General features: G+C 45.9%; 1 protein-coding gene and 1 pseudogene across 1 annotated transcript; one reads left to right on the top strand and one right to left on the bottom strand.

Annotated features, from left to right (window-relative positions):
- Window positions 1-15,565: 15,565 nt before the first annotated feature.
- Window positions 15,566-41,233, top strand: LOC147985603 (putative F-box protein At2g36090; annotated as a pseudogene).
- Window positions 41,234-41,883: 650 nt separating this feature from the next.
- Window positions 41,884-43,976, bottom strand: LOC125538474 (small RNA-binding protein 11, chloroplastic). Its single transcript, XM_048701762.2, has 4 exons — window positions 43,709-43,976; window positions 42,608-42,676; window positions 42,406-42,512; window positions 41,884-42,129 (listed from the first exon to the last, which is right to left on the bottom strand). The coding sequence occupies exons 1-4, from the start codon at window positions 43,839-43,841 to the stop codon at window positions 42,019-42,021; spliced, it is 420 nt and encodes a 139-aa protein (XP_048557719.2). The 5' UTR covers window positions 43,842-43,976; the 3' UTR covers window positions 41,884-42,018.
- Between the last annotated feature and the right edge of the window lie 28,113 nt (window positions 43,977-72,089).

The following is a 72,089-nucleotide window of genomic DNA, read 5'->3' as shown; positions in this document are numbered from 1 at the left end:
GGGAAGACAAGAAGACTAGCTAGGTGGTGGACGCGGCCATTTGCTTTCCTCCCCTTTTCTGTAACTTGATTTTCCACCCTTTTTGGATTGAACTTGAAGTCCTTTTCGTTGTTGAGCGTGGGGGAGTCTTCTCTTGTTCGTGTAGATTTCTTGCATTTTGGTTGTGTGCCCTGTTTTTAAGGCTCGCGCCCCTGACTCTCCGGCTCGGGGGCTGGTTGGCCGACCACACCAGGCATGTCTGGGCAACCTTGGCAGGACCCCCTCGGGGAAAGAACATATCCGCCGCAAGATAGTCGCGTACGCATCCAACCACGGTCTGCAGGACGCTCCTGGCACGGCTCTCTCGGGCGGGTCCGCAGGCTCCTCAGAAGGTCGAGGGCCCGCAAGCTCCTAAAGGTTGGTCTAAGGAGAAAGGCGCGCCAACAACCTCACGACCCGCTCAAGGCCAGCTATAATCAAGATAAGTCACAACGACAACCCTACTCAGGGGCTCACAAGCTCGCGAGCGCGCGTTTCAGGTTCGACTTTAAAACAGGAAGAAGAAGAAGAACAGAACATCAATTTAAATACACGAGGGGCTCCCCCTCCAAAATGCTCTCATGCCCTACGGGGCCGTGTCTAAGTCTCTGCATGCGGCTTCAAGCAAAGGAGTGTGGGATCAATTGGACATGTCGCTCGCAGCTGAAAGTGCGTTATATCGACTAGAGGGGGGGTGAATAGGCGATTTTTATGGAAGTCTTCAAAACGTGGAAGTTATGAAGACAAACAGTAGAGATATGCCTATTACTATGCAGCGGAAGTTAGACTACACTAGGCAAGCCATGGTTAAGTATCAACAGAGTGAAAGCACAGTGACAAATAGCTGTAGTGTAATAAGGATTAGGTAGGAAGATACTATGAAGCCAAACAGATCATACACTCACGTTGTGAAGAAAAAAGATAGAACAGACACGCAATGAATTCACAATGAGTGATCAGTAAGTAAAAGGAAGTGAAGATGAAACCAGTGACTCGTTGAAGACAATGATGTGTTGGACCAGTTCCAGTTGTTGTGACAACTGTACGTCTGGTTGGAGCGGCTAGGTATTTAAACCTTAGGACACACAGTCCCGGACACCCAGTCCTGAACACGCAGCTCAGGACACCAAGTCCTCACCGTATTCTCCTTGAGCTAAGGTCACATAGTCCTCGCCCAATCACTCTGGTAAGTCTTCAAGGTAGACTCCCAAACATTCACAGACTTCGTTCACTAGCAATCCACAATGTCTCTTGGATGCTCTGAATGCGACGCCTAACCGTCTGGAGGATGCACAGTCCTCAAGTGTAATAAGTCTTCAGATCACACAGACAAGAAGACTTGAGTGATGCCCAATTCTCTCTGGCTCTGGTGGTTAGGGCTTTATCCTCGCAGGGAATTCTCTCTCTCAAAGGCTTCGAGGTGGGTTGCTCTCAAACGACAAAAGCCGTACTCTCAATCTGAGCAGCCAACCGTTTATGGTTGTAGGGGTGGGCTATTTATAGCCACTTGGCAACCCGACCTGATTTGTCCGAAATGACCCTGGGTCACTAAGGAACTGACACGTGTCCCAATGGTCAGATTTCAAACTCACACGACAACTTTACTTGGGCTACAAGCAAAGTTGACTTGTCCGACTCTGGACAAGATTCGCTCTCATAGTCTTCACTCGAAGACATAGGTTTTTGGTTTAGGCATCACTTCAGTCATTCTGACTGGTTCTCCTGGACCCCACTTAACAGTACGGTGGTTCCTATGACTCAACACAAAAGAAAAAAAAACTACGAAAGATCTAAGTCTTCGAGCTCCATAGGCTTCATATCGAGTCTTCTCTTGTCATAGTCTTCAATGTGAATATCTTCATATATCACCTTTGACTTCAATGTCTTCATACATTTTTAGGGGTCATCTCTGGTAGTAAAACCGAATCAATGAGGGACTTCTACCTGTGTTATCCTGCAATTCTCACAAACACATTAGTCCCTCAACTAGGTTTGTCGTCAATACTCCAAAACCAACTAGGGGTGGCACTAGATGCACTTACAGCAGCATCGTCCTGGTCGCTCTCGTACGCGGTGTTGGCACTGTCACTAGTGTCGTCTTCGCCATCGTCGACCGCGCCATCTTCATCCACCACGACCACCACCGCGTCGTCCTCGGTGGCGAATGCCCTGATCAGGGCGTCCACATGATTGTCCACCCAGTGCGACAGGTTATCCCGGATGGCCCCGTGCATAGGGGCAATGGCGGCATCAAAATCAAAGTGGGGGTCGAGGTTCTGGAGATGGCCGAAGACGCGTGAGAACGCGCGCCCAAGGAGGCCTCGGCTCCTCTCCTCAACAAGCTCATGAGCCCTTGCAGCCCGTTCCTCCAGGCGCGTCACGACTTCGGTAAAGAAGAGGAGATGGCTAGCGTAGTCTTCCACGTGGGGATGAGGGACACTCTCCTCGCAAATGACACCCAGTGCTCGATTGGCCCTCACTCTGAGGGTCTGGAGCATGGGGGCGTTCTCGCGCTGCAGCTTCTGCCGATGACACGCCTCCTCCCTATTCTGCTGCGCGAGGGACGCGGCTTCATCAATCTGATGCTGAAGCGAGAGCATATCTGCACACGTGGAGGACAGGGCGACCTGGGTGGAGGTCTGGGCCGCCGTGGCGGTCCTCTCGCGCTGTATCCTTTGATGTGAAGGGTGGCATAGAATTGTAGCAGCAGCTCTTCATTCCAATGCTCTTCATCAGTGACAAACTGCAGCAGACCCACTTGCTTGAAGCAATCCAACGCTTCTTCTAGACAAGGCAGACCGGCTATAGCTTCAACGTCAAGGCGCTTGTGTGGAAAGATGCGACCTTGGTTGTAAAGAATGCAAGAGTAGTAGCTTCGCTGAGGATAGCTCCAGAATCGATCAGATGATATCCTTTCCCTTGAGTAGGGGTTCTTGGAGCTATCGAAGAACGTGTTGTCTGCCCTGAAGCCATTGATGTTGAAGGAGCTAGGTGCTGATGCAGGACCTGGAAACCTTGGTAGTCTGGGGATTGGCTTCTGGACCTGAGGCCTGTGCTCAACATGATAGTTGAATTGGGGACCGGCAGCAGACTCAGGAACAGAAGTGGTGGGTTCAGTGGCTTCGCTGTCATCTAAAGCTTTTGCTGGGGAGGGCTCCACATTAGCTTCGTTGTTGGTTGTGGCAGCCTCAAGATGTTCATCCCCCACTTGACTAGCTGGAGGGTCAGTCACAAGCACGTTCTCGTGGAGAACTGCTTCTTGGTGGAGCAGAGGAGTGGGCTCTTGTGGTACTTCTTCTTCTGCGGCTGATGCAGCCGGAATGTCTTCAACATAGACTTGAGGCCTTGGACCTTTGTGAAGCCTGCGGAACGCAGACGACGCCTGTGGAGTTGGAGTGGGCTGGGCCTCATAGTCTTCTTCCTCTTGAGGGCGATCCGCCCATGAAGCATCCTGTGCAATTGGCGTCAGTGGACGACCAATGCTGATGAGTTCGCTGTGTTCTAACTGAGGAAGGGCTGCATCATCTTCTACATTGTCACGATGACCAATGTCTTCAGCAGCGATGGGATCAGCTGCTGGAATGTCTTCAGCTTCAGGAGCCTCTGTGGAAGCGGGCTCATGAACCGTCAGTTGACGTTCTGCGTCAGGGTGAACCATAGAAATGGGTTCAACTATCAAGGGCTCTGTGGGAGCAGCCCGAGCTTTCTTGGTCTTTCTCTTTTTCTTGCTGGGGGAGGTAGGAGAGGCTTCAGAGCTTTTCCTCTTCCTGGCTTCAGCCTCAGCAGTTCTTGTCTTCTTGAGCTCTGAAGCTGTTGATCGACTCTTAGGCTTCGAGCCAGTCATTCTTGTTGGGAAGACAATCGGAACTGCTTCTTGCCTTGGTGCATCAGATTCAGCCGTAGCAGGCTTCTTCTTCTTCTTTGCGGCCATCCTGGGGTCGATGCCAGGACGCCCAAGTGCCTTGCGCTTCTCAGCCTCATTATTGGCTTGCACACATCTGTCAGCCAGAGTCTTCATGCGCTCACGCGAGCCCTGAGCTTCTGCACGCTTCTTCACAAAGGCTTCCTTGAGCTCGTGCATCATTGTCTTGAAGTTCTTCACTTCTTGCACGCTGAGCTTGGCCATATGCTTCTTGAACTGAGCCTTTTCATAGTCAATTTTCTGCTTCAGTTCAACTATGCGCTGGGCAATAGCAAGTTCTGAAGTAATGGCGCCTTGGAAGGCGACACTGAGGCCAATAGGTAGCTGCAGATCTTCAAAGCTGATGTTTGGCATGTCAAACCACTCGTCAATGAAGCTATGGATGATGGCGACATCAAAGAGAGGCAGATTATTGAAGATTTCTGCTTCTTCTTTGCTCTTGATGAGCTGCTCAAGAGCGTCATCTGCAAGATCTTCATCACTTGACAGATCAATGGCTTCACTGCGCAGGATGGCAGCAGCTGTGAGCTCTTTGCCAGTGTGAGACAGAGGCATCTTGGCCTTCTGGTGCCTTGAGACGCGTGATAAGTCTTCAGACTGCACATCGTCTTCAGGAGGTGCAGTCGCCAATGGCTTCGCCTTTGAGATTTTTGGTGAAGGGGCTGACTTTGAAGCTTTTGGTTTCTTCAACTGCTTTGGCTTCGGCACTGCAGGCGCGTCATCAGATTCAGTGTCAGCCGCAGGCTCATTCACTGCAGTCCCTTGAACTAAGATGTAGGTGATGAGGCCTTCAAGGTTGGCATATGGACCGATGACATTGGGTTCTGCTTCTCGTGTGCCATCTCCCTTGGTGCTGAGGGACCAGGGTTGAAGTCTAACCCAAATTTCTTCTTGTTCTGCTTTGTTGAGTTTTGGGCAAACTGGAACTTGCGCTTGAACATATTGTCGTCACGACACCAGAGTAGTGACGACGGATGTGCATCATCAGGCTGTGGCCCACGAACCATGCATGGATAGAAGCTTTGGGCAATAGCTTCATTTCTGGACTTGGGTTGAAGATTCTTGTATAAGATGTCTCCCCATGGTCTTTTGATGGCGCTTTTCTCAGCATACTCTTGGGTTGTGAAGCGGTATTTGAACCATTGTTCTGCCCAATAGCGTCGAATCCATTGGATTCGGGTCCTGCCTGACCATAATCCTCTTCAGGATTTGTCTTATACATTTCTGCGAGTTCATCAGGCAGATCTTTGGATGTTCCACCACGACGTTGTCTGCCCCCCTTCCTTGCTGCTTTCTCTAAAGCCATAAGCTTTAACTTGAAAGGCTTCAAAATGTTCAAAGGCTTCAACGGCTTTCTCTTGCTGGACCAACAGGAACTGGCTTCAGGAGAATTTATGTGATGCTGTAAGAATTCTGCAAATGAATGCAGACTATGAGAACCAAAGGATTCTCCCACGGACATGTACCTGTGACAGCATTAAGGTGCGAGGGAAGGGGAAGAGGTCATATGCATTCTCAGAAGATTTTGAAGATAAATCAGTTTAGAAGACATTGACCTCATCGTGCGAAGACATTCACTCATAGATAAGAAGTTGGTTCCAGATTTGTACGAATCCACAGATCAGTACAAGTGAGGAATCTAACTACTTTGTGAAGCACAAGTGAATATACTAGGCATGTTATGAGATGCAGTTTGAGAGAGATCTAGTTTGTGTGAGCAGAAACTGCTTGTGGTAGAAAGTGACAGATCAATAGGATCAACGGTGCTGTAAAAAGGGAGTTTTATTTACCACACTGAGAACTGCTAGACGGAGTGGGAGATGAGGCCGAGCAGTTCACTCGTCCGTGCCCTAACTTGGCGACGGAGGAGACCTACGGCGACGGCGGAGAGGACGATGTCCGCGGTCGGCGTGAAGATGGCGTCGGAGAGGTTGCGGCAGCGAAGCGCTTCGTCGCCGGCGTCGTCGAGAGCTAGCGGTGGCGCTAGGGTTCGTGCGAGGGTGGAAGAAGAGATAGTTACCGCTGTGAGTGTGTATTTATAGGCACAGGGGCGGCACTGTGCTATTACACAGGTGCCCCTGGCGATTCGCATCTGAGGAACACGTGGCCAGTTTGCGGATGTTTGGGGTTTGTTCCACGTCCCACGCATGCCTGGATTGTCGGGTGGTCGTTCCTACTTCTCCGGATTTCATGTGGAGGAATGAGCATTGAAAACAGACTTAATGGTTGTCTCTATATCATCTCTGGCAAGGACGCAGAGAAGACATTCGACAGTTTCAATAGAATGCATATGACTTGGAGAGATAGAGTTTGAGATAGAAAGCATAGAGAAGTTGGGGTCCGATCACATTCACTTAGTTCAAAAGATTCAACACGAAGATATAGCTATAAGTGAATGTTGTAGAGGACAGAACACTAGCATATATATATATATATATAATCAACATAGTGAAGATAATCATGAAAATATGTTGAGTTTGAAGCCAAACCAAATGTGAAGACATTGCAAGGTAACGCCATGAGTGAAACACTTCAAAATAAAACGTTTGGTGGTGGCGTTACCCACCATATAGGAAGTATTAGACCCAGACACGGCGCACAATTATCGTGGCGCTCCGAAGTCAAATTCCACATTAATGTATTCACACTTAGAATGTATGTCTTCATTGATTGAAGATATACTTTACTTTGTGTGTTGCACATCTAAGTCATAAATATGCATAAGGGTTAGGATGTGTGCCTGATCACAGGACATTTGAGGATTCCAGGATATTTAGCTCACACCGTAACTTGCAAAACCTCTTCTCATCCAAGGGCTTGGTGAAGATATCTGCCAATTGCTCTTCAGTGTTGACGTGTATGATATCAATGTCTTCCTTCACAACATGATCTCTGAGAAAGTGATGACGAATTTCAATGTGCTTTGTCTTCGAGTGCTGAACTGGGTTGTTGGCAATCTTGATGGCGCTTTCGTTGTCGCAGTAAAGTGGCACTCGCTTCAGATGAATGCCATAGTCCTTGAGTGTTTGCTTTATCCACAGAAGCTGAGCGCAGCAGGATCCAGCAGCAATGTATTCAGATTCAGCAGTGGAGAGAGATACACAGTTTTTCTTCTTTGAAGACCAACATACAAGTGATCGTCCCAGAAAGTGACATGTGCCTGATGTAGACTTGCGATCAACTTTGTCACCAGCATAATCAGCATCCGAGAATCCAACCAAATCAAACTTTCAGCCCTTTGGATACCATAATCCTAGAGTTGGGGTGTCAGCCAAATATCGAAGAATTCGCTTCACAGCTAATTGATGCGACTCCTTTGGTGCCGCTTGAAATCGAGCACACATGCAAACACTAAGCATAATATCTGGCCTAGATGCACATAGATAAAGTAAAGAACCAATCATGGAGCGGTATACCTTTTGATCGAACTCTTTACCATTGTCGTCAGGACCCAGATGATGTTTGGCTGGCATTGGTGTTGTGAAGCCTTTGCAGTCTTGCATACCGAACTTCTTCAGGCAATCTTTGAGATACTTCTCTTGAGATATGAAGATGCCATTGCGTTGTTGTCGTATTTGAAGACCAAGGAAGAACTTCAGCTCCCCCATCATGGACATCTGATATTGCTCTTGCATCATATATCCAAACTCTTCACTGTACTTCTGATTGGTGCAGCCGAAGATAATGTCATCCACATATATTTGCCACACAAACAGTTCACCATCATATGTCTTCGTGAAAAGAGTGGGATCTAGGGAACCAGGTATGAAGCCTTTGCTCTTCAGGAAGTATTTGAGTGTGTCATACCAGGCCCTAGGGGCTTGTTTGAGGCCATACAGTGCCTTGTTGAGCTTGTATACCATGTCAGGATGTTTTGGATTTTCAAAGCCAGGTGGTTGTGCAACATACACTTCTTCTTCAATCTTGCCATTGAGAAAGGCACTCTTCACATCCATTTGATATAGAAGTATGTTATGATGATTTGCATAGGCCAGCAGTATGCGTATGGCTTCAAGCCTAGCCACGGGAGCAAATGTTTCATCGAAGTCAATGCCTTCCACATGAGTATATCCTTGAGCAACGAGACGAGCTTTGTTTCTGACAACTTGACCATGCTCATCTTGCTTGTTGCAGTATATCCATTTGGTGCCTATTATATTGTGCTTCCATGGATCAGGACGCTTAACCAGTTCCCATACATTATTCAGCTCAAACTGTTGAAGCTCTTCTTGCATAGCTTGAATCCATTCAGGTTCCATGAAGGCTTCTTCAACTTTCTTGGGTTCTGATATTGATACGAATGCGAAGTGCCCATAGAAATTTGCTAGCTGAGTTGCCCTTGAACGAGTGAGTGGACCAGGTGCATTGATGCTATCAATTATTCTTTCAATCTGCACTTCATTGGCAACGCGAGGATGTACAGGGCGAAGACTTTGCTCTTGCTGTTCATTGTCGTTGTTGGAAGGAATGTCTTCAGGCTAAGCATTGTCTTCATGTTGATCAGGTGCTGAAATGATAAGTTCTTCTTCAGGATGAGCTTCAGAAGGTATAATTTCTCCAGTTCCCATCAGCTTGATTGATTCACTAGATGGAACTTCATCTAGCACACTTGGCAGGTGCTCTCTTTGTGATCCGTTGGTCTCATCGAACCGCACATCCACTGTTTCAACCACTTTGTAATGAAAGAGATTGAAGACTCTGTAGGAGTGTGAATCCTTTCCATATCCAAGCATAAAACCCTCATGTGCTTTTGGTGCAAATTTTGAGGTGTGATGTGGGTCCTTGATCCAGCACCTTGCGCCAAATACTCTGAAGTAACTGACATTTGGCTTTTTGCCAGTAAGGAGCTCATAAGATGTCTTGTTCAGTAGCTTGTGAAGATAAACACGATTGATTGTATGGCATGCAGTATCAATAGCTTTGGGCCAGAATTTTCTTGGGGTCTTGTATTCATCTAGCATCGTTCTGGCCATCTCAATTAGTGTTCTGTTCTTGCGTTCGACGACGCCATTCTGCTGAGGCGTGTACGGGGCTGAGAATTCATGTGTGATGCCCAAGGTATCAAGATATGTATCAAGGCCATTGTTCTTGAATTCAGTGCCATTGTCACTTCTGATGTGCTTTATCTTGGCGCCAAAATTGTTCATAGCACGATTGGCGAAGCGTCTGAAGACATCCTGCACTTCAGTCTTGTAAAGGATTATGTGCACCCAAGTATATCTAGAATAATCATCAACAATAACGAAGCCATAGAGGCAAGCAGTAGTAGTTAGAGTTGAGTAATGAGTGGGACCGAAAAGATCCATGTGAAGCAGTTCGAAGGGTTGAGTAGTAGTCATGATTGTCTTCGAGGGATGTTTGGCCCTCGTCATTTTCCCTGCTTCACAGGCACCGCATAAGTGGTCTTTCTTGAACTTGACGCCCTTGATGCCTATGACATGCTTCTTCTTCGCAAGGGTGTGGAGGTTCCTCATGCCAGCATGTCCAAGCCTCCGATGCCATAGCCAGCATTCTGAAGCCTTTGCTAGAAGACATACTGCAAGCTGTGGCCCTGCTGAGAAATCTACCACGTGCAAATCATCTTTTCGATACCCTTCAAACACTAGAGACTTGTCAGATTCCATTAGTACAAGGCAACGATATTTTCCAAACATTATGATCATGTTCAAATCGCACAGCATTGAGACAGACATTAAGTTGAAGCCAAGGGATTCAACAAGCATGACGTTATCCATGTGTTGATCCCTTGAGATTGCAACTCTACCTAGACCCAATACCTTACTTTTACCAGTGTCAGCAAATGTGATGTGGCTCTTGTCGGATGGACGTAAAGTTGAGTCCATAAGAAGACTTCTTTTGCCAGTCATGTGATTTGTACACCCACTGTCAATAATCCATTCTGAAGACGCTGGTGTCGTACCCTACAGTGCAGTTAGGGGGATAGGCTTCACCAAGAGCATTGTGAAGCAAAAACATTTGACGAACCAATGGGTTATGAAAGCTTAGATCCAGGTTAGGACTAATAGGGAGTGTAGCAAGCGATTCAGGTACGAAGTACATAGTAAGACCATTTGGGCATTTGATCTTGCACCCTACAAGATGTTTAAGGTCCCCAGCAATAGCGTCAGACGATTTTGGTTTTCTGCTGGAGACCTTTCCCTCCAAAAAAGAGTTAAGCCTTCTTAACCACCCACATCTTCAAGGGTGGCTTAGAAGCAATAAGTCTAAGTGCAGCATCTGAGAATTTTGGCTTTAAAGCCTTAGCAAACAGTCTTGCAGGTGGACAATAGTACTCATAAGAATAAGCAGAATAGTTCCTGGTCTTATGAACATAGCGGTTTGATGAGCCGCTCTCATATTCATATGACTGAGTATGGTTTCCCTGCAAAACATTTGCGTTAGTGCGACTCAGGTGAGTCCTCTGTTTGTATGAAGCCTTTGGACCGTATGAAGCCTTTGGTCTGAGGTTTGTCTTCTTCAAGTGAGGTGTCATGAAGACATTCACAGGAAGATTTTCCAGACACCTTTTCGGAACCCAGATCTTCTTCATAGGCAGTCCATTCCTGCAGTTAGTACCAATGTACCTGGCAAACACTTCACCATTCTGATTCTTAAACAGTATATAGTTTGCATCAAAGGATTCATCAATGATAATGGGGTTAGCACAAGTGAAGCCAGTTAGATTGGATGAATCTGCTGAAGGTTCCTTTGCAGCAACCCACATGGTTTTGGGGTACTGCTCAGGTTTCCAGTAAGAGCCATCTGCATTAATTTTCCTTACAAACCCTACACCCTCTTTCCTAGGGTTTCGGTTCAGAATCTGCTTTTTCAGGACATCACATAGCGTCTGATGCCCTTTAAGGCTTTTGTACATCCCTGTTTCAAGCAATGTCTTCAACCTAGCATTCTCATCAGCAATAGCGATGGTATCCTCAACAGAGGGGTTAGTTACCGCATCAACAGTTGAAGATATTGCAACAGCAGTAGCAGTAGAACATTCAGCAACAGAAGTAGCATTATCACGCTCAATGCATTTAAGACATGGTGGTTCAAATCCTTCCTGAGCGGGACTGATCTGTTTGGCACGAAGTGACTCGTTTTCCGTTTGTATATCTTCATGAACCGCTCTCAATTTCTCAAGATCTTGCTTCCTTTGAAGATAATCATAGGAAAGCTTTTCATGAGTTGTTGAGAGAGTTTCATGACGATTTTCAAGTTCCTGATACTTAACGTGAAGATTTTTTATGTCTTCAATTAAGGATTCAGATCGAGTCATTTCAGCACCCAACAGATCATCGCTTCTGTCTAACAGTTTTTGAATATGTTCCATAGCTTTCTATTGTTCAGTTGCAATTTTAGCAGGTGTTTTGTAGCTAGGTTTTGAAACACAATCAGAGTCAACGTCACTAGATGTTTGATAGTGAGTAGTGCGTGTGTTTACCTTGGCACCGCGTGCCATGAAGCAGTTGGTAGAAGCGGAGTAGTCCTTGTCATTTGCATCGGTGTTGGTGATGAAGTCATTGTCTTCAGTGTTGAAGATGGACTTGGCAACGTATGCTGTAGCCAGACTTGCGACGCCTGAGTCGGATTCCTCTTCAGACTCCACCTCCGCCTCCTCAGAAGCAGACTCCTCCTCTGAATCCATTTCCTTGCCAACAAACGCACGTGCCTTGCCAGATGAGCTCTTCTTGTGTGATGAAGACTTTGAGGAAGACTTGGAAGAAGACTTTGAGTATTTCTTCTTCTTCTTCTTATCGTCAGAGTCATATTCCTTGCTCTTCTTCTTCTTTTTGTTCTCATTGTCCCACTGTGGACACTCAGAGATGAAGTGGCCAAGTTTCTTGCACTCGTGACACGTTTTCTTCTTGTAGTCATGAGCAGGAGCTTCATCATTCCTTGAACTTGATCGGGAAGACTTTCTGAAACCTTTCTTCTTCGTGAATTTTTGGAACTTCTTGACAAGCATAGCAAGTTCCCTTCCAATGTCTTCAGGATCATCAGAACTGCTATCAGATTCTTCTTCAGATGAGGAGACAGCTTTTGCCTTCAAGGCACGAGTTCGCCCATAGTTTGGACCGTAGATATCTCTTTTCTCCGAAAGCTGAAACTCATGTGTGTTGAGCCTCTCAAGTATGTCAGACGGATCGAGTGTCTTGAAATCAGGACGTTCTTGGATCATCAGGGCCAGGATGTCAAACGAACTATCAAGTGATCTCAGCAGCGTCTTGACGACTTCGTGTTTGGTAATCTCAGTGGCGCCGAGGGCTTGAAGCTCATTTGTGATGTCAGTGAGTCGGTCAAATGTGTGCTGGACATTCTCATTGTCATTTTGCTTGAAGCGGTTGAAGAGGTTGCGAAGGACACTGATTCTTTGATCTCTCTGCGTTGAGATGCCTTCATTGACCTTGGAGAGCCAATCCCAGACCAGCTTGTATGTCTTCAAGGCACTCACACGGCCATACTGTCCTTTGGTCAGATGACCACAGATGATGTTCTTGGCAGTAGAGTCCAGTTGAACGAATTTCTTGACATCAGCAGCAGTGACACCTTCTCCAGCCTTGGGAACGCCGTTCTCGACGACATACCATAGGTCGACGTCAATGGCTTCAAGATGCATACGCATCTTATTCTTCCAGTAGGGATATTCAGTTCCATCGAAGACGGGGCACGCAGCGGAGACTTTAATTATCCCTGCAGTCGACATAGCTAAAACTCCAGGTGGTTAAACCGAATCACACAGAACAAGGGAGCACCTTGCTCTGATACCAATTGAAAGTGCGTTATATCGACTAGAGGGGGGGTGAATAGGCAATTTTTATGAAAGTCTTCAAAACGTGGAAGTTATGAAGACAAACAGTAGAGATATGCCTATTACTATGCAGCGGAAGTTAGACTACACTAGGCAAGCCATGGTCAAGTATCAACAGAGTGAAAGCACAGTGACAAATAGCTGTAGTGTAATAAGGATTAGGTAGGAAGATACTATGAAGCCAAACAGATCATACACTCACGTTGTGAAGACAAAAGATAGAACAGACACGCAATGACTTCACAATGAGTGATCAGTAAGTAAAAGGAAGTGAAGATGAAACCAGTGACTCGTTGAAGACAATGATGTGTTGGACCAGTTCCAGTTGCTGTGACAACTGTACGTCTGGTTGGAGCGGCTAGGTATTTAAACCTTAGGACACACAGTCCCGGACACCCAGTCCTGAACACGCAGCTCAGGACACCAAGTCCTCACCGTATTCTCCTTGAGCTAAGGTCACATAGTCCTCGCCCAATCACTCTGGTAAGTCTTCAAGGTAGACTCCCAAACATTCACAGACTTCGTTCACTGGCAATCCACAATGTCTCTTGGATGCTCTGAATGCGACGCCTAACCGTCTGGAGGATGCACAGTCCTCAAGTGTAATAAGTCTTCAGATCACACAGACAAGAAGACTTGAGTGATGCCCAATTCTCTCTGGCTCTGGTGGTTAGGGCTTTATCCTCGCAGGGAATTCTCTCTCTCAAAGGCTTCGAGGTGGGTTGCTCTCAAACGACAAAAGCCGTACTCTCAATCTGAGCAGCCAACCGTTTATGGTTGTAGGGGTGGGCTATTTATAGCCACTTGGCAACCCGACCTGATTTGTCCGAAATGACCCTGGGTCACTAAGGAACTGACACGTGTCCCAATGGTCAGATTTCAAACTCACACGACAACTTTACTTGGGCTACAAGAAAAGTTGACTTGTCCGACTCTGGACAAGATTCGCTCTCATAGTCTTCACTCGAAGACATAGGTTTTTGGTTTAGGCATCACTTCAGTCATTCTGACTGGTTCTCCTGGACCCCACTTAACAGTACGGTGGTTCCTATGACTCAACACAAAAGAAAAAAAAACTACGAAAGATCTAAGTCTTCGAGCTCCATAGGCTTCATATCGAGTCTTCTCTTGTCATAGTCTTCAATGTGAATATCTTCATATATCACCTTTGACTTCAATGTCTTCATACATTTTTAGGGGTCATCTCTGGTAGTAAAACCGAATCAATGAGGGACTTCTACCTGTGTTATCCTGCAATTCTCACAAACACATTAGTCCCTCAACTAGGTTTGTCGTCAATACTCCAAAACCAACTAGGGGTGGCACTAGATGCACTTACAGCAGCATCGTCCTGGTCGCTCTCGTACGCGGTGTTGGCACTGTCACTAGTGTCGTCTTCGCCATCGTCGACCGCGCCATCTTCATCCACCACGACCACCACCGCGTCGTCCTCGGTGGCGAATGCCCTGATCAGGGCGTCCACATGATTGTCCACCCAGTGCGACAGGTTATCCCGGATGGCCCCGTGCATAGGGGCAATGGCGGCATCAAAATCAAAGTGGGGGTCGAGGTTCTGGAGATGGCCGAAGACGCGTGAGAACGCGCGCCCAAGGAGGCCTCGGCTCCTCTCCTCAACAAGCTCATGAGCCCTTGCAGCCCGTTCCTCCAGGCGCGTCACGACTTCGGTAAAGAAGAGGAGATGGCTAGCGTAGTCTTCCACGTGGGGATGAGGGACACTCTCCTCGCAAATGACACCCAGTGCTCGATTGGCCCTCACTCTGAGGGTCTGGAGCATGGGGGCGTTCTCGCGCTGCAGCTTCTGCCGATGACACGCCTCCTCCCTATTCTGCTGCGCGAGGGACGCGGCTTCATCAATCTGATGCTGAAGCGAGAGCATATCTGCACACGTGGAGGACAGGGCGACCTGGGTGGAGGTCTGGGCTGCCGCAGCGGTCCTCTCGCGCTGCTCCGCTTCATCCAGCCTCGACCTGAGGATGGTGGTCCTGCCCTCAGATTCGGCCACCCAGAACTTCAGCTTCAGGTCATACTCGTTGGCAAGATCTGCACCAGCCTTCGCTACCCTCCGGTCGACCTCCTCCTAGATCTTGGCTTCGCGGGCGGTGATGATATCTTCGGCCATGGCCACATGGCGCTCCCTCGTCTCCAGCCGCTCATGCTCCAGGCTGCGCTCCAAGGCCTCCAGCGCCAGTGCCTCCTCGCGCTTCAGGATATCCTTCTCTTCGGAAGGCGCTCCCCTCATCGACGCCAAGACGGTCATGCACGCCTCGATCTGCTGCTCCAGGGCAGCATTCAAGGGCAGAAGCTCATGTTCCCGCTTCTCAGCGCTCTCGCGACGGTGGTCGACCTCCTTTGCCTCCTCCAAGGCCCGAGAGCTGGCCTCGCGGGAGGCCACGAGGGACATTGAGGCCTTTTCCTTGTCACGCTCGTGCTGAAGCTGCCCGAGGTTGATGGCGACCTTCAATTGGTGCCACTCATGAGCCAGGCGGAGGTCCTCCATCTCAAGGCGAGCGTCCACCGCCACGAGCTCTCCCTCAAGGCGGCTCAGCGCACCCATCGCCTCCTGCAAGAGCTCGTGGCGTACGACACCGCGTCCACGCACAAGCTCCAGTGCGCGGCCCAGTCCGTCCTCCGCGCCAAGGGTTGCTGGGAAAGCTCGAGCTGGCCTGCTTGCCCCCGGCAGGGAGCTTGAGGCTGGCGCCTTCTCTGCCACCTTGCGGGCTTTGGCAAAGGTGCTAGGTGATGCGGCCTCACCACCTGAAGACGAGGCCGGTGCTGGGGTTGCCTAGCCGCCGGCGATGACCAACGGAGGAGTCCTTGGCACACCAGCTACGCCCCAGGACAAGGCGCGAAGAAGTGATGCCAGGAAAGCCGGATCAAAGCCCCAGGCCGGTGCGTCCGCCTCCGGAGCAGGCCCCGGGCCCCGCGCGACGGTCCGACAGGCAGAGCTCGGGATCAATGGCAAGCCGGTGGCCGGCGGGGACCGCACCTTAGGAGATCTCGCCACTCCAGCCGAGGGGATCCTGAAGAGCCATGGTCAGAAAAGGATGCAGCACTCAGGAAATTACGCAGATGAGGTACTTACTCATCTTTGGCAATGTATTTCCTCTATTTCAACGGCCGGTAGGCACCACCATTGCAGCTTGGAGGCACCTTCCTCTTGCGGAGTGCTCTGAAACTCAGGCGAAGATGGCTGAAGCCCTAGGTGCGATCGCTGCCGCCTGGGGCAGTTGGCGGGTGATAACCCACAAGTATAGGGGATCGCAACAGTTTTCGAGGGTAGAGTATTCAACCCAAATTTATTGATTCGACACAAGGGGAGCCAAAGAATATTCTCAAGTATTAGCAGCTAAGTTGTCAATTCAACCACACCTGGAAACTTAATATCAGCAGCAAAGTATTTAGTAGTAAAGTAATATGATAGTAGTGGTAACGGTAGTAAAAGGTAACGGTGGCAAAAGTAATATTTTTGGTATTTTGTAGTGATGATAGCAATAGCAACGGAAAAGTAAATAAGCGAAGAACAATACATGGAAAGCTCGTAGGCAATGGATCGGTGATGGAGAATTATGCCGGATGCGGTTCATCATGTAACAATCATAACATAGGGTGACATAGAACTAGCTCCAATTCATGAATGTAATGTAGGCATGTATTCCGAATATAGTCATACGTGCTTATGGAAAATAACTTGCATGACATCTTTTGTCCTACCCTCCCGTGGCAGCGGGGTCCTAATGGAAACTAAGGGATATTAAGGCCTCCTTTTAATAGTACCGGAACAAAGCATTAGCATATAGTGAATACATGAACTCCTCAAACTATGGTCATCACCGGTAAGTATCCCGATTATTGTCACTTCGGGGTTAACGGATCATAACACATAATAGGTGACTATAGACTTGCTAGATAGGATCAAGAACTCTCATATATTGATGAAAAGATAATAGGTTCAGATCTGAAATCATGGCACTCGGGCCCTAGTGACAAGCATTAAGCATGGCAAAGTCATAGCAACATCAATCTCAGAACATAGTGGATACTAGGGATCAAACCCTAACAAAACTAACTCGATTACATGATAGATCTCATCCAACCCATCACCGTCCAGCAAGCCTACGATGGAATTACTCACGCATGGCGGTGAGCATCATGAAATTGGTGATGGAGGATGGTTGATGATGACGATGGCGACGGATTCCCCTCTCCGGAGCCCCGAACGGACTCCAGATCAGCCCTCCCGGGAGGTTTTAGGGCTTGACGGCGGCTCCATATTGTAAAACACGATGAATTCTTCTCTCTGATTTTTTTCTCCCCTAAAGCAAATATATAGAGTTGGAGTTGAGGTCGGAGGAGCTCCAGGGGGCCCACGAGGTAGGGGCGCGCCCTAGGGGGTAGGCGTGCCCCCCACCCTTGTTGACAGGTGGTGGGCCCCCTGGTCTTCATCTTTTGCAAGGATTTTTTATTATTTCCGAATAGATGTTCCATGAAGTTTCAGGTCATTCCAAGAACTTTTGTTTCTGCACATAAATAACACCATAGCAATTCTACTGAAAACAGCGTCAGTCTGGGTTAGTTCCATTCAAATCATGCAAGTTAGAGTCCAAAACAACGGCAAAAGTGTTTGGAAAAGTAGATACGACGGAGACGTATCAACTCCCCCAAGCTTAAACCTTTGCTTGTCCTCAAGCAATTCAGTCGACAAACTGAAAGTGATAAAGAAAAACTTTTACAAACTCTGTTTGCTCTTGTTGTTATAAATATGTAAAGCCAACATTCAAGTTTTCAGCAAAGATTATGAGCTAACCACATTCACAATAACGCATAGGTCTCATGTTTACTCATATCAATGGCATAATCAACTAGCGAGCAATAATAATAAATCTCGGATGACAACACTTTCTCAAAACAATCATAATATGATATAACAAGATGGTATCTCGCTGGCCTTTTCTAAGACCGCAAAACATAAATGCAAAGCACCTTTAAAGATCCAGGACTGACTAGACATTGTAATTCATGGTAAAAGAGATCCAGTCAAGTCATACTCAATGTAAACTAACAGTAATGAATGCAAATGACAGCGGTGCTCTCCAACTGGTGCTTTTTAATAAGAAGATGATGACTCAACATGAAAGTAAATAGATAGGCCCTTCATAGAGGGAAGCAGGGATTTGTAGAGTTGCCAGAGCTCGGTTTTGAAATAGAGGTGAATAATATTTTGAGCGGTATACTTTCATTGTCAACATAACAACCAAGAGATGGCGATATCTTCCATGCTACACAAATTATAGGCGGTTCCCAAACAGAATGGTAAAGTTTATACTCCCCCTCCACCAACAAGCATCAATCCATGGCTTGCTCGAATCAACAAGTGCCTCCAACTAACAAGAGTCCCAGGGGGAGTTTTGTTTGCAATTATTTTGATTTGATTTGCATAAAGCATGGGACTGGGCATCCCGGTGACCAGCCATTTTCTTGTGAGTGAGGAGCAGAGTCCACTCCTCTTAAGAATAACCCGCCTAACATGGAAGATATGGACAGCCCTAGTTGATACATGAGCTATTCGAGCATACAAAATAGGATATTTATTTGAAGGTTTAGAGTTTGGCACATACAAATTTACTTGGAACGGCAGGTAGATACCGTATATAGGTAGGTATGGTGGACTCATATGGAATAACTTTGGGGTTTATGGAGTTGGATGCACAAGCAGTATTCCCGCTTAGTACAGGTGAAGGCTAGCAAAAGAGTGGGAAGCGACCAGCTAGAGAGCGACAACAGTCATGAAAATGCATTAAAATTTATCAACACCGAATGCAAGCATGAGTAGGATATAATCCACCATGAACATAAATATCGTGAAGGCTATGTTGATTTTTTTCAACTACATGCGTGAACATGTGCCAAGTCAAGTCACTTAAATCATTCAGAGGAGGATACCACCCTATCATACCACATCACAACCATTTTAATAGCATGTTGGCACGTAAGGTAAACCATTATAAGCTCCTAGCTAATCAAGCATGGCACAAGAAACTATGATCTCTAGTTGTCATTGCAAACATGTTTATTCATAATAGGTTGAATCAGGAACAATGAACTAATCATATTTACAAAAACAAGAGAGGTCGAGTTCATACCAGCCTTTCTCATCTCAGTCAGTCCATCATATATCGTCATAATTGCCTTTCACTTGCACGACCGAATAATGTGAATAATAATAATAGTGCACGTGCATTGGACTAAGCTGGAATCTGCAAGCATTCAATAAATAGGAGAAGACAAGGCAATATGGGATCTTTTGTCAGATCAACAATAATGCATATAAGAGCTACTTCAACAATTTAATTATGGTCTTCTCCTATCGACCCCCAAAGAAAAGAAAAGAAATAAAACTATTTACACGGGAAAGCTCCCAACAAGCAAAAGAAGAACAGGAAATCTTTTTGGGTTTTATTTTTTAATTACTACTACAAGCATGGAAAGTAAACTAATTAAAAGCTACAGCTAATTTTTTCTGTTTTTCTTAAGGTTTATTAAACACGCAAGAAGAAATCATAAAAAGGAAATAAACTAGCATGGATGATACAATCAAAAAGTATGAGCACCGACATCTAGCAATGGGTGTGTGAACATGAATATAATGTCGGTGAGAAATACGTACTCCCCCAAGCTTAGGCTTTTGGCCTGAGTTGGTCTATGGCCACGGTTGGCCTGGCGGATATCCATAATAATAGTTGGGGTCGTACTGAGATGCAGCGGCTATCGCCTCCTGAGCTGCAGTGTGGCGACGAGCGGCCTCAGCCCTCCTCTCGTACTCATTTGCCTCCTCTCTGGTAATAACATATCTTCCTTTTGCCTGATAATAAAAGAAGGCAGGAGCAGGGAGAGTAATACGGACAGCACGGCGTCTGTCAAAGATTAAACGATACTGGAGAGGTGATTCATTCCTCTCGACAAACTGGTGGTGAACCATAGCATTAAAGTCTAGGTAAGCAAGAGGTAATTCAATATCATCATTACGTATAGTTACACCAAGAAAATCAGCTAAGCGGGTTGCATAAATTCCACCAAAGAAATCTCCATTAAATCTATTCAGATGCAACCTACGTGAAACAATGGCTCCCAAATTATAAGATTTATCTCCCAACACAGCACTCCTAAGAATACTGAGGTCAGGGACACACATGTGACATGCTTCATCTTTACCATTAATTCATCTACCTATGAAGAGAGCAAAATAATGTATAGCAGGAAAATGAATGCTCCCTATGGTAGCTTGTGTTATATCTCTAGATTCCCCCACAGTTATACTAGCAAGAAAATCTCTAAATTCAGATTTGCGAGGTTCCCTGATACTACCCCATTGTGGAAGTTTGCAAGCAGTGGTAAAATCCTCTAAGTCCATAGTGTAAGAATTTTTATAAAGATCAAACAGGGCAGTTGGAGAGTTACGTGAAGATGAAAATTCAAACCTCCTCACAAAGGAACTAGTGAGATAGTGGTACTGACGGCATTTTTCTTCCTCGAAGCTCACAAGATCAGCGTTACGCAAATATGCGTTAAATTCTTCCTTAATTCTCGCTCGATCCATAAAGTTTTCCGAAGGCCATTCACAAGGACGCACTGGAGCGTTTCTTGGTGACTCATCATCAGCATCACGCATTGCAAGCCTGGGCTCTTGTTTCCTTGAAGAGCCCCCTTGGTACATTTTCCTAAACATATTTCTTCCTCTGAGAAATTTCTGAAATTTTTAGTAACTTCAAAATAATAGTAAACCAAACTCAACAAAATTGATAGCCACTACTCCTACAAGTGCCTAGAGCCTATAGCATGCATCAAAACTACTTTTGACCATATAATTTGACATGCAAGCTCAAGAACAGGGTCACCTAAGCAGCACAAATTTGCAATGAATAAAGCACTAGAACAAAAACTAATTGGACCAATGGAGGAGTCACATACCAAGGAACAATCTCCCCAAGCAGTTTTGTGAGAGGTGCTTTGAGAAAGGAGATCGAAAATGGCAGCAAAATGAGCTTGGACTCGGGTTTGAGCTGGATATTCGTATTTGTGGGAGGAAGAAGGAGTGTGTGGGTGCAGGAATAAGTGGAGGAGGGCCACCGTGGGCCCACGAGGCAGGGGGCGCGCCCCTGACCCTCGTGGCCAAGTGCCAGCTCCTCCTACTGTGTTCTCAGTGCCAAATATTCTCAAATATTCCAGAAAAAAACATATTTAAATTTCAGGGCATTTGGAGAACTTTTATTTTCGGGGTATTTTTATATTGCACGGATAAATCAGATAACAGACAGAAAAATACTATTTTTATTTTATTTAATATAAATAACAGAAAGTAAGAGGAGGGTACAGCAGGTTGTGCCTTCTAGTTTCATCCATCTCATGCTCATCAAAAGGAATCCACTAACAAGGTTGATCAAGTCTTGTTAACAAACTCATTCCGAATAACATGGAACCGAAGAAATTTTGAATAACACTATGTTATCTCAACGGGGATATGCACATCCCCAATAATAAGAATATCATATTTCTTCTTGACAGTAGGAAGAGGAAATTCAAAACCTCCAAATATAATCGATGGAATTTTTCCAATAGAGTTGATACTATGAACTTGAGGTTGTTTCCTTGGAAAGTGTACCGTATGCTCATTACCATTAACATGAAAAGTGACATTGCCTTTAGTACAATCAATAACAGCCCCTGCAGTATTCAAAAAGGGTCTTCCAAGAATAATAGACATCGTCCTCGGGAATATAAAGAATAACAAAGTCCGTTAAAATAGTAACGTTTGCAACCACAACAGGCACATCCTCACAAATACCGACAGGTATAGCAGCTGATTTATCAGCCATTTGCAAAGATATTTCAGTAGGTGTCAACTTATTCAAATCAAGTCTACGATATAAAGAGAGAGGCATAACACTAACACCGGCTCCAAGATCACATAAAGCAGTTTTAACATAGTTTCTTTTAATGGAGCATGGTATAGTTGGTACACCGGGATCTCCAAGTTTCTTTGGTATTCCACCCTTAAAAGTATAATTAGCAAGCATGGTGGAAATTTCAGCTTCCAGTATCTTTCTTTTATTTGTAACAATATCTTTCATATACTTAGCATAAGGATTCATTTTGAGCATATCAGTTAATCGCATACGCAAAAAGATAGGTCTAATCATTTCAGCAAAGCGCTCAAAATCCTGATCATCTTTTTTCTTGGATGGTTTGGGAGGAAAAGGCATGGGTTTCTAAACCCAAGGCTCTCTTTCCTTACCGTGTTTCCTAGAAACAAATTCTTTCTTATCATAATGTTGATTCTTTGATTGTGGGTTATCAAGATCAACAACAGGTTCAATTTCTATATCATTATCATTACTAGGTTGACCATCATCATGAACATTATCATTAACATTATCACTAGTTTCAGGTTCATTACCAGATTGTGTTACAGCATCAGAGATAGAAATATCATTTGGATTCTCAGGTGTTTCAGTAATAGGTTCACTAGAAGCATGCAAAGTCCTATCATTTTTTCTTTTTCTTCCTTTTAGAAGGACTAGGTGCATCTATATTATTTCTCTGAGAATCTTGCTCAATTCTCTTAGAATGGCCTTTAGGATACAGAGGTTCCTGAGTCATTCTACCACCTCTAGTCATAACTCTAACAGCATTATCATTATTCTTACTATTCAATTCATTGAGCAGATCATTTTGAGCTTTAAGTACTTGTTCTACTTGAGTGGTAACCATAGAAGCATGTTTACTAATAAGTTTAAGTTCACCTTTGACATTAGCCATATAATTACCCAAGTGTTCAAGCATATCTGAATTGTATTTCAATTGTCTACCAAAATAAGTATTGAAGTCTTCTTGCTTAACCATAAATTTATCAAACTCATCTAAGCATGGGCTAGCAAACTTAGTAAATGGGATTTCGGCTTTATCATATCTATAGAGAGAATTTACCTTTACTACCTGTGTCGGGTTATCAAGACCATGTACTTCTTCCATAGGTAATGGATTAAGATCATATGTTTCTTCAACAGGCAGTAAATTAAGACTGTATTTCTTCAATAGGAGGTAAATTATTAACATCTTCAGCTTTAATACCTTTTTCTTTCATAGATTTCTTTGCCTCTTGCATATCTTCAGGACTGAGAAATAGAATACCCCTCTTCTTCGGAGTTGGTTTAGGAACAGGCTCAGGAGCTGGCTCAGGAAGTGTCCAATTATTTTCATTTGTCAACATATTATTCTATAGAATTTTAGCTTCATCCGGCGTTCTTTCCCTGAAAACAGAACCAACACAACTATCCAGGTAATGTCTGGAGGCATCGGTTAGTCCATTATAAAAGATATCAAGTATTTCATTTTTATTAAGAGGATGATCAAGCAAAGCATTAAGTAATTGGAGAAGCCTCCCCCAAGCTTGTGGGAGACTCTCTTCTTCAATTTGCACAAAATTATATATATCCCTTAAAGCAGCTTGTTTCTTATGAGCAGGGAAATATTTAGCAGAGAAGTAATAAATCATATCCTAGGGACTACGCACACAACCAGGATCAAGAGAATTAAACCATATCTTAGCATCACCCTTTAATGAGAACAGAAATATTTTATGGATATAAAAGTAACGAGTTCTCTCATCATTACTGAACAGGGTGGCTATATCATTTAATTTAGTAAGATGTGCCACAACAGTTTTAGATTCATAGCCATGAAAAGGATCAGATTCAACCAAAGTAATTATATCAGGGTCAACAGAGAATTCATAATCCTTATCAGTAACAAAGATAGGTGAAGTAGCAAAAGGAAGGTCGGGTTTCATCCTAGCATTTAGAGATTGCTTATTCCATTTAGCTAATAACCTCTTAAGTTCATAACTATCTTTGCAAGCTAAAATAGCTAAAGAAGCTTCTTTATCAAAAACATAACCCTTAGGAATAACGGGCAAGTCTTCATCATCACTTTCATCAATATTATCAGATTCAATATTTTCATTCTCTCTAACCCTAGCAAGTTGTTCATCAAGAAATTCACCAAGTGGCATAGTAGTATCAAGCATAGAAGTAGTTTCATCATAAGTATCATGCATAGCAGAAGTGGCATCATCAATAACTTGTGACATATCAGAACGAATAGCAGAACCAGGTTTAGGTGTCGCAAGCTTACTCAAAACAGAAGGTGAATCAAGTGAGGAGCTAGATGGCAGTTCCTTACCTCCCCTCGTAGTTGAGGGATAAATCTTGGTTTTTGGATCTCTCAAGTTCTTCATAATGATAAGAAGATATAAATCCCAAGTGACTCAAAGGATAGAGCTATGCTCCCCGGCAACGGCGCCAGAAAATAGTCTTGATAACCCACAAGTATAGGGGATCGCAATAGTTTTCGAGGGTAGAGTATTCAACCCAAATTTATTGATTCGACACAAGGGGGGCCAAAGAATATTCTCAAGTATTAGCAGCTGAGTTGTCAATTCAACCACACCTGGAAACTTAATATCTGCAGCAAAGTATTTAGTAGCAAAGTAATATGATAGTAGTGGTAACGGTAGTAAAAGGCAACGGTAGCAAAAGTAATATTTTTGGTATTTTGTAGTGATGGTAGCAATAGCAACGGAAAAGTAAATAAGCGAAGAAAAATATATGGAAAGCTCGTAGGCAATGGATCGGTGATGGAGAATTATGTCGGATGCGGTTCATCATGTAACATCATAACATAGGGTGACACAGAACTAGCTCCAATTCATCAATGTAATGTAGGCATGTATTCCGAATATAGTCATACGTGCTTATGGAAAAGAACTTGCATGACATCTTTTGTCCTACCCTCCCGTGGCAGCGGGGTCCTAATGGAAACTAAGGGATATTAAGGCCTCCTTTTAATAGAGTACCGGAACAAAGCATTAGCACATAGTGAATACATGAACTCCTCAAACTATGGTCATCACCGGTAAGTATCCCGATTATTGTCACTTCGGGGTTAATGGATCATAACACATAATAGGTGACTATAGACTTGCAAGATAGGATCAAGAACTCTCATATATTGATGAAAACATAATAGGTTCAGATCTGAAATCATGGCACTCGGGGCCTAGTGACAAGCATTAAGCATAGCAAAGTCATAGCAACATCAATCTCAGAACATAGTGGATACTAGGGATCAAACCCTAACAAAACTAACTTGAATACATGATAGATCTCATCCAACCCATCACCGTCTAGCAAGCCTATGATGGAATTACTCACGCACGGCGGTGAGCATCATGAAATTGGTGATGGAGGATGGTTGATGATGACGATGGCGATGGATTCCCCTCTCCGGAGCCCCGAACGGACTCCAGATCAGCCCTCCCAAGAGGTTTTAGGGCTTGGCGGCGGCTCCGTATCGTAAAACGCGATGAATTCTTCTCTCTGATTTTTTCTCCCCGAAAGCAAATATATAGAGTTGGAGTTGTGGTCGGAGGAGCTCCAGAGGGCCCACGAGGTAGGGGGCGTTCCCTAGGGGGGCAGGCGCGCCCCCCACCCTCGTGGACAGGTGGTGGGCCCCTAGTCTTCATCTTTTGCAAGGATTTTTTATTATTTCTGAATAGATGTTCCGTGAAGTTTTAGGTCATTCCGAGAACTTTTGTTTCTGCACATAAATAACACCATAGCAATTCTGCTGAAAACAGCGTCAGTCCGGGTTAGTTCCATTCAAATCATGCAAGTTAGAGTCCAAAACAAGGGCAAAAGTGTTTGGAAAAGTAGATACGACGGAGACGTATCAGCGGGGCTCCCGAGGGGACGACCTCGGGAGCGTCAGGTTGCGCCAGAGCCTCGGGGGCTTCCACCCCAGGAGCCTCGGACCGTGCCGGCATCACGGCCGCTGCCTTGGGATAGCTCGCTCAAGCCCCAGGAGCCGCCACCTCGGGGCCATGACCGACGTTGCTTCCTCGGCGGCCGCTTTGCTGGCATTCGACGATGCTCCCCCCCCCCCCCCCCCCCGCACCCGCTTTCGGGGTGAGCGCCAAGGTGACAGCAGGCAGGGGAACCATAAGGACGGGGTTCTCGCGGGGCCCTTCAAGGCCAACCGGACGTAGTCCCCATTCGTTGAAAGGGGGCATCTGCCTCACAAACTCCACCTTGTTCGAGCAGCGGTACAAGAGGCAATCCTCCTCCGGCAGATTGGCTAGTGCTGGGTCGCCCGTCAGGAGCTCGAGCACTGTACACCGCGCCTCGGGAGGAAGAGCAGACGCATGAAGCCTCATGGGGTCCCCGCAGCCGGAGAAAGTCCACATCGGCCGAGAATGACGCTGAAGCAGAGCAATGCGGCACCAGATGAATTCCTTCACCACCATGGGCGCCGTCACCCCAAGATCCTTCAACATGGTCAACCGGCGCAAAACATGGGCGAGCCGCTGGTCGACGAGCCTCGCATGCCCCCAGCCAGAGCTTGGGGCGGCCGGTGCCCGTGGGAGCAAGAGAAGGGGGAGAACACCCCGGCGTCCACAAACACCCACCGTTTCCGGAACCCGCTTACAACTGGTGAGAGCTCGAAAACAATTCCCGAGCCGTCCATTGCCGCCATGGCTTGGAAAGTCACGCACCCTGAGCGCTGGCGGTCATCAGTCAGATGAAGAGAGAAGAAATGGCGAAGCAAGGCCACGGAAGGGGCAATGCCCACCATGGCCTCGTAGACGAAGGCGAAGACAACAAGGAGTATGATAGATTGGGGATCCAGATACAGGGCATGGATTTGGTAATGCGAGAGCACATCGTTGAAGAAAGCATAGAAAGGGGGAATCAGGCCGGCCCAGTGGGCATGAAGATGAATGGGGATCTCAGTGGTTGTCATATCAATCGCCGCACGAGAGCCAGGACAAACCACCGTCGCCCCCCCCCCCATTCATTGGAATTTGAGGCGAGCACTGGCCGAACCTTGTCCAGCGCTTCCTGGTTGACCACCACTGACCGCTCGATGGCAGGCTCGAAGGCCGGCGAAGGCTCAGCCGGAGCGTGGCCCGTCGTCTTCTTCTTCCTTGCAGACTTCGGCGGCATGACGGCAAGGACGACCTGAGAAGGTGGAGGGGCTGAGGAAGCTCACGGCAAGCAATGAAGATGGAGCTGAGCCTATGACGGTGGCCACCAAGCAGGGCGAATATCAAGGTCACGAGGGGAAGTGGGGGCGCCCACGTCCCATCAATCACCATGCGTCGACCGAGCCGCAGGCTGTTGGGCCCCGCGGTGCTCCGCACTTGCCCTTTGGCTTCGCCTTGAAGCGAAGTTCGAGCGCGCCTCGGGCCCGGGGGCTACTGTCGATGTCCTGGGAAGGGGGTACCCAGACTTGCCTGCCCGCGACCCGCAAGCGTGGCTCCATCAATGGCCTGGTACAGCCCAGCTTCAGCAGCAGCAACTCAAGACCCTCGCGAGGGGCCAAGCCTCGCGAGGTGGATGACACCAAGACCTCCCGGGGGGCGGCCTCGCTAGGCTGGCTCCCGAGGAGCGGAGATATCAAGGCAAGGCGCACCTCGCGAGGTTTGCGTGATGTGAGCCATGACGACCAAGGCCAGGCGGCCGCTAGCGGGCGTAGTGTACCATTTTCCTCTTTGGTGCTAAGGAAGCAAGCGCAGGCATGGAGTCCCAAGGAATCAAGCAAAGGTTTCCATATCGGTGCAACAAGACCAAGACCAGCAGGACGGCAGGACGGAGGTCATCGCGGAGCCCACAGCAGCGTCACCACCAGAGCCTTTGGCAGGCGAAGACTACTTTTGTCAGGATAGTTTTTACTAGTTGTCCCTCTTCAAACTTGGTCGTTGTCGGATCCCTTCCCGCCTAAACATTTGGGAAGAGGACCAAGGCCACTATAAATAGGACTTAGCCACCACCATAGAGGGGGATCGGATCCATTCCACCCTGACCAGCTCACCAGCTCATCTAGCCCTAGAACACCTCACCTCCTGAGGTTGTTCATCCACTGTACTAGTTCATCCTCAGCCCCTCGAGGCAATCCACCCGCAAACTAGAGTAGGGTATTACACTTCAAGGTGGCCCAAACCAATATAAACCCCCGTGTCTCTTGTTCTTTGGGTTCGTCGAGCTAGGCCGTGGAATCATTGAGTGAGCGGGTCGGAGAGAGAGTGTTGTTTGTGCGCACCCTGGAGTTCGAACCTCTCAAGGGTTTGCCGGAACCCGTGATCCGACAAAATTATACCTACTTCCATAAGTTTTAGTATCTCTGTTCTTACCACTTCTTTCATCTTCGGATTTAACCGATGTTGGTGATCAACTATGGGTTTAGCATCAGGTTCCATATTAATTTTGTGCTGACATAGAGTGGGACTAATGTCCTTTAAATCATTCAGAGTATATCCAATAGCAGCTCGGTGCTTCCTTAGAACTTTCAATAATCTTTCTTCTTCATGTTCTGAAAGGTTAGCACTAATAATAACAGGATATATCTTCTTTTCATCAAGATAAGCATATTTCTAAGTGTCTGGCAATTGTTTTAATTCAAACATGGGATCACCTTTAGGTGGAGTAGGCCCTCCTAGAGTTTCAATAGGCAAATTGTGTTTAAGTAGAGGACGTTGTTCAAAGAAAATCTTATCTATTTCATTTCTTTCATGCATATGAAAATAATTTTCATGGTCTAGCAAATATTGTTCTAAAGGATCAGTAGATGGTACAACAATAGAAGCAAGACCAATTAATTCATCCTTACTAGGAAATTCTTTTTCATGAAGCTTTCTACTAAACTTGGAAAAATTAAACTCATGAGACTCATCACCAAAATTAACACCGACGGTTTGTTTCTCATAGTCTATCTTAGCATTAACGGTGTTCAAGAAAGGTCTACCAAAGATAATGGGACACAAATCATCTTGTGGGGAACCAAGAACAAGAAAATCAGTAGGGTATTTTATTTTCCCACACAAGACTTCAACATTTCTAACAATCCCAATTGGTGAAATACTGTCTCTATTAGCAAGTTTAATAGTAACATCTATGTCTTCTATATCTGCGGGTGCTATGTCATTCATAATTTCTTGATATAAAGTGTAAGGAATAGCACTCACACTAGCACCTATGTCACATAAACCAAGATAAAATGATATCCTATTTTAACTGAGATAACGCGCATGCCAACAACAAGTCTAGGTTTATCCTTTTTATCAGGTTGGCAATTCTAGCAGCTTCTTCACAGAAGTAAATAACATGCCCATCCATATCTTCTTCCAAGAGATCTTTAACCATAGAAATACTAGGTTCTACTTTGATTTGTTCATCGGGTTTATTTGTTCTAATATAGCTTTTGTTGACCATAGTTGAAACTTTAGCATGTTCCTTTATCCTAACAGGGAAAGGTGGTTTCTCAATATAAGTAGAAGGAACAACTGGATCAACATTGTAAAGTATAGTTTCTTCTTTAACCGGTACCGGTTCTTTGATTTCTTGTTTAATAGGTGGGTGATATTTAAACCACTTCTCTTTAGGGAGGTCAACATGAGTAGCAAATGATTCACAAAAGGAGGCTACTATCTCAGAGTCAAGTCCATATTTAGTGCTAAACTTTTGAAAAGCATTGGTATCCATAAAAGATTTAACACAATCATCCTTAAGTTTAATACCTGACACTTTACCTTTGTCGAGTTACCAATCTTCAGAGTTGCGTTTAATTCTTTCCAAAAGATCCCACCGGAATTCAATAGTCTTATTCATAAACGAACCAACACAAGTAGTATCAAGCATGGTTTGATCATTACAAGAAAGCCGAGCATAAAAATTCTGGATAATAATTTCTCTTGAGAGCTCATGATTGGGGCACGAATATAACATTGACTTAAGCCTCCCCAAAGCTAGAGAGATATTTTCTCCTTCATGAGGCCAAATATTATATATATATATATATATAATTCCAATCATGATGAACTAGATGCATAGGATAATTTTTTTGGTGGAACTCCAATTTCAATAGATTCCAATTCCAAGATCCAATATCATCGCATAGCCTATACCATGCCGATGTTTTTCCCTTCAAAGATAAAGGGAAAACCTTCTTCATAACTTCATCTACGGGTAAACCTGCAAGCTTGAACAATCCACAAATTTGTTCTACATATATCAAGTGCATATCAGGATGTTCGGTTCCATCTCCTGCATAAGGATTAGCTAGCAGTTGTTCTATCATACCCGAAGGAATTTCATATTCAATATTTTCAATAGGTGTAGTAGGTTGAGGGGTAGCTAATTGTGGTTCCGGTCGAGGTGAAGATACCCCAAACAAACCCATCAAAGGATTGTTTTCCATAGTAACAAGTGACAATGAATTTCAGGACACTATATAAATGTTTCCTTGCCAAATTCCACTTACCAAAGACGCTTCACTCCCCGACAACGGCGCCAGAAAATAGCCTTGATGACCCACAAGTATAGGGGATCAATTGTAGCTCTTTTCGATAAGTAAGAGTGTCGAACCCAACGAGGAGCAGAAGGAAATGACAAGTGGTTTTCAGCAAGGTAATGTCTGCAAGTGCTGAAATTTATAAGTAGCAGAGTAGTTTGATAGCAAGGTAATTTGTAACGAGCAAGTAAAGATAGTAGTAACAAAAGTGCAGCAAGGTAAACCAATCCTTTTGAGGCAAAGGACATGCCAAAATGGTCTCTTATGATAAGCAAAGTGTTCTTAAGGGTACACGGGATTTTCATCTAGTCAGTTTCATCATGTTGGCTTAATTCGTGTTCGATACTTTGATAATTTGATATGTGGGTGGACCAATGCGTAGGTGTTGTTCTTACTGTTGGAAATATGCCCTAGAGGCAATAATAAAATGGTTATTATTATATTTCCTTGTTCATGGTAATTGTCTATTGTTCATGCTATAATTGTGTTATTCGGAAATCGTAATACATGTGTGAATACATAGACCACAACATGTCCCTAGTGAGCCTCTAGTTAACTAGCTCATTGATCAATAGATAGTCATGGTTTCCTGACTATGGACATTGGATGTCATTGATAACGGGATCACATCATTAGGAGAATGATGTGATGGACAAGACCCAATCCTAAGCATAGCACAAGATCGTGTAGTTCGTTTGCTAGAACTTTTCCAATGTCAAGTATCATTTCCTTAGACCATGAGATCGTGTAACTCCCGGATGTCATAGGAGTGCTTTGGGTGTACCAAACGTCACAACATAACTGGGCGACTATAAAGGTATACTACAGGTATCGCCGAAAGTATCTGTTGGGTTGACATGGATCGAGACTGGGATTTGTCACTCCGTATAACGGAGAGGTATCTCTGGGCCCACTCAGTAATGCATCATCATAATGAGCTCAATGTGACCAAGTGTTTGGTCACGGGATCATGCATTACAGTACGAGTAAAGTGACTTTCCGGTAACGAGATTGAACGAGGTATTGGGATACCGACGATCGAATCTCGGGCAAGTAACGTACCGATTGACAAAGGGAATTGAATACGGGATTGATTGAATCCTCAACATCGTGGTTCATCCGATGAGATCATCGTGGAACATGTGGGAGCCAACATGGGTATACAGATCCCGCTGTTGGTTATTGACCGGAGAATTGTCTCGGTCATGTCTACGTGTCTCCCGAACCCGTAGGGTCTACACACTTAAGGTTCGGTGACGCTAGGGTTGTAGAGATATTAGTATGCGGTAACCCGAAAGTTTTTCGGAGTCCCGGATGAGATCCCGGACGTCATGAGGAGTCCCGGAATGGTCCGGAGGTGAACATTTATATATAGGAAGTCCAGTTTCGGCCATCGGGAAAGTTTCGGGGGTAATCGGTATTGTACCGGGACCACCGGAAGGGTCCCGGGGGTCCACCGGGAAAGTTTCGAGCTGAAGTGGGAGGGGAACCAGCCCCTGGTGGGCTGGTGCGCCCCCATGGGCCTCCCCCTACGCCTAGGGTGGGAAACCCTAGGGGTAGGGGGCGCCCCACTTGGCTAGGGGAGCAAGTCGCCCTTGGTCGCCGCCCCCCCCTTGGAGATCCCATCTCCTAGGGCCGGCGCCCCCCCCCCTAGGGGCCCTATATATAGTGGGGGGAGGGAGGGCAGCGGTACCCAAGCCCTTGGTGCCTCCCTCTCCCCTCGTAACACCTCTCTCTCTCGTTGGAGCTTGGCGAAGCCCTGCCGAGATCACCGTTGCTTCCACCACCACGTCGTCGTGCTGCTGGATCTCCATCAACCTCTCCTTCCCCTTGCTGGATCAAGAAGGAGGAGACATTTTCCCAACCGTACGTGTGTTGAACGCGGAGGTGTCGTCCGTTCGGCGCTTGGTCATCGGTGATTTGGATCACGACGAGTACGACTCCATCAACCCCGTTCTCTTGAACGCTTCCGCTCGCGATCTACAAGGGTATGTAGATGCACTCCCCTCTCCCTCGTTGCTAGATGACTCCATAGATTGATCTTGGTGATGCGTAGAAAATTTTAAAATTCTGCTACGTTCCCCAACAGTGGCATCATGAGCTAGGTCTATGCGTAGTTTCTATGCACGAGTAGAACACAAGTTGTTGTGGGCGTTGATTTTGTCAATTTACTTGACGTTACTAGTCTTATCTTGATTCGGCGGCATCGTGGGATGAAGCGGCCCGGACCGACCTTACACATATGCTTACGTGAGACTGGTTCCACCGACTGACATGCACTAGTTGCATAAGGTGGCTAGCGGGTGTCTGTCTCTCCCACTTTAGTCAGATCGGATTCGATGAAAAGGGTCCTTATGAAGGGTAAATAGAAATTGGCATATCACGTTGTGGTTTTGGCGTAGGTAAGAAACGTTCTTGCTAGAAACCTATAGCAGCCACGTAAAAAACTTGCAACAACAATTAGAGGATGTCTAACTTGTTTTTGCAGCATGTGCCGTGTGATGCGATATGGCTAAAAGGATGTGATGAATGATATATGTGATGTATGAGATTGATCATGTTCTTGTAATAGGAATCACGACTTGCATGTCGATGAGTATGACAACCGGCAGGAGCCATAGGAGTTGTCTTAATTTATTTATGACCTGCGTGTCAACATAAACGTCATGTAATTACTTTACTTTATTGCTAAACTGTTAGCCATAGTAGTAGAAGTAATAGATGACAAGACAACTTCATGAAGACACGATGATGGAGATCATGGTGTCATGCCGGTGACGATGATGATCATGGCGCCCCGAAGATGGAGATCAAAAGGAGCAAAATGATATTGGCCATATCATGTCACTATTTGATTGCATGTGATGTTTATCATGCATTTGCTTCTTATTTGCTTAGAATGACGATAGTAAATAAGATGATCCCTCACAATAATTTCAAGAAAGTGTTCCCCCTAACTGTGCGTCGTTGCGAAAGTCCGTTGTCTCGAAGCACCATGTGATGATCGGGTGTGATAGATTCTAACGTTCACATACAACGGGTGTAAGCCAGATTTACACATGCAAAACACTTAGGTTGACTTGACGAGCCTAGCATGTACAGACATGGCCTCGGAACACAAGAGACCGAAAGGTCAAACATGAGTCGTATGGAAGATACGATCAACATGGAGATGTTCACCGACGATGACTAGTCCGTCTCACGTGATGGTCGGACACGGTCTAGTTGAGTCGGATCATGTATCACTTAGATGACTAGAGGGATGTCTAATTTGAGTGGGAGTTCATTAAATAATTTGATTAGATGAACTTAATTATCATGAACTTAGTCTAAAAATCTTTGCAAAATGTCTTGTAGATCAAATGGCCAACGCTCATGTCAACCTCAACTTCAACGCGTTCCTAGAGAAAACCAAGCTGAAAGGTGATGGCAGCAACTATACGGACTGGGTCCGGAACCTGAGGATCATCCTCATAGCTGCCAAGAAAGCATATGTCCTAGAAGCACCGCTAGGTCAAGCACCCATCCCAGAGAACTAAGACGTTATGAACGCTTGGCAGTCACGTGCTGATGTTTACTCCCTCGTTCAGTGCGGCATGCTTTACAGCTTAGAACCGGGGCTCCAAAAGTGTTTTGAGCAACACGGATCATATGAGATGTTCGAAGAGCTGAAAATGGTTTTCCAAGCTCATGCCCGGGTCGAGAGATATGAAGTCTCCGACAAGTTCTACAGTTGTAAGATGGAGGAAAATAGTTCTGTCAGTGAGCACATACTCAAAATGTCTGGGTTGCACAACCGCTTGTCCCAGCTGGACATTAACCTCCCGGACGAGGCAGTCATTGACAGAATCCTTCAATCACTCCCACCTAGCTACAAGAGCTTTGTGATGAACTACAATATGCAGGGGATGGTGAAAACTATTCCTGAAGTATTTTCAATGCTGAAATCAGCGGAGGTGGAAATAAAAAAGGAACATCAAGTGTTGATGGTCAATAAAACCACTAGTTTCAAGAAAGGCAAGGGTAAGAAGAACTTCAAGAAGGACGGCAAGGGAGTTGCCGCGCCCGGTAAATCAGTTGCCGGGAAGAAGCCAAAGAATGGACCCAAACCTGAGACTGAGTGCTTTTATTGCAAGGGAAAGGGACACTGGAAGCGGAACTGCCCCAAATACTTAGCGGACAAGAAGGCCGGCAACACTAAAGGTATATGTGATATACATGTAATTGATGTGTACCTTACCAGTACTCGTAGTAGCTCCTGGGTATTTGATACCGGTGCGGTTGCTCATATTTGTAACTCAAAACAGGAGCTGCAGAATAAGCGGAGACTGGCGAAGGACGAGGTGACGATGCGCGTCGGGAATGGTTCCAAGGTCGATGTGATCGCCGTCGGCATGCTACCTCTACATTTACCTACGGGATTAGTTTTAAACCTCAATAATTGTAATTTAGTGCCAGCTTTGATCATGAACATTGTATTTGGATCTCATTTAATACGAGATGGCTACTCATTTAAATCCGAGAATAATGGTTGTTCTATTTATATGAGAGATATGTTTTATGGTCATGCCCCGCTGGTCAATGGTTTATTCTTAATGAATCTCAAACGTGATGTTACACATATTCATAGTGTGAATACCAAAAGATGTAAGATTGATAATGATAGTCCCACATATCTGTGGCAATGCTGCCTTGGTCACATCGGTGTCAAACGCATGAAGAAGCTCCATACATATGGACTTTTGGAGTCTCTTGATTTCGAATCATTTGACACGTGCGAACCATGCCTCATGGGTAAAATGACCAAGACTCCGTTCTCCGGAACAATGGAGCGAGCAACCAACTTATTGGAAATTATACATACTGATGTGTGCGGTCCAATGAGCGTTGAGGCTCGCGGTGGCTATCGTTATGTTCTCACTCTCACTGATGACTTAAGTAGATATGGGTATGTCTATTTGATGAAACACAAGTCTGAGACCTTTGAAAAGTTCAAGGAATTTCAGAATGAGGTAGAGAATCAACGTGACCGAAAGATAAAATTCTTACGATCAGATCGTGGGGGAGAATATTTAAGTCACGAATTTGGTACGCACTTAAGGAAATGTGGAATCATTTCACAACTCACGCCGCCTGGAACGCCTCAGCGTAACGGTGTGTCCGAACGTCGTAATCGCACTCTATTGGATATGGTGCGATCTATGATGTCACTCACTGATTTACCGCTATCATTTTGGGGATACGCTCTAGAGACAGCTACATTCACTATAAATAGGGCACCGTCTAAATCCGTTGAGACGACACCGTATGAATTATGGTTTGGGAAGAAACCTAAGCTGTCATTTCTAAAAGTTTGGGGATGCGATGCTTATGTCAAGAAACTTCAACCTGAAAAGCTCGAACCCAAGTCAGAAAAATGTGTCTTCATAGGATACCCTAAGGAAACCATTGGGTATACCTTCTACCTCAGATCCGAAGGCAAGATCTTTGTTGCCAAGAATGGGTCCTTTCTGGAGAAAGAGTTTCTCTCGAGAGAAGTAAGTGGGAGGAAAGTAGAACTCGATGAAGTACTGCCTCTTGAACCAGAAAGTAGCGCAGCTCAGGAAGATGTTTCCTGTGGTGCCTGCACCGACTAGAGAGGAAGTTAATGATGATGATCAAGGTACTTCGGATCAAGTTGCTACTGAACTTCGAAGGTCCACAAGGACACGTTCCACACCAGAATGGTATGGCAACCCTGTCCTGGAAATCATGTTGTTAGACAACGGTGAACCTTCGAACTATGAAGAAGCAATGGCGGGCCCAGATTCCAACAAATGGCTTGAAGCCATGCAATCCGAGATAGGATCCATGTATGAAAACAAAGTATGGACTTTGACAGACTTGCCCAATGATCAGCGAGCGATAGAGAATAAATGGATCTTTAAGAAGAAGACGGACGCGGATGGTAATGTTACCATCTATAAGGCTCGACTTGTCGCTAAGGGTTATCGACAAGTTCAAGGGGTTGACTACGATGAGACCTTCTCACCCGTAGCGAAGCTGAAGTCCGTCCGAATCATGTTAGCAATTGCCGCATACTATGATTATGAGATATGGCAAATGGACGTCAAAACGGCATTCCTTAACGGCTTTCTTAAGGAAGAATTGTATATGATGTAGCCGGAAGGTTTTGTCGATCCTAAGAATGCTAACAAGGTATGCAAGCTCCAGCGCTCCATCTATGGGCTGGTGCAAGCATCTCGGAGTTGGAACATTCGCTTTAATGAAATGATCAAAGCGTTTGGGTTTATGCAGACTTATGGAGAAGCCTGCGTTTACAAGAAAGTGAGTGGGAGCTCTGTAGCATTTCTCATATTATATGTGGATGACATACTTTTGATGGGAAATGATATAGAACTTTTGGACAGTATTAAGGCCTACTTGAATAAGTGTTTTTCAATGAAGGACCTTGGAGAAGCTGCTTACATATTAGGCATCAAGATCTATAGAGATAGATCGAGATGCCTCATAGGTCTTTCACAAAGCACATACCTTGATAAGATATTGAAGAAGTTCAATATGGATCAGTCCAAGAAGGGGTTCTTGCCTGTGTTGCAAGGTGTGAAATTGAGCTCAGCTCAATGTCCGACCACGGCAGAAGATAGAGAAAAGATGAGTGTCGTCCCCTATGCCTCAGCCATAGGGTCTATCATGTATGCCATGCTGTGTACCAGACCTGATATATACCTTGCCGTGAGTTTGGTAGGAAGGTACCAAAGTAATCCCGGCATGGAACACTGGACAGCGGTCAAGAACATCCTGAAGTACCTGAAAAGGACTAAGGATATGTTTCTCGTATATGGAGGTGACGAGGAGCTCGTCGTAAAGGGTTACGTCGATGCTAGCTTCGACACAGATCTGGATGACTCTAAGTCACAAACCGGATACGTGTATATTTTGAATGGTGGGGCAATAAGCTGGTGCAGTTGCAAGCAAAGCGTCGTGGCGGGATCTACATGTGAAGCGGAGTACATGGCAGCCTCGGAGGCAGCGCATGAAGCAATCTGGATGAAGGAGTTCATCACCGACCTATGAGTCATACCCAATGCGTCGAGGCCGATCACTCTCTTCTGTGACAACACTGGAGCTATTGCCCTTGCCAAGGAGCCCAGGTTTCACAAGAAGACCAGGCACATCAAGCGTCGCTTCAACTCCATTCGTGAAAATGTTCAAGATGGAAACATAGATATTTGCAAAGTACATACGGATCTGAATGTCGCAGATCCGTTGACTAAACCTCTTCCGCGAGCAAAACATGATCAACACCAGAACTCTATGGGTGTTCGATTCATCACAATGTAACTAGATTATTGACTCTAGTGCAAGTGGGAGACTGTTGGAAATATGCCCTAGAGGCAATAATAAAATGGTTATTATTATATTTCCTTGTTCATGGTAATTGTCTATTGTTCATGCTATAATTGTGTTATCCGGAAATCGTAATACATGTGTGAATACATAGACCACAACATGTCCCTAGTGAGCCTCTAGTTAACTAGCTCATTGATCAATAGATAGTCATGGTTTCCTGACTATGGACATTGGATGTCATTGATAACGGGATCACATCATTAGGAGAATGATGTGATGGACAAGACCCAATCCTAAGCATAGCACAAGATCGTGTAGTTCGTTTGCTAGAGCTTTTCCAATGTCAAGTATCATTTCCTTAGACCATGAGATCGTGTAACTCCTGGATGTCGTAGGAGTGCTTTGGGTGTACCAAATGTCACAACGTAACTGGGTGACTATAAAGGTATACTACAGGTATCCCCGAAAGTATCTGTTGGGTTGACACGGATCGAGACTGGGATTTGTCACTCCGTATGACGGAGAGGTATCTCTGGGCCCACTCGGTAATGCATCATCATAATGAGCTCAATGTGACCAAGTGTTTGGTCATGGGATCATGCATTACGGTACGAGTAAAGTCACTTGCCGGTAACGAGATTGAACGAGGTATTGGGATACCGACGATCGAATCTCGGGCAAGTAACGTACCGATTGACAAAGGGAATTGAATACGGGATTGATTGAATCCTCGACATCGTGGTTCATCCGATGAGATCATCGTGGAACATGTGGGAGCCAACATCGGTATCCAGATCCCGCTATTGGTTATTGATCGGAGAATCGTCTCGGTCATGTCTACGTGTCTCCCAAACCCGTAGGGTCTACACACTTAAGGTTCGGTGACGCTAGGGTTGTAGAGATATTAGTATGCGGTAACCCGAAAGTTGTTCCGAGTCCCGGATGAGATCCCGGACGTCACGAGGAGTTCCAGAATGGTCCGGAGGTGAAGATTTATATATAGGAAGTCCAGTTTCGGCCATCGGGAAAGTTTCGGGGGTAATCGGTATTGTACCGGGACCACCGGAAGGGTCCCGGGGGTCCACCGGGTGGGGCCACCTATCCCGGAGGGCCCCATGGGCTGAAGTGGGAGGGGAACCAGCCCCTGGTGGGCTGGTGCGCCCCCCATGGGCCTCCCCCTGCGCCTAGGGTTGGAAACCCTAGGGGTGGGGGCACCCCACTTGGCTTGGGGGGCAAGTCCCCCTTGGCCGCCGCCCCCCCTTGGAGATCCCATCTCATAGGGCCGACGCCCCTCCCCCCTAGGGGCCCTATATATAGTGGGGGGAGGGAGGGCAGCGGTACCCAAGCCCTTGGCGCCTCCCTCTCCCCTCGTAACACCTCTCTCTCTCTCTCGTTGGAGCTTGGCGAAGCCCTGCCGAGATCACCGCTGCTTTCACCACCACGCCGTCGTGCTGCTACATCTCCATCAACCTCTCCTTCCCCTTGCTGGATCAAGAAGGAGGAGGCGTTTTCCCGCCCGTACGTGTGTTGAACGCGGAGGTGCCTTCCGTTCGGCGCTTGGTCATCGGTGATTTGGATCACGACGAGTACGACTCCATCAACCCCGTTCTCTTGAACGCTTCCGCTCGCGATCTACAAGGGTATGTAGATGCACTCCCCTCTCACTCGTTGCTAGATGACTCCATAGATTGATCTTGGTGATGCGTAGAAAATTTTAAAATTCTGCTACGTTCCCCAACACTTACTTCAACAAACCTCCTACTTATGATTAACCCTCCTGCAAGCATCCGCAATTACGAGAAAAGTATTAAGAATAAATTCCAACCATAATATTAAAATTTTGGATCCAATCGGTCCCTTACGGAATAGCGCATAAACTGGGGTTTAAGCTTCTGTCACTCTCGCAAAACATCATCTAATTGCTACTCCACAATGCATTCCCTTAGGCCCAAATATGGTGAAGTGTCATGTAGTCGACGTTCACATGACACCACTAAGTAAATCACAACATACATACTATCAAAATATCGAACACATATCAAGTTCACATGATTACTTGCAACATGATTTCTCCCGTGACCTCAAGAACAAAAGTAACTACTCACAAATGATAATCATTCTCAAGATCAAAGGGATAATAAATAGCATAATGGATCTGAACATATATTTTCCGCCATACAAACCATATAGTAATCAACTACAAGATGTAATCAACACTACTAGTCACCCACAAGCACCAATCTATAGTTCCGGTAACAAGATTGAATACAAGAGATGAACTAGCGTTTGAGATGAGATGGTGATGTTGAAGATGTTGATGGAGATTGCCTTCCCCAAGATGGGAGAGTTGTTGGTGATGATGATGACGATGATTTCCCCCTCCGGAAGGAAAGTTCCCCCGGCGGAATCGCTCCGCCGGAGGGCAAAAGTGCTCCTGCCCAAGTTCCGCCTCGAGACGACGGCGCTCCGTCCCGAAAGTCCTCTCTCTATTTTTTCTAGGTCAAAATGGCCTATATACCAGAAGATGGGCACTGGAGGTGGGCCTGGGTGAGCACAACCCACCAGGGCGCGCCAGGGCTCCCTGGCGCGCCCAGGTGGGTTGTGCCCACCTGGTGGGCCCCCTCTGGTACTTATTTGCTTCAATTCTCAAATAATCCATAAAAAATCTCCATGAAGTTTTAGCTTGTTTGGAGTTGTGCAGAATATGTGGCTTGACGTAGCCTTTTCAGGTGCAGATTTCCAGCTGTCGGAATTCTCCCTCTTTGTGTATACCTTGCATTTATGAGAGAAAAGACATTAGAATTACTCCAAAAAGCATTATTATGGATGAAAACATTATAAATAACAATAAGAAAACATGATGCAAAATTGACGTATCACGCCACCTCGACAGGGCGCTCGCTGGCCACCGCGAGCTGCGCCACGGCGGGGCTCCGCGCGCTCGCCGCTGACCCGGACACGTGGCGCGCGTTCTACCTCGCCGAGTGGCCGTCCCTCATGGCCCAGCACGGGCTCCTCTCCGCGGTGCCGCCGCGCCGCCTCTTCGCCGACGCGTCCCCTTTCCTGTGCCCGGCGCCGGCGGGCTCCCCGCGAGGCTCGTCTCCGTGGTGGACGTGGACTACAGGGGCGCGCCCGTGCTGTCCCGTGTGGTGGACACGCCCGCATCGTCGTCGTGGTTCCTCAGCTCGCCGTTCCGCGTCGAGGCCGTGGACTGCAAGTAGTCGGCTCCAGTGGCGGCGGCGTTCTCTCTGGCGGAGCTCGAGCTGAGCTGGGTGGTCATCGACCCCGCCCGTGGCTGGGCGGTGAACGCGTCGAGCCGGCGGGCGGTGGCCTTGGGCCGGCACTGGTACATCGGCAAGACACCGGTGCGGTTCGTGGTGGTGCTGGGCGGGTGCAACTTCAAGACCACCGTGGCCTGCTCCGAGGAGGTTGGACACATCAGCGAGGTCAGCCTCGCCGCGGAGAACGCCGAAGGCGCGGCGGTGAGCGGCGAGGGTGCCCTCCGGCTTCTGGCCGCGGCAATGGAGGGCCGGAGGAGGGGAGGCGAGAGAGAGCGGGAGGAGGCCAAGGCGAGGTACGAGGTGTTCGTCAGGAGCAAGAAGGGGAGGAAGGAGAGCAAGGCGCAAAGAGAGGTGCTCATAGACCTGTGCTGCTCCGCCGCCAGCGCCGTCGCCGTGCTGGCCTTCTTCGCCACCGTCGTGCTCCGGTGACAAGTTTTTTTTGCCACCGACGGACGGATCCAGCAATGAGTTTATTCATGCATGATGTAGGTGCACAGTAGGCATCATGCGGGAAATGAATTGCTTTGTGTAAGATTCCTATATGGTATTTCTGCGCTCCAAATAAGACGGCATCAAGCAAGAACTAACGTATCCCGCAAAAAAAAAGCAAGAACTAACGTGTATTTACATCTTCTCCCTGGCAGCTAGAGTGTGTACATCCATTCTAGTGACAAAGTTTTCCTCCTAATAAATTTAGGTGAAAATGACAGAGAAGTGGAGAGACAGAAAAATCTGCCATGCAATGTGTGACATTCAAACGACACAGTTCTCCGTCCTTAGGTATGGGGGGAAAAGTATCTACCATTGAGTGCATTGGCAGCCACAGTACGCAAGTACGATCAAAATCGACTGTTCCCCCACCTACAGCAATTAATGAAGTTTCTTTGAAGTACTCCTGCTAAGTAGGAACAGCAAAGCACTGGCTCCAGGACAGCCATGGGGAAAACATTGTTCTAGCACAGGATTGTATCAGACACCTGTCGATGTCGACGAGGTTAAAGAGCAGGAACATTATCTGATATGCTCTTGGATCTGTTGTTCTTGCAGAACATAAAATTCAACACAATATTACGCGTCGATTACATTAAAAAATTATGTTCTTGCAAAACATAAAATTCAGCATAATTACACATCGGCTTTTCTCCAAGAGCATCGCAATCTACTTTATTTACATTATTTTTTAAGCAACAAGCATCAGCACAACACGCATTTTTTCAGGTGTTGCCGACTGGCTTAGGAGGGCCTCTTGCTATTGGAACTACGTCTGCGGCACGGCCCTGTTTAGCCTTTGCAATGTCGACATATATAACTCGCCCATTAAGTACCTGTTGCAAGCTTGCATTGCTCAGCTCTTCTTCTTTTTCAAATGGAGCGGCAAAAATACAGATTACTACTCCCTCCGTCCGAAAATACTTGTCATCAAATGGATAAAAGGGGATGTATCTAGATGTATTTTAGTTCTAGATACATCTCTTTTTATCCATTTTGATGACAAGTATCTTCGGACGGAGGGAGTAATATATTGAACTAGCAACAGCACTATAGTGATAACGCACGGTTCCTCCTAGTTTTCGAAAGAAGAGAAGAAAATAAAAACTTGCCTTGCTGTTCATCTCTTCCCGTGCTTTATTGGCCTCTTCCTCGGAGGCAAATTTCACAAAGCCGAATCCTTTTGATCGGCTGGTCATCTTATCCGTGACAATGGTTGCTGAGCTCGAATAATAACAAGTTGCAACTTAGATCGTAACAACAAGCAAAACAACTAGCAGTGGAAGTTTGTTCTGGCAAGGGATGAGGATAAACCTTCTAATACTTGGCCATAACGCGTGAAAGCTTCTGCTAGGCTGTCTTCCGTTGCAAATTGTGACAAACCTGTAAAATGATTAGAAACTAGGACTATGTCAGAGATGCATTTACTAAATTGCATATAACAACTGTATCCAACTGAACTGATCCCAACGAATCTCAAATATGTAGGTTATTCTATACAGTAATAATTTTCAGCTTGGATGGGTTGAGAGAAAATATTTTTTATATCAATCAACTGAGAAATATATTACTAAACCCAGAGTAATTGCAAGAAGAACATGAAATGAACTGAAACTAGTATGTTAAGTGTTAACCGATGATCGTTCATTGTAAATCAGCAGCAACTAACAAGAGCTTATATGTTGTAATAAAATCTACTCATATTGATAGGGAAATTTTGAAGTTACAATAGTAAAGTTGACCTTAGTAATGTATAACAAATGCTAGTTTGAATTACTTCAGCTCTTTTAGTTAAATTTACCTTTTTCGGAAAGATAGTAAACCCCCTTTTAATCAAATTTACCTAAGTAACCTGATCGCTCATATGGCATTTATAATGGAGCAATAAGTATTCCATATTTATATGGTTATAAAATCACAAGAGTGTAAGCCCCCTACATGGCAGGTCCTACTCACTGTTGGCATATCGGAGGCAGGCATTTTCGGAGTAAAAAACGAAGATATATAACATTTGGTTACCCATATTGACCTGATAAAGAAAATCTCTGCAAAAGATGGGCTCCATCTCCTAAACTTATTCCCGAGAACATTAGTTGTCACTTAAGCTAGCAAAACAAAATGAGTAACCACGTATGGCAAAGCATCTATTGAAGACCACCACAAGTAAAACACATGCAGCTGCACTGGTAAATAGCACTATTGCAATTTGTCGAACAAGGCATGAAACTGCTGCCCACACGAGCATTTCGTCAAACACTTGCTATGCATGCATCCACGGAGCCACCTGCGCATTCACACGCTTCTGGTAACCACTGCGCGCGTGAGAGTGGAGAGCGAACAGCGGGTTGATATGAGACTGGCCGGGGATGCGACGTAAGGGGGGATGTGGGCGAGTGGATGGGTGAAGACTTTAACCTCCGATGAAGAGCTTGTGTGTGATACCGCGAGAGTGCGTGAGGAGCAGCGGACGCGTGGTGGCGCCGGCAGGGCTCCTCGTGGAGGTGGAGGCCAGGCGGCGGGAGGCCTCACGCAGCGCCGCCATGGCCATGGCTCTGCCCTCTTTCCTTTCCTTGGGGAAGCCGGGGGGACGGAGCCGGGAGAAGCGGGCGGCCAGATCGTCGCTAGGTCTAAGAGAACTGGGAGCTGTCGCGGGGCAGAAATCGTACTACCTCCAGTTTAAAAAAAAAACATCAGTTTCTCATGGAAATCGGAATCGGAATACTCCAATTCGCACCTTTTTTGCTGCAGAGAAAGGAGTAGAGAACTCAAAATAGACCTGGAGAACGGCCTCTTCGGTTCGAAAAGTTCTCATGCAAAATTTGATTGCATCTCATAAAATAGAATGTGAGGTCATTTTGAAGTACCTTTTATAGAGTATTCTCCATTGACTTAACTTGCTGAAAGTACTCCCTTCATTTTAAAATAAGTGTCTCAAGCTTATTTAATTTTGTACTAAAGCTAATACAGTTATTTTGAGACAGAGTGTCAGCGTCCCAAGTAAAGCCATCGAGCAAGAATGACCAGAGCAACACCAAGTCAACAGGGGATGAGAGCGAGGGAAGAGCTGCAGCAATAGCCGGATCGGCCACGTCAGCTGGAAGGGACGACAAGTAGACCAATCAAGGAGAGGGACGCGTCATCGGTAGGCCAGCGCGGATCAAGCAGCCCAACAGGAGATTCGCGGGTCCGGAGTGGGTGAGCACTACTTAAGATAGGAACGGAAGAGAGATAACCATCCGGGCAAGGATCACGAACAAGGCACGGCACAGCATCTATTCCCTTTAGGCCTCATTTGATTCATAGGATAGAAATTTATAGGAATAGGAAAATCATAGGAAGTGAGATGACATGCATCTCAATTCCTATAGAGGAAGAGATGTCATTTGGTGTATAGGATAGGATTTTTTCCATTGAGTCTAGGCTAATGTTTTTTCCCTCCAAAACGTGAAGGATTGATTCCTATCCTACATAGGAATAGGAATTCATTCCTACGAACCAAAGGGCTTCAAAGGAATTTTTCCTTTGCAAATCCTATCCTATAGAATTCCTACAAAAATCCTACAAACCAAAGGAGGCCTATTCTTCCTTTCCAAGTTATAACTGAACCAGAGAGAGCTGAGTTGTATCTGTAAGAGAGAAATACAGTTCGTGAGAATCATAAGCTAACATCATGGTATCAGACAGCCAACCACCATCATCCCCCACCGCCGCACCAACGTCAAGCTGGACACGCGCTGCCGGAAACAAGCTCGGGAGCATCTACTTGCCACCATGGACCCGGAGCTCCGCGCCTACCTCGACAGACTCGACTCCAATGCCAATGACCGCGCCGTCGCGGCGGACGCCAAATCCGACTCCGTCCTGGAAGCGGCTCAACACGCAGACCGTACGGATCGACGTCCTCGCCGCCTGGAGACCGGAACTTGAGGCGAGATTCGCGAAGTTGGAGCTCTCTGTAGCGGCGCTCCAAGCCGCGTCTCCCTCGACCTCTTCATCAGGTGGATCGCCGCCGCCTGCGACTCCTCTCGCGGTCGTGCACGGGATCCCCAGGCAAACAGGCCACGACGCACCACTGCACTCCGGGGGATCTCCGACGGTGACCCCCGAGTCACCGGCGGCTTCCCCGGTCACGGGTATGACCATGGTTCCCTTGTTGGAGAACGTAGTAATTTCAAAATTTTCCTACGCACACGCAAGATCATGGTGATGCATAGCAACGAGAGTGGAGAGTAACGTCCACGTACCCTCGTAGACCGTAAGCGGAAGCGTTATGAGAACGCGGTTGATGTAGTCGTACGTCTTCACGATCCGACCGATCCAAATACCGAACGGACGGCACCTCCGAGTTCAGCACACGTTCAGCTCGATGATGTCCCACGAATTTCGATCCAGCAGATCTTTGCGGGAGAGTTCCGTCAGCACGACGGCATGATGACGGTGATGATGTTGCTACCGACGCAGGGCTTCGCCTAAGCACTGCTACGATATGATCGAGGTGGATTATGGTGGAGAGGGGCACCGCACACGGCTTGAAACAATTAACTTGTGTCTTGGGGTGCCCCCTTGCCCCCGTATATAAAGGAGGGAGGGGAGGCCGGCCGGCCTCTCTAGACGCGCCAAGGGAGGAGGAATCCTCCTCCTAGTAGGAGTAGGATTCCTCCTTTCCTAGTCCTACTAGGAGGGGAAAGGAAGGAGAAGGGGAGGAGAAGGAAAGAGGGGGCGCAGCCCCTCCCCTAGTCCAATTCGGACTAGGCCCATGGGGGGCGCGCGGCCAGCCCTCGTGGCTTCTCCTCTTTTTCCCTTAAAGCCCACTAAGGCCCATATGTACTCTCGTATTCCCGTAACTCCCCCGGTACTCCGAAAAATACCCGGATCACTCGGAACCTTTCCGATGTCCGAATATAGCCTTCTAATATATCGATCTTTACGGCCCGATCATTTCGAGACTCCTCGTCATGTCCGTGATCTCATCCGGGACTCCGAACAACCTTCGGTACATCAAATTACATAAACTAATCATCACCGAACGTTAAGCGTGCGGACCCTACGGGTTCGAGAACTATGTAGACATGACCGAGACATGTCTCCGGTCAATAACCAATAGCGGAACCTGGATGCTCATATTGGCTCCTACATATTCTACGAAGATCTTTATCGGTCAAACCGCATAACGGTATACGTTGTTCCCTTTGTCATCGGTATGTTACTTGCCCGAGATTCGGTCGTTGGTATCTCAATACCTAGTTCAATCTCGTTACCGGCAAGTCTCTTTACTCGTTCCGTAATGCTAGTAACTAACTCATTAGCTACATTGCTTGCAAGGCTTATAGTGATGTACATTACCGAGAGGGCCCAGAGATACCTCTCCGACAATCGGAGTGACAAATCCTAATCTTGATCCATGCCAACTCAACAAACACCATCGGAGACACCTGTAGAGCACCTTTATAATCACCCAGTTATGTTGTGACGTTTGGTAGCACACAAAGTGTTCCTCCGATATTCGAGAGTTGCATGATCTCATAGTCATAGGAACATGTATAGTTATGGAGAAAGCAATAGCAACAAACTAAACGATCATCGTGCTAAGCTAACAGGTGGGTCAAGTCAATCACATCATTCTCTAATGATGTGATCCCGTTAATCAAATGAAAACTCATGTCTATGGTTAGGAAACATAACCATCATTGATTCAACGAGCTAGACAAGTAGAGGCAAACTAGTGACACTCTGTTTGTCTATGTATTCACACATGTACTAAGTTTCCGGTTAATACAATTCTAGCATGAATAATAAACATTTATCGTGATATAAGGAAATATAAATAACGACTTTATTATTGCCTCTAGGGCATATTTCCTTCAGTCTCCCACTTGCACTAGAGTCAATAATCTAGTTCACATCGTCATGTGATTTAACACCAATAGTTCACATCTTTATGTGATTAGTTCACATCTCCATGTGACTAACACCCAAAGGGTTTACTAGAGTCAATAATCTAGTTCATATCGCTATGTGATTATCACCCAAAGAGTGATCATGTTTTGCTTGTGAGAGAAATTTAGTCAACAGGTCTTCCACATTCAGAGCCGTATGTATTTTGCAAATTTTCTATGTCTACAATGCTTTGCACGGAGCTACTCTAGCTAATTGCTCCCACTTTCAATATGTGTCTAGATCAAGACTTAGAGTCATCCAGATCGGTGTCAAAGCTTGCATCAACATAACTCTTTATGACGAACTCTTTGTCACCTCCATAACCGAGAAACATTTCCTTATTCCACTAAGGATATTTTTGACCGTTGTCCAGTGATCCACTCCTGGATCACTATTGTACCCTCTTGCCAAACTTATGGTGAGGTACACAATAGGTATGGTACACAGCATAGCATACTTTGTAGAACCTATGACTGAGGCATAGGGAATGACTTTTCATTCTCTTTCTATTTTCTGCCGTGGTCGTGTTTTGAGTCTTTACTCAACTTCACACCTTGCAACACAGGCAAGAACTCCTTCTTTGGCTGTTCCATTTTGAACTACTTCAAAATCTTGTCAAGGTATGTACTCATTGAAAATATATCAAGCGTCTTGATCTATCTCTATAGATCTTGATGCTCAATATGTAAGTAGCTTCACCGAGGTCTTTGTTTGAAGAACTCTTTTCGAACATTCCTTTATGCTTTCCAGAAAATTCTACATTAATTTTGATCAACACTATGTCATTCACATATACTTATCAGAAATGTTGTAGTGCTCCCACTCACTTTCTTGTAAATACAGGCTTCACCGCAAGTCTGTATAAAACCATATGCTTTGATCACTTTATCAAAGCATATATTCCAACTCTGAGATGTTTGCACCAGTCCATAGATGGATCGCTCAAGCTTGCACACTTTGTTAGCACCTTTAGGATTGACAAAACTTTCTTGTTGTATCATATACAATTCTTCTTTAAGAAATAATGCAGTTTTGACATCCATTTGCTAGATTTCATAAAATGCGGCAACTGCTAACATGATTCGGACAGACTTTTAAGCATCGATACGAGTGAGAAACTCTCATTGTAGTCAACACCTTGAACTTGTCGAAAACATTTTTGCGACAATTCGAGCTTTGTAGATAGTAACACTACTATCAGCGTCCGTCTTCTCTTGAAGATCCATTTATTCTCAATGACTCACCGATCATCGGGCAAGTCAATCAAAGTCCATACTTTGTTCTCATACATGGGTCCCATCTCAGATTTCATGGCCTCAAGCCATTTTGCGGAATCTGGGCTCATCATCGCTTCCTCATAGTTCGTAGGTTCGTCATGGTCTAGTAACATGACTTTCAGAACAGGATTACCGTACCACTCTGGTGCGGACCGTACTTTGGTTGACCTACGAGGTTCGGTAGTAACTTGATCTGAAGTTTCATGATCATCATCATTAGCTTCCTCACTAATTGGTGTAGAGATCACTAGAACTGATTTCTGTGATGAACTACTTTCCAATTCGGGAGAAGGTACAATTACCTCATCAAGTTCTACATTCCTCCCACTCACTTCTTTCGAGAGAAACTTCTTCTCTAGAAAGGATCCACTCTTAGCAACAAAGATCTTGCCTTTCGGATCTGTGATAGAAGGTGTACCCAACAGTTTCTTTCGGGTATCCTATGAAGACACAGTTTTCCGATTTGGGTTTGAGCTTATCAGGCTGAAACCTTTTCACATAAGCATCACAACCCCAAACTTTAAGAAACGACAACTTAGGTTTCTAGCCAAACCATAGTTCATACGGTGCCGTCTCAACGGATTAAACGATGCCCTATTTAACGTGAATGTAGCTGTCTCTAATGCATAACCCCAAAATGATAGTGGAAAACCGGTAAGAGACATCATAGATTGCACTATATCCTAATGGGGAACGTAGTAAATTCAAAAAATTTCCTACGCACACGCAAGATCATGTGATGCATAGCAACGAGAGGGGAGAGTATGACCTACGTACCCTTGTAGATCGCAACGGAAGCGTTGACACAACGTAGAGGAAGTAGTCGTACGTCTTCTTCCCGATCTGACCGATCCAAGCACCGTTACTCCGGCACCTCCGAGTTCTTAGCACACGTATAGCTCGATGACGCTCCCCGGGCTCTGATCCAGCAAAGCTTCGGGGATGAGTTCCGTCAGCACAACGGCGTGGTGACGATGATGATGTTCCACCAACGCAGGGCTTCGCCTAAGCACTACAACGATATGACCGAGGTGGAATATGGTGGCAGGGGGCACCGCACACGGCTAAGGAACGATCACGGGGATCAACTTGTGTGTTCTAGGGTGCCCCTTGCCTCAGTATATAAAGGAGCCAGGGAGAGGGGGCGGCCGGCCAAGGTGGGCGCGCCAAGGGGGAGTCCTACTCCCATCGGGAGTAGGACTCCTAGTTGGATAAGGAGAGAGGGGAAAGAGGTGGAAGAGAGGAAGGAAAGGGGGGGCGCCCCCCTTCCCTTGTCCTATTTGGACTAGGAAGGGGAGGGGCGCGCGGCCACCTCTTGCCTCCTTCTCTCTTCTCCCTCAAGGCCCATGTAGGCCCAATAAACCCCCGGGGGGGATTCCGGTAACCCCCCGGTACTCCGGAAAAATGCCGATTTCACCCGGAACAATTCCGATGTCCAAATATAGGCTTCCAATATATCAATCTTTATGTCTCGACCATTTCGAGACTCCTCGTCATGTCCGTGATCACATCCGGGACTCCGAACAAACTTCGGTACATCAAAAATGCATAAACTCATAATAACTGTCATCGTAACTTTAAGCGTGCGGACCCTACGGTTCGAGAACAATGTAGACATGACCGAGACATGTCTTCAGTCAATAACCAATAGCGGGACCTGGATGCCCATATTGGCTCCTACATATTCTACGAAGATCTTTATCGGTCAGACCGCATAATAACATACGTTGTTCCCTTTGTCATCAGTATGTTACTTGCCCGAGATTCGATCGTCGGTATTCCAATACCTAGTTCAATCTCGTTGCCGGCAAGTCTCTTTACTCGTTCTGTAATACATCATCCCGCAACTAACTCATTTAGTTGCAATGCTTGCAAGGCTTAAATGATGTGCATTACCGAGAGGGCCCAGAGATACCTCTCCGACAATCGGAGTGACAAAACCTAATCTCGAAATATGCCAACCCAACATGTACCTTTGGAGACACCTGTAGTACTCCTTTATAATCACCCAGTTACGTTGTGACGTTTGGTAGTACCCAAAGTGTTCCTCCGGTAAACGGGAGTTGCATAATCTCATAGTTATAGGAACGTGTATAAGTCATGAAGAAAGCAATAGCAACACACTAAACGATCGGGTGGTAAGCTAATGGAATGGGTCATGTCAATCAGATCATTCTCTCAATGATGTGATCCCGTTAATCAAATAACAACTCATTGTTCATGGTTAGGAAACATAACCATCTTTGATTAACGAGCTAGTCAAGTAGAGGCATACTAGTGACACTCTGTTTGTCTATGTATTCACACATGTATTATGTTTCCGGTTAATACAATTCTAGCATGAATAATAAACATTTATCATGATATAAGGAAATAAATAATAACTTTATTATTGCCTCTAGGGCATATTTCCTTCAGTCTCCCACTTGCACTAGAGTCAATAATCTAGATTACACAGTAAAGATTCTAACACCCATGGAGTCTTGGTGCTGATCATGTTTTGCTCGTGGAAGAGGCTTAGTCAACGGGTCTGCAATATTCAGATCCGTATGTACCTTGCAAATCTCTATGTCTCCCACCTGGACTAGATCCCGGATGGAATTGAAGCGTCTCTTGATGTGCTTGGTTCTCTTGTGAAATCTGGATTCCTTTGCCAAGGCAATTGCACCAGTATTGTCACAAAAGATTTTCATTGGACCCGATGCACTAGGTATTACACCTAGATCGGATATGAACTCCTTCATCCAGACTCCTTCATTTGCTGCTTCTGAAGCAGCTATGTACTCCGCTTCACATGTAGATCCCGCTACAACGCTTTTTTTAGAACTGCACCAACTTACAGCCCCACCGTTTAATGTAAACACGTATCCGGTTTGCGATTTAGAATCGTCCGGATCAGTGTCAAAGCTTGCATCAACGTAACCTTTTACGATGAGCTCTTTGTCACCTCCATATACGAGAAGCATATCCTTAGTCCTTTTCAGGTATTTCAGGATGTTCTTGACCGCTGTCCAGTGATCCACTCCTGGATTACTTTGGTACCTCCCTGCTAGACTTATAGCAAGGCACACATCAGGTCTGGTACACAGCATTGCATACATGATAGATCCTATGGCTAATGCATAGGGAACATCTTTCATATTCTCTCTATCTTCTGTGGTGGTCGGGCATTGAGTCTTACTCAACTTCACACCTTGTAACACAGGCAAGAACCCTTTCTTTGCTTGATCCATTTTGAACTTCTTCAAAACTTTGTCAAGGTATGTGGTTTGTGAAAGTCCAATTAAGCGTCTTGATCTATCTCTATAGATCTTAATGCCTAATATGTAAGCAGATTCACCGAGGTCTTTCATAGAAAAACTTTTATTCAAGTATCCCTTTATGCTATCCAGAAATTCTATATCATTTCCAATTAGTAATATGTCATCCACATATAATATCAGAAATGCTACAGAGCTCCCACTCACTTTCTTGTAAATACAGGCTTCTCCAAAAGTCTGTATAAAATCAAATGCTTTGATCACACTATCAAAGCGTTTATTCCAACTCCGAGAAGCTTGCACCAGTCCATAAATGGATCGCTGGAGCTTGCACACTTTGTTAGCTCCCTTTGGATCAACAAAACCTTCTGGTTGCATCATATACAACTCTTCTTCCATAAATCCATTCAGGAATGCAGTTTTGACATCCATCTGCCAAATTTCATAATCATAAAATGCGGCAATTGCTAACATGATTCGGACAGACTTAAGCATCGCTACGGGTGAGAAGGTCTCATCGTAGTCAATCCCTTGAACTTGCCGAAAACCTTTTGCGACAAGTCGAGCTTTTTAGACAGTAATATTACCGTCAGCGTCAGTCTTCTTCTTGAAGATCCATTTATTCTCAATTGCTTGCCGATCATCGGGCAAGTCAACCAAAGTCCATACTTTGTTCTCATACATGGATCCCATCTCAGATTTCATGGCTTCAAGCCACTTTGCGGAATCCGGGCTCACCATTGCTTCTTCATAGTTCGTAGGTTCATCATGATCTAGTAGCATGACTTCCAGAACAGGATTACCGTACCACTCTGGTGCGGATCTTACTCTGGTTGATCTACGAGGTTCAGTAGTATCTTGTTCTGAAGTTTCATGATCATTATCATTAGCTTCCTCACTAATTGGTGTAGGTGTCGCAGAAACAGGTTTCTGTGATGTACTACTTTCCAATAAGGGAGCAGGTACAGTTACCTCGTCAAGTTCTACTTTCCTCCCACTCACTTCTTTCGAGAGAAACTCCTTCTCCAGAAAGTTTCCGAATTTAGCAACAAAAGTCTTGCCGGATCTGTGATAGAAGGTGTATCCAATAGTTTCCTTTGGATATCCTATGAAGACACATTTCTCCGATTTGGGTTCGAGCTTATCAGGTTGAAGCTTTTTCACATAAGCATCGCAGCACCAAACTTTCAGAAACGACAACTTTGGTTTCTTGCCAAACCACAGTTCATAAGGCGTCGTCTCAACGGATTTTGATGGTGCCCTATTTAACATGAATGCGGCCGTCTCTAGAGCGTATCCCCAAAACGATAGCGGTAAATCAGTAAGAGACATCATAGATCACACCATATCCAGTAAAGTACGATTACGACGTTCGGACACACCATTACGCTGAGGTGTTCCGGGTGGCGTGAGTTGCGAAACTATTCCACAATTTTTCAAATGTACACCAAACTCGTAACTCAAATATTCTCCTCCACGATCAGATCGTAGAAACTTTATTTTCTTGTTATGATGATTTTCAACTTCACTCTGAAATTCCTTGAACTTTTCAAATGTTTCAGACTTATGTTTCATTAAGTAGATATACCCATATCTGCTTAAATCATCTGTGAAGGTGAGAAAATAACGATATCCGCCACGAGCCTCAATATTCATCGGACCACATACATCTGTATGTATGATTCCCAACAAATCTGTTGCTCTCTCCATAGTACCGGAGAACGGCGTTTTAGTCATCTTGCCCAAGAGGTACGGTTCGCAAGTACCAAGTGATTCATAATCAAGTGGTTCCAAAAGTCCATCAGTATGGAGTTTCTTCATGCGCTTTACACCGATATGACCTAAACGGAAGTGCCACAAATAAGTTGCACTCTCATTATCAACTCTGCATCTTTTGGCTTCAACATTATGAATATATGTGTTACTACTATCGAGATTCAACAAGAATAGACCACTCTTCAAGGGTGCATGACCATAAAAGATATTACTCATATGAATAGAACAACCATTATTCTCTGATTTAAATGAATAACCGTCTCGCATCAAACAAGATCCAGATATAATGTTCATGCTTAACGCTGGCACCAAATAACAATTATTTAGGTCTAATGCTAATCCCAAAGGTAGATGTAGAGGTAGCGTGCCGACTGCGATCACATCGACTTTGGAACCGTTTCCCACGCGCATCGTCACCTCGTCCTTAACCAATCTTCGCTTGATCCGTAGTCCCTGTTTCGAGTTGCAAATATTAGCAACAGAACCAGTATCAAATACCCAGGTGCTACTGCGAGTATTAGTAAGGTACACATCAATAACATGTATATCACATATACCTTTGTTCACCTTGCCATCCTTCTTATCCGCCAAATACTTGGGGCAGTTCCGCTTCCAGTGACCAGTCTGCTTGCAATAGAAGCACTCAGTTTCAGGCTTAGGTCCAGGTTTGGGTTTCTTCTCTTGAGTAGCAACTTGCTTGCCGTTCTTTTTGAAGTTCCCCTTCTTCTTCCCTTTGCCCTTTTTCTTGAAACTAGTGGTCTTGTTGACCATCAACACTTGATGCTCCTTCTTGATTTCTACCTCCGCAGCTTTCAACATCGCGAAGAGCTCGGGAATAGTCTTATTCATCCCTTGCATATTATAGTTCATCACGAAGCTCTTGTAGCTTGGTGGCAGTGATTGGAGAATTCTGTCAATGACGCAATCATCTGGAAGATTAACTCCCAATTGAATCAAGTGATTATTATACCCAGACATTTTGAGTATATGCTCACTAACAGAACTGTTCTCTTCCATCTTGCATCTATAGAACTTATTGGAGACTTCATATCTCTCAATCCGGGCATTTGCTTGAAACATTAACTTCAACTCCTGGAACATCTCATATGCTCCATGATGTTCAAAACGTCGTTGAAGTCCCGATTCTAAGCCGTAAAGCATGGCACACTGAACTATCGAGTAGTCATCAGCTTTGCTCTGCCAAACATTCATAACATCCGGCGTCGCTCCTGTAGCAGGCCTGGCACCCAGCGGTGCTTCCAGGACGCAATTCTTCTATGCAGCAATGAGGATAATCCTCAAGTTACGGACCCAGTCCGTGTAATTGCTACCATCATCTTTCAACTTTGCTTTCTCAAGGAACGCATTAAAATTCAATGGAAGAACAGCACGAGCCATCTATCTACAATCAAACATAAACAAGCAAGATACTAATCAGGTACTAAGTTTCATGATAAATTTAAGTTCAGTTAATTTACTTAAAGAACTCCCACTTAGATAGACATCCCTCTAATCCTCTAAGTGATTACGTGATCCAAATCAACTAAACCATGTCCGATCATCACGTGAGATGGAGTAGTTTCATTGGTGAACATCATTATGTTGATCATATCTACTATATGATTCATGCTCGACCTTTCGGTCTCCGTGTTCCGAGGCCATATCTGTATATGCTTGGCTCGTCAAGTATAACCTGAGTATTCCGCGTGTGCAACTGTTTTGCACCCGTTGTATTTGAACGTAGAACCTATCACACCCGATCATCATGTGGTGTCTCAGCACGAAGAACTTTCGCAACGGTGCATACTCAGGGAGAACACTTCTTGATAATTTAGTGAGAGATCATCTTATAATGCTACCGTCAATCAAAGCAAGATAAGATGCATAAAAGATAAACATCACATGCAATCAATATAAGTGATATGATATGGCCATCATCATCTTGTGCTTGTGATCTCCATCTCCGAAGCACCGTCGTGATCACCATCGTCACCGGCGTGACACCTTGATCTCCATCGTAGCATCATTGTCGTCTCGCCAAGCTTGTGCTTCTACGACTATCGCTACCGTTTAGTGATAAAGTAAAGCATTACATCGCGATTGCATTGCATACAATAAAGCGACAACCATATGGCTCCTGCCGGTTGCCGATAACTCGGTTACAAAACATAATCATCTCATACAATAAAATTCAGCATCATGTCTTGACCATATCACATCACAACATGCCCTGCAAAAACAAGTTAGACGTCCTCTACTTTGTTGTTGCAAGTTTTACGTGGCTGCTACGGGCTTAAGTAAGAACCAATCTCACCTACGCATCAAAACCACAACGATAGTTTGTCAATTTGACTCCGTTTTAACCTTCGCAAGGACCGGGCGTAGCCACACTTGGTTCAACTAAAGTTGGAGAAACTGTCACCCACAAGCCACCTCTGTGCAAAGCACGTCGGGAGAACCGGTCTCGCGTAAGCGTACGCGTAATGTCGGTCTGGGCCGCTTCATCCAACAATACCGCCGAACCAAAGCATGACATGCTGGTAGGCAGTATGACTTATATCGTCCACAACTCACTTGTGTTCTACTCGTGCATATAACATCAACATATAAAACCTAGGCTCGGATGCCACTGATGGGGAACGTAGTAAATTCAAAAAAATTCCTACGCACACGCAAGATCATGTGATGCATAGCAACGAGAGGGGAGAGTATGACCTACGTACCCTTGTAGATCGCAACGGAAGCGTTGACACAACGTAGAGGAAGTAGTCGTACGTCTTCTTCCCGATCCGACCGATCCAAGCACCGTTACTCCGGCACCTCCGAGTTCTTAGCACACGTACAGCTCGATGACGCTCCCCGGGCTCTGATCTAGCAAAGCTTCGTGGATGAGTTCTGTCAGCACAACGGCGTGGTGACGATGATGATGTTCCACCGACGCAGGGCTTCGCCTAAGCACTACAACGATATGACCGAGGTGGAATATGGTGGCAGGGGGCACCGCACACGGCTAAGGAACGATCACGAGGATCAACTTGTGTGTTCTAGGGTGCCCCTTGCCTCAGTATATAAAGGAGCCAGGGAGAGGGGGGGCCGGCCAAGGTGGGCGCGCCAAGGGGGAGTCCTACTCCCATCGGGAGTAGGACTCCTAGTTGGATAAGGAGAGAGGGGAAAGAGGTGGAAGAGAGGAAGGAAAGGGGGGCGGCGCCCCCCTTCCCTTGTCCTATTCGGACTAGGAAGGGGAGGGGCGCGCGGCCACCTCTTGCCTCCTTCTCTCTTCTCCCTCAAGGCCCATTTAGGCCCAATAAACCCCCGGGGGGGATTCCGGTAACCCCCCGGTACTCCGGAAAAATGCCGATTTCACCCGGAACGATTCCGATGTCCAAATATAGGCTTCCAATATATCAATCTTTACATCTTGACCATTTCAAGATTCCTCGTCATGTCCGTGATCACATCCGGGACTCCGAACAAACTTCGGTACATCAAAAATGCATAAACTCATAATAACTGTCATCGTAACTTTAAGCGTGCGGACCCTACGGTTCGAGAACAATGTAGACATGACCGAGACATGTCTTCAGTCAATAACCAATAGCGGGACCTGGATGCCCATATTGGCTCCTACATATTCTACGAAGATCTTTATCGGTCAGACCGCATAATAACATACGTTGTTCCCTTTGTCATCAGTATGTTACTTGCCCGAGATTCGATCGTCGGTATTCCAATACCTAGTTCAATCTCGTTGCCGGCAAGTCTCTTTACTCGTTCTGTAATACATCATCCCGCAACTAACTCATTTAGTTGCAATGCTTGCAAGGCTTAAATGATGTGCATTACCGAGAGGGCCCAGAGATACCTCTCCGACAATCGGAGTGACAAAACCTAATCTCGAAATATGCCAACCCAACATGTACCTTTGGAGACACCTTTAGTACTCCTTTATAATCACCCAGTTACGTTGTGACGTTTGGTAGTACCCAAAGTGTTCCTCCGGTAAACGGGAGTTGCATAATCTCATAGTTATAGGAACGTGTATAAGTCATGAAGAAAGCAATAGCAACACACTAAACGATCGGGTGCTAAGCTAATGGAATGGGTCGTGTCAATCAGATCATTCTCTCAATGATGTGATCCCGTTAATCAAATAACAACTCATTGTTCATGGTTAGGAAACATAACCATCTTTGATTAACGAGCTAGTCAAGTAGAGGCATACTAGTGACACTCTGTTTGTCTATGTATTCACACATGTATTATGTTTCCGGTTAATACAATTCTAGCATGAATAATAAACATTTATCATGATATAAGGAAATAAATAATAACTTTATTATTGCCTCTAGGGCATATTTCCTTCATATCCGATAAAGTACGGTTATGATGTTTGGACACACCTTTATGCTGTGGTGTTCCAGGTGGCATGAATTTGTGAAACTATTCCACATTGTTTTAGTTGAAGACCAAACTCGTAACTCAAATATTCGTCTCCATGATTAGATCGTAGAACCTTTTCAAATGTTTCAGACTTATGTTTCATCAAGTAGATATAGCCATATCTACTCAAATCATCTGTGAAGGTCAGACAATAATGATACCCGCCGCGAGCCTCAACACTCATCAGACCGTATACATCAGTATGTATTATTTTCAATAAGTCAGTTGCTCGCTCCATTGTTTCAGAGAACGGAGTCTTAGTCATCTTGCCCATGAGGCATGGATCGCAAGCATCAAGTGATTCCAAAAGCCCATCAGCATGGAGTTTCTTCATGCGCTTTACACCAATATGACCTAAACGGCAGTGCCAAATAAGTTGCACTATCATTATTAACGTTGCATCTTTTGACTTCAATATTATCAATATGTGTATCACTACGATTGAGATTCAATAAACTATTCACCTTGGGTGTATGACCATTGAAGGTTTTATTCATGTAAACAGAACAACAATTATTCTCTGACTTTAAATAAATAATCGTATTGCAATAAACATGATCAAATCATATTCATGCTTAACGCAAACACCAAATAACATTTATTTTAGGTTCAACACTAATCCCGAAGGTAAAGGGAGTGTGCGATGGTGATCTTATCAACCTTGGAATCATTTCCAACACACATCGTCACCTCGTCCTCAACTGGTCTTTGTTTATTTTGCAACTCCCATTTCGAGTTACTACTCTTAGCAACTGAACTAGTATCAAATCCCGAGGGGTTTGCTATAAACACTAGTAAAGTACACATCAATAACATGTATATCAAATATATCATTGTTGACTTTGCCATCCTTCTTATCCGCCAAGTATCTAGGGCAGTTCCACTTCAAGTGACCATTTTCTTTGCAATAGAAGCACTCAGTTTTAGGCTTGGGTCTAGCTTTGGGCTTCTTCACGGGAGTGGCAACTTGCTTGCCATTCTTATTGAAGTTCCCTTTCTTTCCCTTGCCCTTTTACTTGAAACTAGTGGTCTTGTCAACCATCAACACTTGATGCTTTTTCTTGATTTCTACCTTCGCCGATTTCAGCATCGTGAAGAGCTTTGGGAATCGTTTTCGTTATCCCTTGCATATTATAGTTCATCACGAAGTTCTAGTAACTTGGTGATAGTGACTAGAGAATTCTGTCAATAACTATCTTATCGGGAAGATTAACTCCCACTTGATTCAAGTGATTGTAGTACTCAGACATTCTGAGCACATCCTCACTCGTTGAGCTATTCTCCTCCATCTTGTAGGCAAAGTACTTTCAGAGGTCATCTACCTCTCGACACGGGCATGAGTATGAAATACCAATTTCAACTCTCAGAACATCTTATATGCTCTGTGGCGTTCAAAACATTTTTGAAGTCCCGGTTCTAAGCCGTAAAGCATGGTGCACTAAACTATCAAGTAGTCATCATACCGAGCTTGTCAAACACTCATAGTGTCTGTATCTGCTCCTGCAATAGGCCAGTCACCTAGCGGTGCATCAAGGACATAATTCTTCTGTGCAGCAATGAGGATAATCCTCAGATCACGGAGCTAGTCCGCATCATTGCTACTAACATCTTTCAACATAGTTTTCTCTAGGAACATATCATAAATAAAACGGGGAAGCTATACGCAAGCAATTGATCTACAACATAGATATGCAAATACTATCAGGACTAAGTTCATGATAAATTTAAAGTTCAATTAATCATATTACTTAAGAACTCCCACTTAGACAAACATCCCTCTAGTCATCTAAATGATCACGTGATCCAAATCAACTAAACCATGTCCGATCATCACGTGAGATGGAGTAGTTTTCAATGGTGAACATCACAATGTTGATCATATCTACTATATGATTCATGCTCGACCTTTTGGTCTCCAGTGTTTCGAGGCCATATCTGCATATGCTAGGCTCGTCAAGTTTAACCCGAGTATTCCGCGTGTGTAAAACTGGCTTGCACCCGTTGAATGTGAACGTAGAGCTTATCATACCCGATCATCACGTGGTGTCTCAGCACGAAGAACTGTCGCAACGGTGCATACTCAGGGAGAACACTTATACCTTGAAATTTAGTGAGAGATCATCTTATAATGCTACCGCTGAACTAAGCAAAATAAGATGCATAAAGGATAAACATCACATGCAATCAAAATGTGTGACATGATATGGCCATCATCATCTTGTGCTTTTGATCTCCATCTCCAAAGTACCGTCATGATCTCCATCATCACCGACATGACACCATGATCTTCATCATCTTGATCTCTATCAATGTGTCATCACATGATCGTCTCGCCAACTATTGCTTTTACAACTATTGCTGTCGCATAGCGATAAAGTAAAGCAATTACATGGCACTTGCATCTTATGCAATAAAGAGACAACCATAAGGCTTCTGCCAGTTGCCGATAACTTTAACAAAACATGATCATCTCATACAACAATTTATATCTTATCATGTCTTGACCATATCACATCACAACATGTGTTGGGGATATTACTACTGGGCATAAACCGGCCTACCTGGGCCAGATTAACTCCATCAGTAGTTCAAAGGTGTTAAAGCCCAAAGAGGCAGATAAAGTCCAAGGGCCCGTAGTCGGTTTACAACCTGTAGCCGTACATCAGCTTTGTGCATATACTTGTAATATAAGTTAGGAACAAGGAGAGACAAACCCGGATACGAGTATGAACCGGTGTTGGGACTCTCTGAACCGGCAGGCGTCACCCATGTATATAAGGGGACGACCCGGCGGCGGTTTAAGGACAACAGACAACAACTTGAGACATAGGCGAAGCTTGATTGCTCCCTAGTCATCGAAACCCCATCAATTCCATCACAACTAGACGTAGGCTTTACCTTCCCCGAAGGGGCAGAACTAGTATAAACTCTCTTGCGTCCTTGTGTCCACTTTAACCCCTTCAAGCTAACCAGTCGCGATGGCTCCACGACTAAGTCCTTTCTCTAGGACATCTGCCGTGACAAATCCACGACAGTTGGCGCCCACCGTGGGGCTATCGCACGATGGTTTCCGGTTCTTGGAGGGCCGCTTTGAAGGACTCAAGGGCTACGTTGTAGGCTGGATGACTAAAAGTCGTCGCGGCAAACTCTACATCGACGACGCAGGCTGGGGCCCCGATGCCGGCTCAATTGAGTATGGGTACCGGGTCCCCTTTGGTAGCATTCACGTTTTCATTGGCAAGATCGGTGAACCGGGCCCTGAGCCGGACATCTGCGCCGACCTCGTCGAGACGGCTCAGCATGCGCGATCTGCCCGGGTTAAACCGGCCATGAAGCGTGCCTTCGTGGGAATGATCCATGGAGGGAGTTATGAGGATGTATCGGAGCTTCGCGGGGCAACTACCGTTTGTTCCGGTGACGACTCTTCGACCGGAGGAACCGAATCTCTTTATCAGCTACAAGATGGCCGGATTGAGAGCTGTTCCGATGGTGACAGTATTCCGGACCCCTCTGATCTGCCTAACCGGGTTGGAATATTTATGACCGGAACACAAGCAGCGCTTCACTCTTCGACAGCCGCGGCAGTGATCTCCGGTTCAGCAGCGGCAACGGCTGCCGGGGCAGGAAGCCCTGTGCGCCCGCCGGCTCAGGTTCTATCAGAACTGTTTGATGCGTTGGCTGTGCTTATGGTAGAAGTTAATCCGCCAGATCAGGACGCTCACAACACGGAGATTGCAAAGGTAAAGGAACAAATCACTCAGGCCAAAACGGATCTGGCGGCTGAGGACACCAGGATGGCTGCAGAGCGGGCCGCTTTAGATGCACAGGCCTACAGGCTTATGTTGGACCAGAGCGCGTCGCATGAAGTCATGAGGAGGAAGCACCGATCCCGCTTACCTCCGGTTTTCGAGGCCAGGGACCTTTTCAACACTCCAGGACCAAGAGCCAACAATCCGCTGGAGGGGAACCAGGCAGAAGCCCCTGGGACCGGTGCGCCGGTTCAGCCCCGTCAGATGGACCCGCCTCGTCAAAACACCATTATACCTCGGGATGCTTTAACACCTCCGGGTCACTACTCCAACCCAATGGACAATCTTGTTGCCGCTGCTGCACGACTGGAGGCCATTCCAGTTGAAGGTGATTCGCCGCAAGCAGTAGAGACGCAACGGGTCAAGGAACTTCTGAGGACAGCTTTGGCCCAACAGGAGGCGTACTCGTACGGCCGCGACCGAATCCACTCGACCCCCCGTCCAAGCCGGAGCTATAGCATACATATGGATGAACCAGCAGTGTCGAGTAATGAACGACGTGGAGCACCCCGTGGTAACAACCCGATGGGTAGAGCTGATGACGCTCAGGAAGTGGTGAACCGGGCCTGAGCGCGTAGGGAGGCCGAGTTAGCCGCACAGCATCAGGCTCGGCAGCTCACACCGGTTCGTCCAACCATTTCGATCGAGCCTAGTGTTACTTCTAGTTCTTTGGGGTGCCTTGCCTCGTCCCCGCTTTACACAACGTGCGTTTGCCCAAGGATTTCAAAGGCCCACGCAAGGTACCAAATTATACGGTGGATCAACCACCAGAGACATGGGTAGAGAGCTATGAGATGGCCATGGAGATGCTTGATGTGGATGACACGGCGTGTGCGAAATACTTCACCATGATGTTTGAAGGAACGGCCCGTACTTGGCTAAAAAGCTTGCCCGCTAATTCTATCAGCTCGTGGGCCCAATTACGAGCCCGGTTTATCAACAATTTCAAGGATACCTGTAAACAGCCTATGTCGATAGTGGACTTAGCTACATGCGTCCAGGAGGAAGGAGAGTCAATGACTCATTGGGTGCGCCAGGTTTCACAAGTGTTGCACTCCTCAGACCGCATCAACTCTGACACCGCAGTATTAACCCTAGAAGGCAACTACCGGTTTGGGCCCCTGAAGTTGAAATTGGGACGGATGAAGCGTCATTGCACCGACATGGGAACCCTCATGGCCGCTTTGGTAAAATATGCTGATTCTGATAGTACCAAGGATCCCGAATCTGATGATGACAAGACAGGGAAGGGGAAGAAGAACAGCAGCTCCAAAGGTCAGCAGCATCACTGTGTAGGCAATGGCGGAGGAGGCAAGCGTAAAGCGGATGGCAACATGGATTTTGTGGCTAATACCAACGTACAGGACAATGGCCAGCGGCGCAAGGGCAGGCCGAAAAATCGTAGTGGAGCGCCCAACCCCAACCCAAACTGCCTGAACTATTTGCTAAACCAGCCCTGTCCAAAACATGGGACGAAGGAGGAGCCAGCAAACCACCTTTGGAAGGATTGTTTTATTATGCAGGAGTTCAAGAATTCTAATAATTTCCGGTATGATCACGGATCTGGCGGCGGCTCAGGATCCGGGCCGGGTTACAGTGGAGGAAGTTCCGGTTCAGGATTTAATGGTAATCTGGGCGGGCATAATGGTCAAAATAGTCAGAACAACCAGGGTGGTTACAACCAACAGCAGCAATAGTCAGGTTACCAAAGCAACCCAAAGCAGTTGAGTAGTGGGCAGTACCATCTCTTTACCACTAGCTTGGACAAGCGAGACCGGAAGGTTTAGAGGCGGGCAGTCAACTCTGTTGAACCGGCCACACCCCGTTATCTACGTTGGTCTGAACAGCCAATCATATGGAGCAGAGAGGATCACCCACTCCAGGTCGATAATCCGGGTCAGTTGGCTCTGGTGGTGGCGCCTCAGGTGGGAGGTTACAAGTTCACCAAGGTGCTCATGGATGGAGGGAGCAGCATTAACATCCTATACTATGAGACCTTCCATCGTATGGGACTAACAGATAAGAATCTCAAACTGTCCAATACAGTATTCCACGGTGTAGTGCCTGGCAGATCAGCATATCCCGTTGGTAAGATAGCTCTTGAAGTGGCCTTTGGGGATGATCATGATTCCAGGTCGGAGACATTAACGTTTGAAGTGGTGAAAATCCAAAGTCCATATCATGCCCTGTTTGGGCGTCCGGCATACGCCAAGTTTATGGCTCGGCCCTGTTATGTGTATTTGCAGCTCAAGATGCCGGGTCACAAGGGGACAATAACGGTTCACGGAAGCCGCAAAATTGCTTTGGAATGCGAGGAAGGAGATGCGGCTTATGCAGAGTCGGTTTGTGCCACCGAGGAGTTGAAATACTATAAAGACAATGTTGATCCGGCGGACATGACTCCGTTGAAGAAGCCAACTACGAAGCATGATCCGGCCCTGAAGTTCAAATTGGCAGCAGAAACTAAGCTGGTTGACTTCGTACCTGGTGATTCGTCCAAGCAGTTCAACATCAGTGCCAACTTGGATCCAAAATAGGAAAGCGCGCTCATCGAATTCATCCGTGAGAATCGGGACATTTTTGCATGGAAACCCTCTGACATGCCAGGTGTACCGAGGCAACTCGCTGAGCACACACTTAATGTGGATCCTAAATATAAACCGGTGAAACAGTTCCTCCGCCGGTTTAACGAAGAAAGACGTAAGTCAATTGGAGAAGAGGTAGCTAGGCTCTTAGCAGCTGGCTTTATTATTGAAGTTTTTCACCCTGAGTGGCTTGCCAATCCGGTGCTGGTCCTTAAGAAAAACGGCACCTGGCGCATGTGTGTAGATTACACAGATCTTAATAAGGCTTGTCCAGCAGATCCTTTTGCCCTCCCCGTATTGATCAAATCATTGATGCTACGGCGGGTTGTGAGCGTTTAAGTTTTTTGGACGCATATTCTGGCTATCATCAGATCAAGATGGCAGTTAAGGACCAGGAGAAGACGGCATTCATAACTCCCTTTGGATCCTTCTGCTATGTGTCTATGCCTTTTGGGCTCAAAAGTGCCCAGGCAACTTATCAACGGTGTGTACAAAATTGTCTTCACAAGCAGATTGGCCGTAATGTACATGCTTATGTGGATGATATCGTAGTTAAATCCAGGGAGAAGGAGACTCTGATTGATGATTTGAAGGAAACCTTTGATAACCTAAGGACGTACAAGATGATGCTCAATCCGGACAAGTGTGTCTTTGGTGTACCGGCGGGCAAGTTATTGGGTTTTCTGGTGTCTAACAGGGGAATTGAGGCTAATCCGGAGAAGATCACAGCCATCACCTCCCTGGCTAAACCGAAGTGTATCAATGATGTTCAACGCCTGGCAGGCCGGATTGCCGCCTTAAGCTGGTTTATCAGCCGCCTTGGGAAGAAGGTGATCCCTATATATCAGATGTTAAAGAAGACGGATCAGTTCATCTGGAGTTCTGCTGCAGATGAAGCATTTGAGGACTTAAAGCGGCAATTGGCCAATCCACCTGTGCTCGCCACTCCCATTGACAAGGAGCCATTACTGCTATATGTTGCTGCTAATGCTCGTGTGGTCAGCGTGGCTATTGTGGTGGAGCGAAAGGAGACATGTAAGGAGCATCCGGTTCAACGTCCGGTCTATTATATCAGCGAGGTACTCATTGAGTCCAAGCAAAGGTATCCGCATTGGCAGAAGCTGGTGTACGGAGTTTTTATGGCAAGCCAGAAGCTTAAGCAATACTTCCAAGGGTACCCAATTACAGTGGTCAGTTCTGCTCCTTTGGGGGATATCATCCAGAACCGGGAAGCAACTGGCCGGATTGCAAAGTGGGCTATAGAGCTGGGACCGTACGGTTTGAAGTATGTGCCCCGAACAACGGTTAAGTCTCAAGCACTTGTTGATTTCATCAATGATTGGACGGAAATGCAAGCACCTGAAGAAAAGCCGGATCATACGTATTGGACCATCCATTTTGACGGATCCAGGCAGTTGGAAGGCTCGGGGGCTGGAGTCGTATTAACTTCCCCACGAGGTGATAAGTTTTGTTATGTTCTCCGTTTAATGTCCCCTTGTACTAACAATGCAGCTGAGTATGAAGCCTTGCTCCATGGTCTCCGGATGGCTAAAGAGATGAATCTAAGTCGAGTTAAGTGCTTCGGTGACTCGGACCTTGTGGCTCAGCAAGTGTCTGGCACTTGGGATTCCAAGGACCCACTCATGGCAGCATATCGTCGGGAGGTGGATATTGTTGCAGGTTATTTCCGAGGTTATCAGGTGGACCACGTGGACCGGCAGAAAAATGAAGCGGCGGACTCTTTAAGCCGGCTGGGCTCTCAGCGCAAACCGGTCCCGCCCAATGTTTTTCTGGATGTGCTGCACAATCCGTCGGTGAAGATCCCTGGTGAAGAGGATTTGGCTATTCCTGATCCGGAGGCTCAATTGGTGGCAGTTCTTCATGTTACTCCGGATTGGACGCTTCCTTACCTGGCGTACAAGAACCGGGGCGAGTTGCCAGAAGATGAGATTCTGGCCCGGCAGATAATCCGGCGATCCAAGTCCATGGCTATCATCAACGGTGAGTTGCATCATTGCAGTGTGTCAGGAGCTTTTCAACGTTGCGTGTCTCCTGAAGAAGGCCGTGAAATTTTGCGTGAGATCCACGAAGGAGATTGTGGTCACCACGCCGGTTCAAAGTCTGTGGTGGCTAAAGCGTTTCGCCATGGTTTCTATTGGTTAACTGCTCATGCTGATGCGAAGAATCTGGTCAGATGATGTGATGGTTGCCAAAGGTTTTCAAGACGTGCTCATGTACCGGCTCAAGAATTGAGAATGATTCCAATTACTTGGCCGTTTGCGACTTGGGGGCTGGATATGGTTGGGCCTTTCAAAAGGTCCAAAGATAAGAAGACCCACCTCCTGGTAGCGGTGGACAAGTTTACAAAGTGGGTGGAGGCAGAACCTGTTAGCAAATGTGATGCGGCCACGGCGGTTCAGTTCATCAAAAAGGTGATTTTCCGGTTTGGATTTCCGCACCGTATTATCACAGATAACGGTACCAATTTGTCCAAAGGTGCTATGAAGGAGTTCTGCGAACGGGAGCACATCCGGCTCGACATTTCATCGGTGGCACATCCACAGTCCAATGGTCAAGCAGAAAGAGCTAATCAAGAGATCTTGAGAGGCATCAAGCCCCGGCTCATGGTTCCTTTGTAGAGAACGCCGGGTTGTTGGGTAGAAGAATTACCATCTGTGTTATGGAGCATCAATACAACACCCAACAGATCAACAGGATACACACCGTTTTTCATGGTTTATGGAGCGGAGGCGGTTCTCCCTAGTGATATCCGTCATGATTCACCTCGTGTCACGGCTTATATTGAAGCGGACAACGAGACAGCACGGCAGGATGCCTTGGACCGGTTGGATGAAGAGCGTGACATCGCAGCCGCCCGATCGGCGATTTACCAGCAGGATCTTCGTCGTTATCATAGTCGCCGAGTCAGAACCAGAGCCTTTCAGTAAGGAGATTTGGTGCTTCGGCTCATCCAAGATCAGACTGGTATGCATAAGCTATCCCCACCTTGGGAGGGGCCTTTCATGGTCAGCAAGAATCTGCACAACGGGTCATACTATCTAATTGATATTCGAGAGCATAAGGACTCACGTACATCAGAGGAGGAGACTAGCAGGCCATGGAATATAGCTCATCTTCGGCCTTACTATACCTGAGCCATTGGCCATACTTATGTACATATTATGACAATGTATATATTATGATAATAAACCGGAACCTCAGCTAAAGTGGGGTATCTATTCTTTTACATCATGTGAGGTTACACGGAGTTGCTCTAAAGCGGCCTCCGGTTTACCCCTTGAGTTCGCTTTGCTAAAAGCATCGTGTTATATCACTTGGAGGATTGGTCGTGTCCGAACCAATACCATGCCTCTTGATAGGCGAAAGCCACCAGATCACTTGGGGACTTGGTCATGTCTGAACCAGTCACGCCTCTTGATCGGCCTAAGGCCACAGAATCACTTGGGGGCTTGGTCGAACCCGAACCATGACCACGCCATTTGGTCGGCATAAATGCCACAAGAATCACTTGGGGACCTGGCTAACTAGAACCATAGTTACACCTAACGGGAGCTTGGTCGTGTTTGACCATGGTTACGCCATTTGATCACCTTAAATAAATCTTTTTTGGCAAACATTTTTGTCGTTGCTTTTGCTTCATACTTTTCTTTGAAGGGGGTTTTTTGCTTTTTATTGTGTTCTTTAAACCAACAAAGTTTTTTAACCAATCAATTGACAGAACATAGTTCACGTCAGTCCGGAGACTATTTGCCCGGTTTGATCCTTGTTGTTAACATCCTCTTACGGAGTAACACGGTGTTTATCACAACCCGGCACGGTTTTATTATAAACCGGCACAATATGGAAGGAATTATCAGTACTCAAATTTTGGGTTATCGCCCTTACTACAAAAAGTTGGTAAAACCAACAATGTGATTCAATGTCACAGGTATGATATATTTCATATTTGATTATACATATATACAGGAGTCGTTATTTCCTCCAACAGTGTGGGTTTACAAAACTCCGCTTCAAGGTTGGCCAAGCCAACTTCACACTCAACGGTGGCAGGTATTATGTATCGCAAAAATTTTTGATCATATATACTTAAAATTTTTGTTTTGGATGTTTTGACTTTATACGTATAGACATCATATTCCTCCTGACGGTACAACCGTGGTGGCACTTAACGAATTTCTTATTTCAGAAAGTATTTTGGAAAGTTCATTACCACAGGAAGAACACGTTATGCACGAAGGCATATCAACGTCAAAGGTATCAGCTAGCCTATTACAAGGCAACATGGTGCCCATATTAACATAATTGTTTTTCACAAAGGAGAGACAGTTTTAAAACCGGCTTCCGGTTTAAGATTGGCCACCAGCCTGGCCTGATGGTTGTGGGTCATCCTGCGTCGCTTCAGCTTCAGTTTCTCTACCCAGTGGCTGGAAATCCACAGTTGTCCAGTCGATTCCCATTAATGCTTGAAAAACAGCTTCGTCATGGATTAGCAAAGACTGATCAATATCGGGAGCGTAAGTATGCTTACGGATTGGAGGGATTAGGTTTTCCGATTCATGGATTGGTGCAGCTATTCGCTTGTTCTGGCTGTCATATTTGGCTTGATAATGAGACAAATCTGCCTCCTCAGCCAGTTGACAAGCTAGCGGACGTACCTCCCGGTTTATGGATCGCAAATCCGCTTCACCAAATTCTGACCCATCTTCCTTCAAGCTGGGATAACCCTGAGCTGCTTCAATAGGATCAAAATCCGGCACCCAGGCTTTTGCCCGGATTAAAGCATTGATTGCACCGGTTCGAGCAGCAGATTTCTTCAGCTCTTCAACCCGGGCAGGAAGCATTGACAGTTTCATCAGAGTATCTTGAATCAAATTGGGCGCCGGTTTGTTATGAGATGCGGTGCAGATGATCTGTTGGGCACCAGTGTACAATTGTTCAACTAAGGTATAGGCGGCTTTCAGTTTCCTCCGCACATCTGACCCCAAGTGACCAATGCGTGTCCCTGAAATACCATAAAGGGTTAATAAACCGGCGACCCTGTAAAGAAGGCAGAACCAATTCAGAAGGCAAAATGGCTTACCAAAGATAGCAGTGGTCATGGCATGAACGTGCCGCTTTATGCTGGTCAGTTCATCTGTCATTGGTTTTAATGCAGCCTCGGCATCCTCTGCTCGTTTGGTCAAAGCGGACTTTTCAGTGGCCCAATCCGCCCGTTTCTTCTTGAAGTTCTCCTTAAGTTGTTCCATGGCGCTTAAGGCACTGGCCAATTCCTCTTTTGCTTTGGAGGTTTCAGCTTGTAGGGTTTTCAAGTTTTCTTGAAGATCGACGACTTGGTTTTCTTTCGCCTTCAGCTCCGCCTGCAGGCAGACAGATATATGTTTCAACAAATCGGTAGAAGGATTCAAGTGCCAACCACATAACAAGTTATGTGCTTAACACTTGGGGGCTAATGCATATTCGATCTTCATCTTTCAATGGTTTACAAAGTCCCAAGCTCAATACAAGTATTCAACTTGGCACTTGGGGGCTAATGCATATTCGATCTTCATCTTTCAATTGTTTACAAAGTCCCAAGATCAATACAAGTATTCAACTTGGCACTTGGGGGCTAATGGCTATTTGATCATATGTATTCTGATGCGGCGGTTTCATTTACTTAAAGTACCGGTTTAACTATGCTAAGTTGAACCGGCCCTTGGGGACTACATCAGCAAATTTCAAAGTATCAAGATTCATATTATTAAGTCCCGGTTTGAAAGAATATTTCAAATCGGCCCTTAGGGGCTAGGAGAGTCAACAAGAATGAAAGCATACAAGCAAGAAGGAGCATATGGAAGTTACCTCATATTTATCCTTCATCATATTAACCAGACCGACTTCATAGTCACGGCTGGTATACAGCCGGTTCAGATAGCCGGAATGGATATCTCGGGCGTTCAGAGCATCGTAAGCCGTCAGATCAGCATTCCACTTGCCTTTGCCAAAAGTGGCTAATTCCTCCTTGGCAGAATGTTTGGATAAAGCGATAGGGTTGCTTGGCTCAGCATGGCCACTGCCAGTAATGACAACTTCATCATCATTCGTACCGCCGGTTTGCACTGGAGCTGTTGGCTTGTCAGTAGGTTTCGCGAGACCGGTGGAGCTTTCAACCCGGAGGGAACCTGTGGGCTGATGGATAGGATCTGAGGTATCAGTAGGTCTTTCCTCAGCAGTAAGATCATCATCTGGCTGCAGTGGATCATTGGGAATATCCTCAGGAATAGCCGCTTCAAGATTGGGTGTTGTGCCTGGTTCAAGAATGACATCTTCTTCGGCCGCTTTATCCAGGCGGGCCTTCTTGCTCGGCCTAGGTTTGGCCCTGAGAAAAATAACAAAATTAAATACAGCATATGTTCTAAGGCAATATACTGCAAACATCACAATAAATATAGCTTACCCAAGCACCATTTTGAGCGGTGGGAGCTGAGTAGCCGACGACTCGCCAGAAGATGAGTGGGAAATAGCCTGATAATCGGAGTCAGACGGATTAAGAGGTTGACGAAAGCAGCCCGCTTTAGGACAAGTACTGACAAGCGAATTAGAGACCTCGGAATGACGTTTCCGAACCGGACTGTTCGGTAAACCGGCAGAGGTAACTACCTGGCCGCTGTGCCGGGTGGTGCGGCGAGCTTCGTGTTGTTGAGTCTTCATAAGAAGTTTAGGATCCAAATAAGCAAGAGGATGAGAAAATTTAACTTTCCGGTTTGCCTGACGGATTTTTTGTGAAGGCAAAGTTTTTGAATCGGAAGAAAGAATAATTACCTCTGCAACATCCGCATGGCTGGCTTCGGCATCATCCTGACAAATATCATCATCAATAAGATGCATGAAAAATAAACCAAGTGAGTCAAGCTCTACCTCAAAGTCTGGATTATCCACCTCGTCATCAGGGGCCGGATTAGAAGATGCAGTGGTTCTTTTCTAGTGGGCAGTCTTCTTCACAGCTTTAGTTTTTTGCCGGGTTGCTCTTTTCGGTTTATCTGTTTTCTCTGGTTTCTCCTACGGCAGCTTTTTGCTCCAAAACGGATCATCACCCTGATTATGCAGACACTGATATTAGAAACAATGGCTAGACATATCGATAATAGATTCAGCAAAGAGAAAAATCAAAGTCTTACAGCTGGCGGTTTGTTTGTGGCGCAGAAGGGAAGCAGGCCGGTTCTAGCGCAGATGTGCTCCGGTTCATTCAGTATCTTACGCACAGCCTCCGTGATTTCTTCACCGGACAGCTGGAGTCTTGAATGTCGCAGTGGGTCATCCACACTATCAGTATATTCTCACATCAAACCGGAGCGCTGACTAAGGGGCAGTATGCTCCATGATATCCAACAGCGAGCAAGGTCAACCCCTGTTAAACCGTTGGCCATAAAGGCTCTGAGCTTTGACAGCTGGGGAGCATATTTGCTTCTCTCCTGGGCAGTCAATCGTTGAGGAAAAGGATGGGTATTGCTGAGCCGCTCCGGACGAAAACCAGGCAAGGGATTCTCACCAGCAGGGGAGGTGTCTTTGCAGTAGAACCATGTCTGATTCCACTCCTTGGGTGACTGTGCAGCTTGGCGTGAGGGTATGTGACCTCTTTCCTTTTTTGAATCGCCATGCCACCCAACTCCGTATTAGAGCCATCAGTAAACTCAGTACGGCGGTTTAGATGG

Source organism: Triticum urartu, chromosome 2A (assembly GCF_056163025.1).
Source record: "Triticum urartu cultivar PI428250 chromosome 2A, HENAU_Tu73, whole genome shotgun sequence".
Lineage (NCBI taxonomy): Eukaryota > Viridiplantae > Streptophyta > Magnoliopsida > Poales > Poaceae > Triticum > Triticum urartu.
The sequence above is the reverse complement of the archived record's forward strand: the minus strand, read 5'-3'. Positions and strand labels throughout refer to the sequence as shown.

Bases quoted from the DNA above. Each gene is read 5' to 3' on its own strand.
- LOC125538474 (XM_048701762.2), bottom strand. From the start codon at position 43,841: ATGGCCATGGCGGCGCTGCGTGAGGCCTCCCGCCGCCTGGCCTCCACC. The intron at 42,513-42,607 runs GTTTATCCTCAT...ATTCGAGCTCAG, and splicing joins TTATGGCCAAGTATTAGAAG to CAACCATTGTCACGGATAAG. The intron at 42,130-42,405 runs GCAAGTTTTTAT...AGCTTGCAACAG, and splicing joins GGGAAGAGATGAACAGCAAG to GTACTTAATGGGCGAGTTAT.